Source organism: Fringilla coelebs (genome assembly GCF_963513975.1).
Source record: "Fringilla coelebs genome assembly, chromosome: 34".
Lineage (NCBI taxonomy): Eukaryota > Metazoa > Chordata > Aves > Passeriformes > Fringillidae > Fringilla > Fringilla coelebs.
Genome location: NC_140060.1, coordinates 1,083,562 through 1,144,509, shown reverse-complemented (window position 1 = coordinate 1,144,509; position 60,948 = coordinate 1,083,562). Strand labels below are relative to the sequence as shown.

General features: G+C 57.8%; 2 protein-coding genes across 2 annotated transcripts in view; both read left to right on the top strand.

Moving 5' to 3' along the window:
- Positions 1–4,017: 4,017 nt before the first annotated feature.
- On the top strand, positions 4,018–21,619 carry LOC311164676 (kallikrein-14-like; the record flags this gene model as incomplete). The annotated part of the gene is made up of 5 exons (XM_084224207.1): positions 4,018–4,060; positions 11,869–12,004; positions 14,305–14,642; positions 17,597–17,733; positions 21,467–21,619. 5 exons carry the CDS (start codon positions 4,018–4,020, stop codon positions 21,617–21,619), a joined length of 807 nt encoding a protein of 268 aa, XP_084080333.1.
- Positions 21,620–55,751: 34,132 nt separating this feature from the next.
- The window catches only part of LOC311164675 (trypsin-like), a gene marked incomplete at both ends in the record, with an annotated part of 10,912 nt that continues 5,715 nt past the window's right edge, over positions 55,752–60,948 (top strand). Inside the window, one exon of the mRNA XM_084224206.1 lies at positions 55,752–55,788. Coding sequence (XP_084080332.1) covers positions 55,752–55,788 — 37 coding nt within the window. The remainder of the gene's footprint in view (positions 55,789–60,948) is intronic.

Sequence of the window (60,948 nt, the reverse complement as noted above, 5' to 3'; positions counted from 1 at the left end):
GTTTTTCCGAGGGGATTTTGGGATTTTCCGGGAGGTTTTGGGAATTTCCAAAACTTTTGGGGATTTCCAGGGAATTTTCCGGGAGATTTTGGGATTTCCGAGGAGATTTTGGGATTTCCCGGGAAATTTTTGGGATTTTCGAGAGAATTTTTTGGGTTTCCTGGGAGATTTTGGGATTTTCTGGGGATTTGGGTTTTTTTCCCCAAGGGAATTTGGGATTTTCCAGGGAAGTTTTGGGATTTTTCCGGGGATTTTGGGGCTTTTCCAAAATTTTTGGGCTTTTCCAGGGAATTTTCTGGGAGATTTTTGGGATTTTCCAGGGGATTTTGGGGGGGGTTTCCAAGGGAATTTTGGGTTTTAGGGGGAATTTTGGGCTTTTCCAGTGGGGAATTTGGGATTTTCCAAGGGAATTTTGGGGTTTTTTCCCCACAGAATTTGGGAATTTCTGAGGGAATTTGGGATTCCCATCTGGAATTTTGGGAATTTTGGGGTTTCCCACTTCCCCCTTCCCCTTTTTTCCCCATTTTCCCCGAATTTTTTACCCAAAATTCACAATTTTCACCCCCAAATTTCCCCATCTTTCCCCAAAATCCTGATTTTTCTTCCCAAAATTCCCATTTTTCCCTAAATTTCCTTTTCCCCCCCAAAAAAATTCCCACATTCCTTTTTTCTCTCCTGTCATTCCACCTGAAATTCTCATTTTCCCCCCAAAATTCCCCATTTTCCTCTCCATAATTCCCATTTTTTCCCCCCAAAATTCCCATTTTCCCCCCAAATTCCAATTTTTTCCTCCTGTTTCCCCCTAAATAAATTCCCTTTTTTAATTCTCCTCTTTTCCACCCCCAAATTCCCGAGTTTTCCCCCCAAAATTCCCATTTTCTCTCCCAATTCCCCCCAAATTTCCCAATTTTCCCCCCAAATTCCCAATTTTCCCCCAAAATTCCCAATTTTTCCTCCCAATTCCCTCCAAATTTCCCAATTTTCCCCCAAATTCCCGATTTTTCCACCCAAATTTCCCATTTTTTTCCTCCCAAATTCCCCGAAATTCCCATTTTTCTCCTGTTTTCCCCTAAATTCCTATTTAAAAAAAAAAATCCTGGATTTTCCCTGAAAATTCCACCAAATTCCCAATTTTGCCCCCAAAATTCCCATTTTTTCCCTCCCAAAAATTCCCATTTCCCCCCAAATTCCCGTTTTTTCCTCCCATTTTTCCCAAATTTCCCATTTCCCCCCATTTTTTCCCCAAAATTTCCCTTTTTCCTCCCATTTCCCTCAAATTCCTCCTTAATTCTCAAAAATTCCCATTTTCCTCCCCCAAAATTCCCATTTTCCCCAAAATTCCCATTTTCCCCCCCATTTTTCCCACTTCCCCCCCAAATTGCTCCTTAATTCCCCCGAAATTCCCATTTTTCCTCCCCCAAAATTCCCATTTTCCCCCCAAATTTCCCATTTTTCTCCCATTTTTCCCCAACTTCCTCCCTAATTCTCCACAATTCTCATTTTTCCTCCCATTTCCTTCAAATTCTTCCACAATTCCCCCGAAATTCCCAATTTTCCTCCCCCAAAATTCCCATTTTCCCCCAAATTTCCCGGGTTTTTCCCCATTTTTCCCTAATTTCCCATTTTTTTTCTCTCCCATTCCCCAAATTTCCCATCGTTTCCCCCATTTTCCCCCAAAATTCCCATTTTTTTCTCCCTTTTCCCAAAATTCCTATTTTTTCCCCCATTTTTCCCCCATTTTCCCCCCATTTTCCCCCAAATTTCCCATTTCCCCCCCATTTTTCCCAAAATTCCCTTTTTTTCCCCATTTTTCCCAAATTCCCAGTTTTTCTCTCCCATCCCCCAAATTTCCCATTTTCCCCCATTTTCCCCCAAATTCCCTTTTTTTTCTCTCCCTTTTCCCAAATTTCCCATTTTCCATTTCCCCCCAAATTTCCCAGTTTTTTCCCCATTTTCCCCCCAAATTTCCCATTTTTTTCTCTCCCATTCCCCAAATTCCCCTTTTTTCCCCCTATTTTCCCCAAAATTCCCAGTTTTTTTCTCTCCCATTCCCCTAATTTCCCATTTTTTCTCTCCCTTTTCCCAAATTTCCCAGTTTTTCCCCCATTTTCCCCAAATTTCCCATTTTTTCCCCCATTTTTCCCCCCATTTTTCCCAAATTTCCCGGTTTTCCCCCATTTTTCCCAAACTCCCCAGTTTTTTCTCTCCCCTTTTCCCCAAAATTCCCGGGTTTTTTCCCATTTTTCCCCAAATTTCCCGTTTTTTTCCCCCCTTTCCACCCAAATTTCCCATTTTTTCTCTCCCATTCCCCAAATTTCCCAGTTTTTCCCCCATTTTTTCCCCCATTTTCCCCCAAATTTCCCGGTTTTTTTTCCAAAATTTTCCCCCCAAATTCCCTTTTTTTTCTCTCCCATTCCCCAAATTTCCCATTTTCCCCCCATTTTCCCCATAATTTCCCAGTTTTTTCCTCATTTTCCCCCCAAATTCCCATTTTTTTCTCTCCCATTTTCCCCAAATTTCCCATTTTTTCTCTCCCATTTTCCCCAAATTTCCCATTTTTCCCCCCATTTCCCCCAAAATTTCCCAGTTTTTCCCCATTTTCCCCAAAATTCCCATTTTCCCCCCATTTTTCCCAAAATTCCCTTTTTTTCCCCATTTTTCCCAAATTCCCAGTTTTTCTCTCCCATTTCCCCCAAATTTCCCATTTTTCCCCCATTTTCCCCCAAATTCCCTTTTTTTTCTCTCCCTTTTCCCAAATTTCCCATTTTCCATTTCCCCCAAAATTTCCCAGTTTTTTCCCCATTTTCCCCCCAAATTTCCCATTTTTTTCTCTCCCATTCCCCAAATTCCCCTTTTTTCCCCCTATTTTCCCCAAAATTCCCAGTTTTTTCTCTCCCATTCCCCTAATTTCCCATTTTTCTCTCCCTTTTCCCAAATTTCCCAGTTTTTCCCCCATTTTCCCCAAATTTCCCATTTTTTCTCCCATTTTTCCCCCATTTTTTCCCCCATTTTTCCCAAACTCCCCAGTTTTTTCTCTCCCCTTTTCCCCAAAATTCCCGGGTTTTTTCCCATTTTTCCCAAATTTCCCATTTTTTTCTCCCCATTTTCCCCCAAATTTCCCATTTTTTCTCTCCCATTCCCCAAATTTCCCAGTTTTTCCCCCATTTTTTCCCCCATTTTCCCCCAAATTTCCCGGGTTTTTTCCCATTTTTCCCAAAATTCCCATTTTTTCTCTCCCATTCCCCAAATTTCCCATTTCCCCCCCATTTTTCCCAAATTTCTTGGGTTTTTTCCCATTTTCCCCAAATTTCTCATTTTTTTCTCTCCCATTCCCCAAATTTCCCATTTTTTCCCCCATTTTCCCCAAAATTTCCCAGTTTTTCCCCATTTTCCCCAAAATTCCCATTTTTTTCTCTCCCATTTTCCCCAAATTTCCCATTTTCCCCCCCATTTTTCCCAAAATTCCCTTTTTTTCCCCATTTTTCCCAAATTCCCAGTTTTTCTCTCCCCTTTCCCCAAACTTCCCATTTCCCATTCCCCCCCCCATTTTCCCCAAATTTCCATTTTCCCCCCATTTTTCCCCAAATTCCCCTTTTTTCCCCCTATTTTCCCCAAAATTCCCAGTTTTTTCTCTCCCATTTCCCCCAAATTTCCCATTTTTTCCCCCATTTTTCCCCAAAATTCCCTTTTTTTCCCCATTTTCCCCCAAATTTCCCGTTTTTTTCTCTCCCATTCCCCAAATTTCCCATTTTCCCCCCTTTTTCCCCATAATTTCCCAGTTTTTTCCTCATTTTCCCCCCAAAATTCCCTTTTTTTTCTCTCCCCTTTCCCCAAATTTCCCATTTTCCCCCCCATTTCCCCCAAATTCCCCTTTTTTCCCCCTATTTTCCCCCAAAATTCCCAGTTTTTTCTCTCCCATTCCCCAAATTTCCCATTTTCCCCCCATTTTCCCCCCAAATTTCCCAGTTTTCCCATTTTTCCCAATTTCCCGTTTTTTTCCCCCATTCCAGCCTCGGGATGCGGCCGCTGCCGCTGCTGCTGCTGCTGCCCGCGGCCACAGGTGAGACCAAACACACCTGGGGGGATCCAAACACACCTGGGGGACCCAAAAAATCACCTGGGACCCCAAAAATCACCTGGGACCCCAAAAATCACCTGGGGAACCCAAAACTCACCTGGGACCCCAAAAAATCACCTGGGACCCCAAAAATCACCTGGGACCCCAAAAATCACCTGGGGAACCCAAAAATACCTGGGGGGACCCAAAAATACCTGGGGAATCCAAAACTCACCTGGGACCCCCAAACACACCTGGGGGGACCCCAAAATCCTCACCTGGGGGGACCCCAAAACTCAACTGGGACCCCAAAATCCTCACCTGAGACCCCAAAAATCACCTGGGGGGACCCCAAATGTCACCTGAGACCCCAAACACACCTGGGGGACCCAAACACACCTGGGGGACCCCAAAAATCACCTGGGACCCCAAAATCCTCACCTGAGACCCCAAAATCCTCACCTGGGACCCCAAAATCACCTGGGGGGCCCCAAAAATCACCTGGGACCCCAAAATCCTCACCTGGGGGGACCCAAACACACCTGGGGGATCCCAAACTCACCTGGGGGGACCCCAAAATCCTCACCTGAGACCCTAAACACACCTGGGGGGATCCAAACACACCTGGGGGGATCCAAACACACCTGGGGGACCCCAAAAATCACCTGAGGGATCCCAAAAACACCTGGGGGGACCCAAACACACCTGGGGGGACCCAAACACACCTGGGGGACCCAAACACACCTGAGGGACCCCAAACTCACCTGGGGGACCCAAAAATCACCTGGGGGACCCCAAATGTCACCTGGGGGACCCCAAAATTCACCAGGGGGACCCAAACACACCTGGGGGGACCCAAAAAATCACCTGGGGGACCCCAAATCCTCACCTGGGGGACCCCAAAAATCACCTGGGACCCCAAACACACCTGGGGGGGACCCAAAAATACCTGGGGAATCCAAAACTCACCTGGCACCCCCAAACACACCTGGGGGGACCCCAAAATCCTCACCTGGGGGGACCCCAAAACTCAACTGGGACCCCAAAATCCTCACCTGAGACCCCAAAAACACCTGGGGGAGACCCAAAATCACCCAGGGAACCCAAAACTCACCTGGGGGGACCCCGAAACTCAACTGAGACCCCAAAATCCTCACCTGGGACCCCAAATGTCACCTGGGGGGGACCCAAAATCACCTGGGGGGACCCAAACACACCTGGGGGGACCCCAAAATCCTCACCTGTGACCCCAAATGTCACCTGGGGAGGGACCCCAAAAACACCTGGGACCCCAAAATCCTCACCTGAGACCCCAAAAACACCTGGGGGGACCCAAACTCACCTGGGGGGGACCCAAAAATCACCTGGGGGGACCCAAACACACCTGGGGGGACCCAAACACACCTGGGGGGACCCCAAAAATCACCTGCGGGGACCCAAAAACACCTGGGGGGACCCAAAACACCGGGGGGGACTCAAACACACCTGGGGGGACCCCAAAACACCGGGGGGGACCCCAAAATCCACACCTGGGAGCCCAAACTCACCTGGGGGGACCCAAACACACCTGAGGGACACCAAAATCCTCACCTGGAGGGGACCCAAAAATACCTGGGGGGACCCAAACACACCTGAGGGACCCAAAACACACCTGGGACCCAAACACACCTGGGGGGGACCCCAGAATCACCTGGGGGGACCCAAAACTCACCTGGGACCCACAAAACAACGGGGGGACCCCAAAATCCTCACCTGGGACCCCAAACTCACCTGGGGTACCCCAAATCCTCACCTGGGACCCAAAATCCTCACCTGGGACCACAAAATCCCCACCTGGGAGCCCAAACTCACCTGAGGGACCTCAAAATCACTGGGGGGGACCCCAGAACTCACCTGGGCACCCCAAAACTCACCTGGGGGGACCCCAAAATCACCTGAGGGAACCCAAAACTCACCTGGAGAACACAAAACTCACCTGTAACGACACAAACCTCACCTGAGAGACCCCAAACTCACCTGGGGAACCCCAAAATCACCTGAGGGACCCCAGACTCACCTGCAGGACTCCCCCAGGTGTGAGTGTGCCCAGGTGTGCACACCTGTGACTCACCTGTGCGCTGTACAGGTGTGTGGGTGCTCATTGTGCACACCTGTGACTCACCTGTGCGCTGTACAGGTGTGTGGGTGCTCCCTGTGCACACCTGTGACTCACCTGTGCGCTGTACAGGTGTGTGGGTGCTGGGGGCACACCTGTGACTCACCTGTGCGCTGTACAGGTGTGTGGGTGCTCATTGCACACCTGTGACTCACCTGTGCGCTGTACAGGTGTGTGGGTGCTCATTGCACACCTGTGACTCACCTGTGCGCTGTACAGGTGTGTGGGTGCTCCCTGTGCACACCTGTGACTCACCTGTGCGCTGTACAGGTGTGTGGGTGCTCATTGCACACCTGTGACTCACCTGTGCGCTGTACAGGTGTGTGGGTGCTCATTGTGCACACCTGTGACTCACCTGTGCGCTGTACAGGTGTGTGGGTGCTCATTGCACACCTGTGACTCACCTGTGCGCTGTACAGGTGTGTCGGTGCTCATTGTGCACACCTGTGCCTCACCTGTGCGCTGTACAGGTGTGTGGGTGCCCATTGTGCACACCTGTGACTCACCTGTGCGCTGTACAGGTGTGTGGGTGCTGGGGGCACACCTGTGACTCACCTGTGCGCTGTACAGGTGTGTGGGTGCTCATTGTGCACACCTGTGACTCACCTGTGCGCTGTACAGGTGTGTGGGTGCTCCCTGTGCACACCTGTGACTCACCTGTGCGCTGTACAGGTGTGTGGGTGATCCCTGTGCACACCTGTGACTCACCTGTGCGCTGTACAGGTGTGTGGGTTCTGGGGGCACACCTGTGACTCACCTGTGCGCTGTACAGGTGTGTGGGTGCTCATTGTGCACACCTGTGACTCACCTGTGCGCTGTACAGGTGTGTGGGTGCTCATTGCACACCTGTGACTCACCTGTGCGCTGTACAGGTGTGTGAGTGCTCATTGCACACCTGTGACTCACCTGTGCGCTGTACAGGTGTGTGGGTGCTCATTGTGCACACCTGTGACTCACCTGTGCGCTGTACAGGTGTGTGGGTGCTCCCTGTGCACACCAGTGACTCACCTGTGCGCTGTACAGGTGTGTGGGTGCTCCCTGTGCACACCTGTGACTCACCTGTGCGCTGTACAGGTGTGTGGGTGCTGGGGGCACACCTGTGACTCACCTGTGCGCTGTACAGGTGTGTGGGTGCCCATTGCACACCTGTGACTCACCTGTGCGCTGTACAGGTGTGTGGGTGCTCATTGCACACCTGTGACTCACCTGTGCGCTGTACAGGTGTGTGGGTGCTCATTGTGCACACCTGTGACTCACCTGTGCGCTGTACAGGTGTGTGGGTGCTCATTGCACACCTGTGACTCACCTGTGCGCTGTACAGGTGTGTGAGTGCTCATTGCACACCTGTGACTCACCTGTGCGCTGTACAGGTGTGTGGGTGCTCATTGTGCACACCTGTGACTCACCTGTGCGCTGTACAGGTGTGTGGGTGCTCCCTGTGCACACCTGTGACTCACCTGTGCGCTGTACAGGTGTGTGGGTGCTCATTGTGCACACCTGTGACTCACCTGTGCGCTGTACAGGTGTGTGGGTGCTCATTGTGCACACCTGTGACTCACCTGTGCGCTGTACAGGTGTGTGGGTGCTCATTGCACACCTGTGACTCACCTGTGCGCTGTACAGGTGTGTGGGTGCTCCCTGTGCACACCTGTGACTCACCTGTGCGCTGGACAGGTGTGTGGGTGCTCATTGCACACCTGTGACTCACCTGTGCGCTGTACAGGTGTGTGGGTGCTCCCTGTGCACACCTGTGACTCACCTGTGCGCTGTACAGGTGTGTGGGTGCCCATTGTGCACACCTGTGACTCACCTGTGCGCTGTACAGGTGTGTGGGTGCTCATTGCACACCTGTGACTCACCTGTGCGCTGTACAGGTGTGTGGGTGCTCCCTGTGCACACCTGTGACTCACCTGTGCGCTGTACATGTGTGTGGGTGCTCCCTGTGCACACCTGTGACTCACCTGTGCGCTGTACAGGTGTGTGGGTGCTCCCTGTGCACACCTGTGACTCACCTGTGCGCTGTACAGGTGTGTGGGTGCTCATTGCACACCTGTGACTCACCTGTGCGCTGTACAGGTGTGTGGGTGCTCATTGTGCACACCTGTGACTCACCTGTGCGCTGTACAGGTGTGTGGGTGCTCCCTGTGCACACCTGTGACTCACCTGTGCGCTGTACATGTGTGTGGGTGCTCCCTGTGCACACCTGTGACTCACCTGTGCGCTGTACAGGTGTGTGGGTGCTCATTGCACACCTGTGACTCACCTGTGCGCTGTACAGGTGTGTGGGTGCTCATTGCACACCTGTGACTCACCTGTGCGCTGTACAGGTGTGTGGGTGCTCATTGTGCACACCTGTGACTCACCTGTGCGCTGTACAGGTGTGTGGGTGCTCATTGCACACCTGTGACTCACCTGTGCGCTGTACAGGTGTGTGGGTGCTCATTGCACACCTGTGACTCACCTGTGCGCTGTACAGGTGTGTGGGTGCTCATTGTGCACACCTGTGACTCACCTGTGCGCTGTACAGGTGTGTGGGTGCTCATTGCACACCTGTGACTCACCTGTGCGCTGTACAGGTGTGTGGGTGCCCATTGCACACCTGTGACTCACCTGTGCGCTGTACAGGTGTGTGGGTGCTCATTGCACACCTGTGACTCACCTGTGCGCTGTACAGGTGTGTGGGTGCTCATTGCACACCTGTGACTCACCTGTGCGCTGTACAGGTGTGTGGGTGCTCATTGTGCACACCTGTGACTCACCTGTGCGCTGTACAGGTGTGTGGGTGCTCATTGCACACCTGTGACTCACCTGTGCGCTGTACAGGTGTGTGGGTGCTCCCTGTGCACACCTGTGACTCACCTGTGCGCTGTACAGGTGTGTGGGTGCTGGGGGCACACCTGTGACTCACCTGTGCGCTGTACAGGTGTGTGGGTGCTCCCTGTGCACACCTGTGACTCACCTGTGCGCTGTACAGGTGTGTGGGTGCTGGGGGCACACCTGTGACTCACCTGTGCGCTGTACAGGTGTGTGGGTGCTCATTGCACACCTGTGACTCACCTGTGCGCTGTACAGGTGTGTGGGTGCTCATTGCACACCTGTGACTCACCTGTGCGCTGTACAGGTGTGTGGGTGCTCATTGCACACCTGTGACTCACCTGTGCGCTGTACAGGTGTGTGGGTGCTCCCTGTGCACACCTGTGACTCACCTGTGCGCTGTACAGGTGTGTGGGTGCTCATTGCACACCTGTGACTCACCTGTGCGCTGTACAGGTGTGTGGGTGCTCCCTGTGCACACCTGTGACTCACCTGTGCGCTGTACAGGTGTGTGGGTGCTCATTGCACACCTGTGACTCACCTGTGCGCTGTACAGGTGTGTGGGTGCTCCCTGTGCACACCTGTGACTCACCTGTGCGCTGTACAGGTGTGTGGGTGCCCATTGCACACCTGTGACTCACCTGTGCGCTGTACAGGTGTGTGGGTGCCCATTGCACACCTGTGACTCACCTGTGCGCTGTACAGGTGTGTGGGTGCCCATTGCACACCTGTGACTCACCTGTGCGCTGTACAGGTGTGTGGGTGCCCATTGCACACCTGTGACTCACCTGTGCGCTGTACAGGTGTGTGGGTGCTCATTGCACACCTGTGACTCACCTGTGCGCTGTACAGGTGTGTGGGTGCTCATTGTGCACACCTGTGACTCACCTGTGCGCTGTACAGGTGTGTGGGTGCTCATTGTGCACACCTGTGACTCACCTGTGCGCTGTACAGGTGTGTGGGTGCTCCCTGTGCACACCTGTGACTCACCTGTGCGCTGTACAGGTGTGTGGGTGCTGGGGGCACACCTGTGACTCACCTGTGCGCTGTACAGGTGTGTGGGTGCTCATTGCACACCTGTGACTCACCTGTGCGCTGTACAGGTGTGTGGGTGCTGGGGGCACACCTGTGACTCACCTGTGCGCTGTACAGGTGTGTGGGTGCTCCCTGTGCACACCTGTGACTCACCTGTGCGCTGTACAGGTGTGTGGGTGCCCATTGCACACCTGTGACTCACCTGTGCGCTGTACAGGTGTGTGGGTGCTCATTGCACACCTGTGACTCACCTGTGCGCTGTACAGGTGTGTGGGTGCTCCCTGTGCACACCTGTGACTCACCTGTGCGCTGTACAGGTGTGTGGGTGCTCATTGTGCACACCTGTGACTCACCTGTGCGCTGTACAGGTGTGTGGGTGCTCATTGCACACCTGTGACTCACCTGTGCGCTGTACAGGTGTGTGGGTGCTCATTGCACACCTGTGACTCACCTGTGCGCTGTACAGGTGTGTGGGTGCTCCCTGTGCACACCTGTGACTCACCTGTGCGCTGTACAGGTGTGTGGGTGCTCCCTGTGCACACCTGTGACTCACCTGTGCGCTGTACAGGTGTGTGGGTGCTCATTGCACACCTGTGACTCACCTGTGCGCTGTACAGGTGTGTGGGTGCTCCCTGTGCACACCTGTGACTCACCTGTGCGCTGTACAGGTGTGTGGGTGCTGGGGGCACACCTGTGACTCACCTGTGCGCTGTACAGGTGTGTGGGTGCCCATTGCACACCTGTGACTCACCTGTGCGCTGTACAGGTGTGTGGGTGCTCCCTGTGCACACCTGTGACTCACCTGTGCGCTGTACAGGGGTGTGGGTGCTCATTGCACACCTGTGACTCACCTGTGCGCTGTACAGGTGTGTGGGTGCCCATTGCACACCTGTGACTCACCTGTGCGCTGTACAGGTGTGTGGGTGCTCATTGTGCACACCTGTGACTCACCTGTGCGCTGTACAGGTGTGTGGGTGCTCATTGCACACCTGTGACTCACCTGTGCGCTGTACAGGTGTGTGGGTGCTCATTGCACACCTGTGACTCACCTGTGCGCTGTACAGGTGTGTGGGTGCTCATTGCACACACCTGTGCCTCACCTGTGCCTCACCTCTGCCCGCACAGGTGTGTGGGTGCTGGAGGGACACACCTGTGCCTCACCTGTGCCTCACCTGTGCCTCACCTGTGCCTCAACTGTGCACACCTGTTCCCCTCCTCAGGTGTGTGGGTGCTGGAGGGACACACCTGTGCACACCTGTGCCTCACCTGTGCCTGTACAGGTGTGTGGGTGCTGGAGGGACACACCTGTCCCTCACCTGTGCCTCTCCTGTCCCCTCCCCAGGTGTTGGGTGGTGGAGGGACACACCTGTGCACACCTGTCCCTCACCTGTGCCTCACCTGTCCCCTCCCCAGGTGTGTGGGTGCTGGAGGGTCACACCTGTTCCTCACCTGTGCCTCACCTGTGTCTCACCTGTCCCTCACCTGTGCCTCACCTGTCCCCTCCCCAGGTGTGTGGGTGCTGGAGGGCCACACCTGTGCCTCACCTGTGCCTCACCTGTGCACACCTGTCCCCTCCCCAGGTGTGTGGGTGCTGGAGGGTCACACCTGTGCCTCACCTGTGCCTCACCTGTGCACACCTGTCCCCTCCGCAGGTGTGTGGGTGCTGGAGGGTCACACCTGTGCCTCACCTGTGCACACCTGTGCCTCACCTGTCCCCTCCCCAGGTGTGTGGGTGCTGGAGGGTCACACCTGTCCCTCACCTGTGTATCACCTGTGCCTCACCTGTGCACACCTGTGCCCTCCCCAGGTGTGTGGGTGCTGGAGGGTCACACCTGTGCCCCGCCCTGGCAGGCCGCGCTGTTCCGGGGCCGTCGCTTCGTCTGCGGGGGGACCCTGGTGGCGCCCAGGTGGGTGCTGACGGCGGCGCACTGCCACGCCCCCGGGTACGGACAGGTAACCCGCGCACACCTGGGGGGGCGCACCTGGGCACACCTGGGCACACCTGGGCATGGGGATGGGTTACCTGGGCACGCCTGCGCACACCTGGGCACACCTGGGCACACCTGGGCACACCTGGGCACACCTGGGCACACCTGGGTATGGGGCGGAGTTACCTGGGCACACCTGGGCACACCTGGGTATGGGGAGGGGTTACCTGGGCACACCTGGGCACACCTGGGTGGGTGCTGACGGCGGCGCACTGCCACGCCCCCGGGTACGGACAGGTAACCCGCGCACACCTGGGGGGGCGCACCTGGGCACACCTGGGCACACCTGGGCATGGGGATGGGTTACCTGGGCACGCCTGCGCACACCTGGGCACACCTGGGCACACCTGGGCACACCTGGGCACACCTGGGCACACCTGGGTATGGGGCGGAGTTACCTGGGCACACCTGGGCACACCTGGGTATGGGGAGGGGTTACCTGGGCACACCTGGGCACACCTGGGTGGGTGCTGACGGCGGCGCACTGCCACGCCCCCGGGTACGGACAGGTAACCCGCCCACACCTGGGGGGAGGGCATCTGGGCACACCTGGGAGCGGGGAAGGTTTACCTGGGCACACCTGGGCACACCTGGGCACACCTGGGTACACCTGGGTATGGGGAAGGGTTACCTGGGCACACCTGGGCACGGGGAGGGGTTACCTGGGCACACCTGGGCACACCTGGGCACACCTGGGTGGGTGCTGACGGCGGCGCACTGCCACGCCCCCGGGTACGGACAGGTAACCCGCCCACACCTGGGGGGAGGGCATCTGGGCACACCTGGGTACACCTGGGCACGGGGAGTGGTTACCTGGGCACACCTGGGCATTGGGAGGGGTTATTTGGGCACACCTGGGCACGGGGAGGGTCTACCTGGGCACACCTGGGCACACCTGAGCACACCTGGGTGTGGGGAGGGGTTACCTGGGCACACCTGGGGACACCTGGGCACACCTGGGGACACCTGGGCACACCTGGGCATGGGGATGGTCACCTGGGCACACCTGGGCACACCTGGGTGGGTGCTGACGGCGGCGCACTGCCACGCCCCCGGGTACGGACAGGTAACCCGCACACACCTAGGGGGAGGGCATCTGGGCACACCTGGGCACACCTGGGCATGGGGAGGGGTTACCTGGGCACACCTGGGCATGGGGAGGGGTTATTTGGGTACACCTGGGCACGGGGAGGGTCTACCTGGGCACACCTGGGCACACCTGAGCACACCTGGGTGTGGGGAGGGGTTACCTGGGCACACCTGGGGACACCTGGGCACACCTGGGCATGGGGAGGGGTTACCTGGGCACACCTGGGCACACCTGGGTGGGTGCTGATGGCGGCGCACTGCCACGCCCCCGGGTACGGACAGGTAACCCGCCCACACCTGGGGGGAGGGCATCTGGGCACACCTGGGCACACCTGGGATACACCTAGGCATGGGGCTGGGTTATGTGGGCACACCTGGGCACACCTGGGCACACCTGGGCGTGGGGAGGGGATACCTGGGCACACCTGGGCACACCTGGGCACACCTGGGTATGGGGAGGGGTTACCTGGGCACACCTGGGCACACCTGGGCATGGGGAGGGCTTACCTGGGCATGGGGAGGGCTTACCTGGGCACACCTGGGTATGGGGAGGGGTTACCTGGGCACACCTGGGCACACCTGGGTGGGTGCTGACGGCGGCGCACTGCCACGCCCCCGGGTACGGACAGGTAACCCGTCCACACCTGGGGGGAGGGCATCTGGGCACACCTGGGCACACCTGGGCACACCTGGGTACAGGGAGGTGTTACCTGGGCACACCTGGGCACACCTGGGTATGGGGAGATGTTACCTGGGCACACCTGGGCACACCTGGGCACGGGGAGGGGTTACCTGGGCACACCTGGGATACACCTGGGCGTGGGGAGGGCTTACCTGGGCACGCCTGGGCACACCTGGGCATGGGGAGGGGTTTCCTGGGCACACCTGGGCACACCTGGGTGGGTTCTGACCGTAGTACATGGCCGCGCCCCTGGGTGCGGACAGGTAACGGGCACACAGCTGGGCTCACCTGTCTCAGCTCTTCCTCACCTGTCCCTCAGCTGTCTCACCTGTCCCATCTCACCTGTCCCATCTCACCTGTCCCTCACCTGTCTCACCTGTCCCCATCCCTTACCTGTATCTCACCTGTCCCACCTGTCCCTCACCTGTCCCATCTCACCTGTCCCACCTCACCTGTCCCCTCTCACCTGTCTCTCTCCCCACAGCCCCATCACCGTCCGCCTGGGCCGCCCCACCCACCCCCAGGTGCGCCCAGGTGAGGCCTCCCCCGCCCGCCCCCGTCCAGGTGAGGCCGCCGGGTCCGAGGCGTCCCCGCCAGGTGAGGCCTCACCTGCGCCAGGTGAGCAGCGGCGGCTCTCGGAGCGCAGCTTCCGCTTCCCCGGCTACAACGAGAGCTCCAAGGACGGCGACCTGATGCTGCTGCGGCTGCAGGTGCCCGCGCACCTGAGCCGCCAGGTGAGCCCCCTGCCGCTGGCGCGCACCTGCGCCGCGCCCGGCACCGCCTGCCAGATCTCCGGGTGGGGCTCCACCACCAGCCCGCAAGGTGAGACGCACCTGGACAGGTGAGACACACCTGGGATAGGTGAGGGATGGGTGAGACACACCTGGGACAGGTGAGGGATGGGTGAGGGACACACCTGGACAGGTGAGGGACACCTGGGAAGGGTGAGACACACCTGGGATACACCTGGGACAGGTGAGACACACCTGGGACACACCTGGGACACACCTGGGACACACCTGGGACAGGTGAGGATGGGGCTCCACCACCAGCCCGCAAGGTGAGACGCACCTGGGACACACCTGGGACAGATGAGGGGGGAAACACACCTGGGATAGGTGAGGGATGGGTGAGACACACCTGGGACAGGTGAGGGGGGAAACACACCTGGGACAGGTGAGGGACACACCTGGGACAGGTGAGGGGGGAAACACACCTGGGACAGGTGAGGGGGGAAAAACACCTGGGAAAGGTGAGGGATGGGTGAGACACACCTGGGACAGGTGAGGGACGGGTGAGACACACCTGGGACACACCTGGGACACACCTGGGATAGGTGAGACACACCTGGGACAGGTGAGACACACCTGGAAAGGGTGAGACACACTTGGGACAGGTGAGAGACAGGTGAGACACACCTGGGACAGGTGAGACACACCTGGGACACACCTGGCATAGGTGAGACACACCTGGGATAGGTGAGACACACCTGGGATACACCTGGGACACACCTGGGACAGGTGGGACACACCTGGGACAGGTGAGGGACAGGTGAGGGACAGGTGAGGGGGAAAACACACCTGGGACACAGCTGGGACACAGCTGGGACAGGTGAGGGCTGGGCACACACCTGAGCCGCCAGGTGAGCCCCCTGCCGCTGGCGCGCACCTGCGCCGCGCCCGGCACCGCCTGCCAGAGCTCCGGGTGGGGCTCCACCACCAGCCCGCAAGGTGAGACACACCTGGACAGGTGAGACACACCTGGGATAGGTGAGGGACACACCTGGGATACACCTGGGACACAGCTGGGACAGGTGAGGGTGGGGCTCCACCACCAGCCCGCAAGGTGAGACACACCTGGACAGGTGAGACACACCTGGGATACACCTGGGATACACCTGGGACACACCTGGGATAGGTGATGGACACACCTGGGATACACCTGGGACACACCTGGGACACACCTGGGACAGGTGAGGGGGGAAACACACCTGGGATAGGTGAGGGACATACCTGGGACAGGTGAGACACACCTGGGATACACCTGGGACAGGTGAGACACACCTGGGAAGGGTGAGACACACTTGGGACAGGTGAGGGACAGGTGAGACACACCTGGGACAGGTGAGGGACACACCTGGGACACACCTGGGGCACACCTGGGACAGGTGAGGGTGGGGCTCCACCACCAGCCCGCAAGGTGAGACGCACCTGGACAGGTGAGACACACCTGGGATAGGTGAGGGACACACCTGGGACAGGTGAGACACACCTGGGATACACCTGGGAGAGGTGAGACACACCTGGGACAGGTGAGGGACAGGTGAGGGGGGAAACACACCTGGGACACAGCTGGGACACAGCTGGGACAGGTGAGGGCTGGGCACACACCTGAGCCGCCAGGTGAGCCCCCTGCCGCTGGCGCGCACCTGCGCCGCGCCCGGCACCGCCTGCCAGAGCTCCGGGTGGGACTGCACCACCAGCCCGCAAGGTGAGACGCACCTGGACAGGTGAGGGATGGGTGAGACACACCTGGGATACACCTGGGACAGGTGAGGGGGGAAACACACCTGGGATAGGTGAGGGGGGAAAAACACCTGGGACAGGTGAGGGACAGGTGAGGGACACAGCTGGGACACACCTGGGACAGGTGAGGGACACCTGGGACAGGTGAGAGACACACCTGGGATACACCTGGGACACACCTGGGACAGGTGAGGGGGGAAACACACCTGGGACAGGTGAGAGACACACCTGGGATACACCTGGGACACACCTGGGACACAGCTGGGACAGGTGAGGGGGGAAACACACCTGGGATAGGTGAGGGACACACCTGGGACAGGTGAGACACACCTGGGATACACCTGGGACACAGCTGGGACAGGTGAGGGATGGGTGAGACACACCTGGACAGGTGAGAGACACCTGGGACAGGTGAGACACACCTAGGATACACCTGGGACACACCTGGGACAGGTGAGACACACCTGAACAGGTGAGGGGGGAAACACACCTGGGACACAGCTGGGATACACCTGGGACAGGTGAGATGGGACAGGTGAGGGACAGGTGGGGCACACCTGGGACACACCTGGAACAGGTGAGACACACCTGGGACACACCTGGAACACAGCTGGTACAGGTGAGGGACAGGTGAGACACAGCTGGGACACAGCTGGGACAGGTGGGGGACAGGTGGTACAGGTGAGGGACAGGTGAGGTGGGAAACACACCTGGGACACACCTGGGACAGGTGAGGGACAGGTGAGACACACCTGGGACAGGTGAAGGACAGCTGGGACACACCTGGGACAGGTGAGACACACCTGGGACCCCAGGTGGGACCCCAGGTGTGACCCCAGGTGTGACCCCTGGTGTGAGCCCAGATGACCCCAGGTGAGCCCAGGTGTGAGCCTAGCCAGGTGTGGGTTTACCTGCCCAGGTGATCCCAGGTGAGCTCAGGTGTGAGCCCAGGTGTGAGCCCAACCAGGTGTGGGTGTTACCTGCCCAGGTGTGAGCCCAGGTGTGATCCCAGCCAGGTGTAGGTGTTACCTGCCCAGGTGTGCCCAGGTGTGATCCCAGGTGTGGGTGTTACCTGCCCAGGTGTGACCCCAGGTGTGGGTTCACCTGCCCAGGTGAGCCCAGGTGTGATCCCAGGTGCGGGTGTTACCTGCCCAGGTGTGCCCAGGTGTGATCCCAGGTGTGACCCCAGGTGCGGGTGTTACCTGCCCAGGTGTGCCCAGGTGCGATCCCAGGTGTGCCGTGTCCCCGCAGTGACGTTCCCGCAGGCGCTGCGCTGCAGCCAGGTGAGGATCGTACCTGAGCTCACCTGTCGGAGCATCTACCCCGACTCCATCACCCCCAACATGGTCTGCGCCGGGGAGCCCCGCAGCCGCGCCGACACCTGCCAGGTGAGTCAGACAGGTGAGACAGGTGAGATACAGGTGTGTGCCACAGAGCCCCGCAGCCGCGCCGACACCTGCCAGGTGAGATGGGACAGGTGAGATACAGGTGAGATGGGACAGGTGAGATACAGGTGTGTGCCACAGAGCCCCGCAGCCGCGCCGACACCTGCCAGGTGAGTCAGACAGGTGAGATACAGGTGTGTGCCACAGAGCCCCGCAGCCGCGCCGACACCTGCCAGGTGAGTCACACAGGTGAGACAGGTGAGATGGGACAGGTGTGTGCCACAGAGCCCCGCAGCCGCGCCGACACCTGCCAGGTGAGATGGGACAGGTGAGACAGGTGAGATGGGACAGGTGAGATACAGGTGTGTGCCACAGAGCCCCGCAGCCGCGCCGACACCTGCCAGGTGAGTCTGGGACAGGTGAGACAGGTGAGATGGGACAGGTGAGATACAGGTGTGTGCCACAGAGCCCCGCAGCCGCGCTGACACCTGCCAGGTGAGTCAGACAGGTGAGATACAGGTGTGTGCCACAGAGCCCCGCAGCCGCGCCCACACCTGCCAGGTGAGTCACACAGGTGAGATGGGACAGGTGAGATACAGGTGTGTGCCACAGAGCCCCGCAGCCGTGCCCACACCTGCCAGGTGAGTCACACAGGTGAGATACAGGTGAGATGGGACAGGTGAGATACAGGTGTGTGCCACAGAGCCCCGCAGCCGCGCTGACACCTGCCAGGTGAGTCACACAGGTGAGACAGGTGAGATGGGACAGGTGAGATACAGGTGTGTGCCACAGAGCCCCGCAGCCGCGCCGACACCTGCCAGGTGAGTCACACAGGTGAGACAGGTGAGATGGGACAGGTGAGATGGGACAGGTGTGTGCCACAGAGCCCCGCAGCCGCGCCGACACCTGCCAGGTGAGTCACACAGGTGAGACAGGTGAGATGGGACAGGTGAGACAGGTGAGGTGGGACAGGTGAGATGGGACAGGTGTGGGACAGGTGTGCGCTGGAGAGCCATGGAGCCGCACCAACACCCACCAGGTGAGTCCCACAGGTGTGGGACAGGTGGGATGGATGGGACAGGTGAGAGAGATGGGACAGGTGAGATGGGACAGGTGAGGTGGGACAGGTGAGACGGGACAGGTGAGGTTGGACAGGTGAGATGGGACAGGTGAGATGGGACAGGTGAGGGACATTTGGGTCAATCCGAGGTGAATCTGGGTCAATTTTGGGGCGATTTGGGGCAATTCTGGGTCAATCCCTGGTGGGTTTGGGGCGGTTTTGGGATGTTTGGGGCAATTTTGGGGCAATTTTGGGGCATTTTTGGGTGAATTTGTGGCGATTTTGGGGCATTTTTGGGGTGATTTTGGGGCAATTTGGGGGCGATTTTTTTGGGGGAATTTTTGGGGTGATTTGGGGGCATTGTTGGGACATTTTTGTGGCATTTTGGGGGTGATTTTGGGGCAGTTTGGGGCCATTTGGGGCCGATTTCTTCCGATTTGGGGCCGATTTCTTCCAATCCCGGCCGGATTTTGGCCGGATCTGGTCGGATTTCCCCGGAATTTGGGGGTCCCGGCTGTGACCCCCCCGAATTTTGTCCCCCCAGGGCGACTCCGGGGGGCGGATTTGGGGAGATTTTGGGGCAATTTGGGGGCAGTTTTTTGGGACATATTTTGGGTGATTTTGGGGCAGTTTTGGGACATTTTTGGGGTGATTTTGGGGACACTTTTTGGGTGATTTTGGGGCAGTTTTGGGACATTTTTGGGGCATTTTGGGGACATTTTTGGGGTGATTTTGGGGACACTTTTGGGGTGATTTTGGGGACACTTTTGGGGTGATTTTGGGGCATTTTTGGGACATTTTTGGGGTGATTTTGGGGCAATTTGGGGGTGTTCATTTGGGCCTTTTTTTTGGTGATTCTGGGGCAGTTTTGGGACATTTTTAGGGAACTTTTTGGGGTGATTTTGGGATAATTTTGGGGGTTTTTTTGTGGCATTTTTGGGGTGATTTTGGGGCGGTTTTGGGGCCATTTTGGGGCGATTTCTTCCGATTTGGGGCCGATTTTTTCTGATTTTGGCCGGATCTGGTCGAATTTCCCCCGGAATTTGGGGGTCCCGGCCCCGACCCCCCGAATTTTGTCCCTCCAGGGCGACTCCGGGGGGCGGATTTGGGGAGATTTTGGGGCAGTTTTGGGGCCATTTTTTGGGTGGTTTTGCCACAGTTTTGGGGTGGTTTTGGGGCAATTTGGGGGCAGTTTTTTGGGGCGTTTTTTGGGTGTTTTTGGGGCATTTTTTGGGTGATTTTGGGACATTTTTGGGGGATTTTTGGGGGCGATTTTGGGGCAATTTTGGGCTGATTTTGAGGCGATTTTAGGGGTGATTTTGGGGTGGTTTTGGGGCCATTTTGGGGCGCTTTGCAGCGATTTTGGGCCAATTTCTTCTGATTTTGGCCGGATCTCGTCGGATTTCCCCCAGAATTTGGGGGTCCCGGCCGTGACCCCCCGAATTTTGTCCCCCCAGGGCAACTCCGGGGGGCGGATTTGGGGAGATTTTGGGGTGATTTTGGGGCAATTTGGGGGCATTTTGGTGGCATTTTTTGGGTGATTTTGGGGCAATTTAGGGGCAGTTTTAGGGCATTTTTGGGGTGATTTTGGGGCAATTTGGGGGCGGTTTTTTGGGGCATTTTTTGGGTGATTTTGGGGCAGTTTTGGGACATTTTTGGGGTGATTTTGGGGACACTTTTTGGGTGATTTTGGGGCAGTTTTGGGACATTTTTGGGGCATTTTGGGGACATTTTTGGGGTGATTTTGGGGACACTTTTGGGGTGATTTTGGGGACACTTTTGGGGTGATTTTGGGGCATTTTTGGGACATTTTTGGGGTGATTTTGGGGCAATTTGGGGGTGTTCATTTGGGCCTTTTTTTTTGGGTGATTCTGAGGCAGTTTTGGGACATTTTTAGGGAATATTTTTTGGGGTGATTTTGGGATAATTTTTGGGTGTTTCTTGTGACATTTTTGGGATGGTTTTGGGGCCATTTTGGGCCGATTTCTTCAGATTTGGGGCCGATTTCTTCCGATTTTGGCCGGATCTGGTCAGATTTCCCCCGGAATTTGGGGGTCCCGGCCGTGACCCCCCGAATTTTGTCCCCCCAGGGCGACTCCGGGGGGCGGATTTGGGGAGATTTTGGGGCGGTTTTGGGGCCATTTTTGGGGTGTTTTTGCCACAGTTTTGGGGTGGTTTTGGGGCAATTTGGGGGCAGTTTTTTGGGGCTTTTTTTGGGTGATTCTGGGGCAGTTTTGGGACATTTTTAGGGCATTTTTTGGGGTGATTTTGGGGCAGTTTTTGGGGCATATTTTGGGGACATTTTTGGCGTGATTTTGGGGACACTTTTGGGGTGATTTTGGGGCATTTTTGGGACATTTTTGGGGTGATTTTGGGGCAATTTGGGGGTGTTCATTTGGGCCTTTTTTTTGTTGATTCTGGGGCAGTTTTGGGACATTTTTAGGGAATTTTTGGGGTGATTTCAGAGCAATTTAGGGGTGATTTTGAGGCAATTTTTGGGGTGGTTTGGGGGCCATTTTGGGGCGATTTTGCAGCGATTTGGGGCCGATTTCTTCAGATTTGGGGCCGATTTCGTCCGATTTGGGGCCAATTTCTTCAGATCCCGGCCGGATCTGGTCGGATTTCCCCCGGAATTTGGGGGTCCCGGCCGTGACCCCCCGAATTTTGTCCCCCCAGGGCGACTCCGGGGGGCCCCTGGTGTGCAAGGGGCGCCTGCAGGGCATCACCTCCTGGGGGCCGGGGGTCTGCGGGGACCCCCGCAAACCCGGCGTCTACGTCAACCTCTGCCGCTACGGCCGCTGGCTGCAGGACACCATGGCCCAGAACTGACCCAAAACCGGCTGAATTCCGCCCAAAAATCTGCACAGGAACCCAGCGGGGCCACGGGCCAGGAAAGGCCAAAAATTCCAGGGTGTGGAGTCGAGATTAAAGGAATTTTCCGCTCTTAGATCCCGGTGTGCAGGATGACAGGAATCCCCAAATTCCAGCCCAAAATCCCAAAATTCCAAGGCCAAAAATCCAGCCCCGAAATCCCCAAAGTTCCAGCCCAAAATCCCCCCAAAAATCCGCTCCAAAAAATCCAAACCATCCAGCCCAAAATCCCAGTTACACCCCAAAATCCATCCCTGAAATCCCAAATGCAACCCAAAAATCCAACCCTGAAATCCAAAAATTCCACCCCAAAAATCCACCCCCAAAATCCCAAAATTCCACCCCGAAATCCCCAAAAAATCCACTCAAAGAAATCCAATCCAGCCCAAAATCCTAAAATTCCACCCCAAAAATCCACCCAAAAATCCACTCAAAGAAATCCAAACAATCCAGCCCAAAATCCCCAAATTCCACCCCAAAAATCCACCCCAAAATCCACTCCAAAAGTCCCAAAAAATCCACTCTAAAAAATCCAAACCATCCAACCCAAAATCCCAACGTTCCACCCCAAAATTCCACCCCCAAAATCCCAAAATTCCATCCCAAGAATACCCAAAAATCCAAGCCTAAAATCCCCTAATTTCACCCCAAAAATCCACCCCCAAGATCCCCAAAATTTCACCCCCCCCAAAAAAATCTACTCCAAAAAAAATCTAAACAATCGAGCCCAAAATCCCAAAATTCCATCCCAAAAGTCCCAAAAAATCCACTCCAAAAAATCCAAACCATCCAACCCAAAATCCCAAAGTTATGCCCCAAATTCCATCCCTGAAATCCCAAAATTCCAACCCGAAAATCCCCAAATTCCACCCCAAAAATCCCCCAAGAATTCACCCCCAAAATCCCCAAATTCCACCAAAAGTCTCAAAAAATCCACTCAAAAAAATGCAAACAATCCAGCCCAAAGTCCCAAAATTCCATCCCAAATTCCAGTCCCAAAATCCCAAAATTCCACCCCAAAATCCCAAAAAATCCACTCAAAAAAATCCAAACCATCCAACCCAAAATCCCAACATTCCACCCCAAAATCCAGCCCCAAAATCCCAAAATCCAACCCAAAAATCCCCAAAAAATCCAACGTTCCACCCCAAAAATCCAGCCCCAAAATCCCAAAATTCCACCCCAAAAGTCCCAAAAAATCCACTCCAAAAAATCCAAACAATCCAGCCCAAAATCCCAACGTTCCACCCCAAATTCCAGTCCCAAATTCCCAAAATCCAACCCAAAAATCCCAAAAAATCCAACCCCGAAATCCCCAAATTCCACCCACTGACCCCTCCATGGATTGACCCCTTGACCATGGCTTGACCTTTGACCCTTCCAAGGTTGACCCAATGACCCAACTGTGGCTTGACCTCTTGACCACAGTTTGACCTCTTGACCAAGACATTGACCCTTGACCCCTCCATGGCTTGACCATGGCTTGACCTCTTGACCTTCCAAGGTTTGACCCAATGACACAACCATGGCTTGACCTCTTGACCCAACAGTTGACCCATTGACCCCTCCATGGATTGACCATGGCTTGACCTCCCTCCTGACCATGGTTTGACCTCTTGACCACAGTTTGACCTCCTGACCATGGCTTGACCTCTTGACCCCTCCATGGTTTGACCCATTGACCCATCCATTGTTTGACCTCTTGACCACAGTTTGACCTTTTGACCTTCCATGGTTTGACCCAATGAGCCAACCATGGCTTGACCTCTTGACCAAGAGTTGACCCTTGACCCCTCCATGGATTGACCATGGCTTGACCTCTTGACCAAGGCTTGACCCCTCCATGGCTTCTCCCATTGACCATGGCTTGACCTCTTGACCTTCCACTGACCCAACCATGGCTTGACCTCCTGACCACGGTTTGACCTCTTGACCAATGGTTGACCCCTTGACCTCTCCATGGATTGGCCATAGCTTGACCTCTTGACCTTCCACTGACCCTTCCATGGCTTGACCACCTGACCATGGCTTGACCTCCTGACCCTTTCAAGGTTTGACCCAATGACCCAACCATGGCTTGACGTCTTGACCCAACAGTTGACCTCTTGACCTTCCATGGCTTGACCCCTTGACCATGGCTTGACCTCTTGACCTTCCATGGCTTGACCTCTTGACCAACAATTGACCCTTGACCCCTCCATGGCTTGACCACGGTTTGACCTCTTGACCCTTCCAAGGTTGACCCAATGACCCAACCGTGGCTTGACCTCTTGACCTCTTGACCTTCCATGGTTTGATGACCTCTTGGCCATGGTTTGACCTCTTGACCCTTCCAAGGTTTGACCCAATGACCCAACCATGGCTTGACCTCTTGACCAAGGGTTGACCTTTGACCCCTCCATGGATTGACCATGGCTTGACCTCTTGACCTTCCATTGACCCTTCCATGGTTTGACCTTTGACCCTTCCATTGACCCCCAGTTCCACATGATGTCACCACTGCCACCCCCGCTGTCCCCAGTGCCACCCCTGGTGTCACCCCCGGTGTCACCCGTGTCACCCAGTGCCACCACCCCCAGTGCCACCCCCGCTGTCCCCAGTGCCACCCCCCAGTGCCACCCCCAGTGTCACCAGTGTCCCCAGTGCCGCCCCCCCAGTGCCACCCATGTCCCTGTGCCACCCCCCATGTCACCTGTGCCACCCCTGGTGTCACCAGTGTCCCCAGTGCCACCCCCCCAGTGCCACCCCCCCAGTGCCACCCCTGGTGCCACCCAGTGCCACCAGCCCAGTGCCACCACCCCCAGTGTCCCCACTGCCACCAGTGCCACCCCCAGTGTCCCCCCAGTGCCACTGGTGCCACCCCCCAGTGCCATGCCCAGTGTCCCCAGTGTCACCAGCCCAGTGCCACCCCCGGTGTCACCCGTGGCACCGGTGCCACCCCCAGTGTCCCCAGTGCCACCAGTGCCACCCCCCCAGTGCCACCACTGCCACCACCCCCAGTGCCACCAGTGCCACCACCCCCGGGTCACCACTGCCACCCCCAGTGCCACCTGGGCCACCCCCAGTGTCACCCCCCGGTGTCCCCTGTGCTGCCACTGCCACCCCCCCCAAGTGTCACCTGGGCCATCCCCTGCTGTCACCTGTGCCCCCAGTGCCACCCTGGTGCCACCCCCGCTGTCCCCAGTGCCACCCCTTGGTGTCACCCTGCTGTCATCTGTGTCACCTGTGTCCCCAGTGCCACCTCGGTGTCCCCTGTGCCACCCCTTGGTGTCACCTGTGTCACCTCCGGTGTCCCCGGTCCCACCCCCGCTGCCACCCCCGCTGTCCCCAGTGCCACCCCCCAGTGCCACCCTCGGTGTCCCCAGTGCCACCCCCGGTGCCACCCCCAGTGTCCCCTGTGTCCCTTCTGCCACCCCCACTGTCACCTGTGCCCCCTGTGCCACCCCAGTGCCACCCCCGCTGTCACCAGTGTCCCCTGTGTCCCTTCTGCCACCCCCACTGTCACCTGTGCCCCCTGTGCCACCCCCGGTGCCACCCCCGCTGTCGCCAGTGTCCCCTCTGGTGTCCCCTGTGTCCCCGCTGTCCCCAGTGTCACCCCCAGTGTCCCCAGTCCCCCGTGCCACCCCCGCTGTCACCCGTGTCACCCTTGGTGCCACCCCCGCTGTCCCCTCTGGTGTCCCTATTGCCACCCCCACTGTCCCCGGTGCCACCCCCGCTGTCCCCTCTGGTGTCCCCTGTGTCCCCGCTGTCTCCAGTGCCACCCCCGCTGTCCCCGCTGTCCCCGCACTGTCCCCTCTGCTGTCACCCCGGTGCCACCCCCGCTGTCCCCGCGGTGTCCCCAATGCCACCCCCGCTGTCCCCTCGCTGTCACCCCGGTGCCACCCCCGCTGTCCCCGCGCTGTCCCCAGTGCCACCCCCGCTGTCCCCGCGCTGTCCCCTCTGTCCCCCTCGGTGCCACCCCCGCTGTCCCCGCGCTGTCCCCTCTGTCACCCCGGTGCCACCCCCGCTGTCCCCGCGCTGTCCCCGCGCGGGGGTGGCGGTCCCCTCCCGGCCCGGAGGTGACACACGGTGACACGCCGGTGACACAGGTGACAGCACAGGTGACACCGGCGGGACCGGTCGGGCCCCGCCCCCCCCGGGCGGTGGCGCTGTCGCTGTCACCGGCGCTGTCACCTGCCCGGGGGGGCCACTTCCGGGGGCACCTGTGTCCCCCGGGTCCCCTCAGGTGTCCCCTCAGGTGTCACCTGTGTCCCCTCAGGTGTCCCCGTGTCCTTTCCTCTGTCCCCTCAGGTGTCCCCTCATTGTCCCCTCATTGTCCCCTCAGGTGTCCCCTGGGTCCCCTCAGGTGTCCCTTCAGGTGTCCCTTCAGGTGTCCCTTCAGGTGTCCCCTGTGTCACCTGGGACCCCTCAGGTGTCCCCTCATTGTCCCCTTGGGTCACCTGTGTCCCCTGTGTCCCCTCAGGTGTCCCTGTGTCTCCTTGGGTCACCTGTGTCCCCTCATTGTCCCCTCAGGTGTCCCCTCAGGTGTCCCCTCAGGTGTCCACTGTGCCACCTGTGTCCCCTCAGGTGTCACCTGTGTCCCCTCATTGTCCCCTCAGGTGTCCCCTCAGGTGTCCCCTCAGGTGTCCCCTGTGCCACCTGTGTCCCCTCAGGTGTCACCTGTGTCCCCTCATTGTCCCCTCAGGTGTCCCCTCAGGTGTCCCCTCAGGTGTCCCCTGTGTCACCTGTGTCCCCTCAGCTGTCACCTGTGTCCCCTCATTGTCCCCTCAGGTGTCCCCTCAGGTGTCCCCTGTGTCACCTGTGTCCCCTCAGGTGTCACCTGTGTCCCCTCATTGTCCCCTCAGGTGTCCCCTGTGTCCCCTCAGGTGTCCCCTCATTGTCCCCTCAAGTGTCACCTGGTGTCCCCTTTGTGTCACCTGGTGTTCTTGCAGGTGTCCCCCTGTCCTTTCCTGTGTCCCCTCATTGTCCCCTCATTGTCTCCTCAGGTGTCCCCTCAGGTGTCCCCTCAGGTGTCCCCTCATTGTCCCGTGTGTCCCCTCATTGTCCCCTCAGGTGTCCCCTCAGGTGTCCCCTCATTGTCCCCTGTGTCCCCTCATTGTCCCCTCAGGTGTCCCTGGTATCCCCTCAGGTGTCACCTGGGTCCCCTCATTGTCCCCTCAGGTGTCCCCTGTGTCCTCTCCTGTGTCCCCCCAGGTGTCCCCTATGTCCCCTGTGTTCCCCCAGGTGTCCCCTGGTGTCCCCTCATTGTCCCCTCAGGTGTCCCCGTGTCCCCCTCGTTGTCACCCCTGTCCTCTCAGGTGTCCCCTCAGGTGTCCCCTGCTGTCCCATGGGCAGGGCCGGGACAGGTGAGGCCGGGGGGGACCTGGGGGTACACCTGGGGGGACACTTGGGGACACCTGGGGGTACACCTGGGGTCACCTGGGGTCACACCTGGGGACACACCTGGAGACACATCTGGGGTCAAACCTGGGGTCACACAAGGGGTCAAACCTGGGGGGACACCTGGGGGGAGAGGGGACACACCTGGGGGGACATCTGGGGACACACCTGAGGGGAGAGGGGACACACCTGGGGGGACATCTGGGGGGAGAGGGGACACACCTGGGGGGAGAGGGGACACACCTGGGGGGACATCTGGGGACACACCTGGGGGGAGAGGGGACACACCTGGGGGGACATCTGGGGACACACCTGGGGGGAGAGGGGACACACCTGGGGGGACATCTGGGGGGAGAGGGGACACACCTGGGGGGACATCTGGGGACACACCTGAGGGGAGAGGGGACACACCTGGGGGGACATCTGGGGACACACCTGGGGACACACCTGAGGGGAGGGGACACACCTGGAGGGACACCTAGGGGGACACCTGGGGTCACCTGGGGACCCACATGGGGGGAGGGGGGACACACATGGGGGGACACCAGGAGACACCTGGGGTGACACAAGGGGTCACCTCGGGTCACACCTGGGGTCACACCTGGGGGAGGGGACACACCTGGGTTGGGACGGGATGGATGGGAGGGGGTCGGGATCGGGATCAGGATCAGGATCGGGATCAGGATCAGGATCAGGATCGGGATCAGGATCAGGATCAGGATCAGGATCGGGATCAGGATCGGGATCGGGATCAGGATCAGGATCGGGATCGGGATTGGGATCAGGATCGGGATCGGGATCAGGATCAGGATCAGGATCAGGATCGGGATCAGGATCAGGATCGGGATCAGGATCAGGATCAGGATCGGGATCGGGATCGGGATCAGGATCAGGATCGGGATCAGGATCAGGATCAGGATCAGGATCAGGATCGGGATCAGGATCAGGATCGGGATCAGGATCAGGATCGGGATCAGGATCAGGATCGGGATCGGGATCGGGATCGGGATCAGGATCAGGATCGGGATCGGGATCAGGATCGGGATCAGGATCGGGATCAGGATCAGGATCGGGATCAGGATCAGGATCGGGATCAGGATCGGGATCAGGATCGGGATCGGGATCGGGATCAGGATCGGGATCAGGATCAGGATCGGGATCGGGATCAGGATCGGGATCAGGATAAGGATCAGGATCAGGATCGGGATCAGGATCAGGATCGGGATCAGGATCGGGATCGGGATCAGGATCGGGATCAGGATCAGGGCTGGGATCGGGATCAGGATCGGGATCGGGATCAGGATCAGGGCTGGGATCGGGATCGGGATCGGGATCAGGATCAGGATCAGGATCGGGATCAGGATCGGGATCGGGATCAGGATCAGGATCGGGATCAGGATCGGGATCGGGATCAGGATCAGGATCAGGATCGGGATCGGGATCAGGATCGGGATCAGGATCGGGATCAGGATCGGGATCGGGATCGGGATCAGGATCAGGATCGGGATCGGGATCAGGATCGGGATCAGGATCAGGATCGGGATCAGAATCAGGATCGGGATCAGGATCAGGATCGGGATCAGGATCGGGATCAGGATCGGGATCGGGATCGGGATCAGGATCGGGATCAGGATCAGGATCGGGATCGGGATCAGGATCGGGATCAGGATAAGGATCAGGATCGGGATCGGGATCAGGATCAGGATCGGGATCAGGATCAGGATCAGGATCGGGATCAGGATCAGGATCAGGATCAGGATCAGGATAAGGATCAGGATCAGGATCGGGATCAGGATCGGGATCGGGATCAGGATCGGGATCAGGATCAGGATCGGGATCGGGATCAGGATCGGGATCAGGATAAGGATCAGGATCGGGATCGGGATCAGGATCAGGATCGGGATCAGGATCAGGATCGGGATGAGGATCAGGATCAGGATCGGGATCAGGATCAGGATCAGGATCGGGATCGGGATCGGGATCAGGATCAGGATCAGGATCGGGATCAGGATCGGGATCGGGATCAGGATCGGGATCGGGATCAGGATCGGGATCGGGATCAGGATCGGGATCGGGATCAGGATCAGGATCAGGATCAGGATCGGGATCAGGATCAGGATCAGGATCAGGATCAGGATCGGGATCAGGATCGGGATCAGGATCAGGATCGGGATCGGGATCAGGATCAGGGCTGGGATCGGGATCAGGATCGGGATCGGGATCAGGATCAGGGCTGGGATCGGGATCGGGATCGGGATCAGGATCAGGATCAGGATCAGGATCGGGATCAGGATCGGGATCGGGATCAGGATCAGGATCGGGATCAGGTTCAGGATCCGGATCAGGATCGGGATCGGGATCAGGATCGGGATCGGGATCAGGATCAGGATCAGGATCGGGATCGGGATCGGGATCAGGATCAGGGCTGGGATCAGGATCGGGATCGGGATCAGGATCAGGATCAGGATCGGGATCAGGTTCAGGATCCGGATCAGGATCGGGATCGGGATCAGGATCGGGATCGGGATCGGGATCAGGATCGGGATCGGGATCGGGATCGGGATCGGGATCAGGATCAGGATCAGGATCAGGATCAGGATCGGGATCGGGATCGGGATCAGGATCAGGATCGGGATCGGGATCGGGATCAGGATCGGGATCGGGATCGGGATCAGGATCAGGATCGGGATCGGGATCGGGATCAGGATCGGGATCGGGATCAGGATCAGGATCAGGATCAGGATCGGGATCAGGATCAGGATCGGGATCAGGATCAGGATCAGGATCAGGATCAGGATCAGGTTTGGGCTCAGGACCCGGATCAGACTCAGGACCAGGTTCAGGTTTAGGCTCAGGATCAGGATCAGGATCAGGATCAGGATCGGGATCGGGATCAGGACCAGGATCGGGACCAGTATCAAGATCAGGATTAGGCTCAGGACCGGGATCAGGCTCAGGATCCGTGTTAGGCTCAGGATCAGGCTCAGGACCTGGATCAAGATCAAGGTTAGGCTCATGGTCAGCTTTAGGCTCAGGATCAGGGTTAGGCTCATGACCGAGCTCAGGGTCAGGGTTAGGCTCAGGACCAGGATCAAGATCAGGATCAGGCTCAGGACCGGGATCAGGGTTCGGCTCAGGACCAGGATCAGGCTCAGGACCAGGACCAGGCTCGGAGTCAGGTTTAGGCTCAGGGTCAGGACCAGGGTTAGGCTCGGGACCGGGATCAGGCTCAGGATCAGGCTCAGGATCGGGCTCAGGACCGGGACCAGGATCAGGCTCAGGACCAGGACCAGGCTCAGGACCAGGGTTAGGCTGAGGACCGGGATCAGGCTCAGGATCAGGATTAGGCTCAGGACCAGGACCAAGGTTAGGCTGAGGATCAGGATCAGGGTTCGGCTCAGGACCGGGATAAAGATCAAGGTTAGGCTCAGGATCAGGATTAGGCTCAGGATCAGGATTAGGCTCAGGATCAGGATTAGGCTCAGGACCAGGGTTAGGCTCAGGGTCAGGACCAGGGTTAGGCTGAGGACCGGGATCAGGCTCAGGATCAGGATTAGGCTCAGGGTCAGGACCAGGGTTAGGCTGAGGACCGGGATCAGGCTCAGGACCAGGGTTAGGCTCAGGGTCAGGACCAGGGTTAGGCTGAGGACCGGGATCAGGCTCAGGATCAGGATTAGGCTCAGGACCAGGGTTAGGCTCAGGACCAGGACCAGGCTCAGGACCGGGATCCGGGTTAGGCTCGGGACCGAGCTCAGCAGTGGGGGAGGGGCCGCTTCCCCGCCTCGGGCGCTTCCTGGGGGAGATCAAAGCGGGGCCCCTCCCCCACCCACGGCGCCTCCCGCGTCAGCGCCACGCCCCCTCCCCGCCCCTCCCCCACCCCCCCTCCGCCCCATAAGAATTCCCGGCCCGGCCCAGCCCGGCTCCGCCGCTCCTGCCCCGACCCAGGTGAGCCCGAGACAGGTGAGCCCGAGACAGGTGAGATCCGAGACAGGTGAGATCCGAGCCAGGTGAGATCCGAGCCAGGTGAGATCTGATCCAGGTGAGATCCGGGACAGGTGAGATCTGAGCCAGGTGAGATCTGAGCCAGGTGAGATCCGAGACAGGTGAGATCCGAGACAGGTGAGATCTGATCCAGGTGAGATCTGAGCCAGGTGAGATCCGAGCCAGGTGAGATCCGAGCCAGGTGAGATCCGAGCCAGGTGAGAGCTGAGCCAGGTGAGATCTGATCCAGGTGAGATCCGAGACAGGTGAGATCTGATCCAGGTGAGATCTGAGCCAGGTGAGATCCGAGCCAGGTGAGAGCTGAGCCAGGTGAGAGCTGAGCCGGGTGAGATCCGAGCCAGGTGAGGTCTGATCCAGGTGAGTCCGATCCAGGTGAGATCTGAGCCAGGTGAGCCCGAGCCAGGTGAGATCCGAGCCAGGTGAGCCCGATCCAGGTGAGGTCTGATCCAGGTGAGTCCGAGCCAGGTGAGGTCTGATCCAGGTGAGGTCTGATCCAGGTGAGGTCTGATCCAGGTGAGCCCTGATCCAGGTGAGATCTGAGCCAGGTGAGATCCGAGCCAGGTGAGTCCGAGCCAGGTGAGATTTGAGCCAGGTGAGATCTGAGCCAGGTGAGTCCAATCCAGGTGAGATCTGAGCCAGGTGAGTCCAATCCAGGTGAGATCTGAGCCAGGTGAGTCCAAGCCAGGTGAGCCCGATCCAGGTGAGTCCGAGCCAGGAGATTCCCCCCAGATCCCCAAAACTCCTCCCCAAATCCCACCTGGATCCCACCTGGATTTTACCTGGATCCCAAATCCCAAAAATTCCCCAAATCCCATCTGGATCTCACCTGGATTTTACCTGGATCCCAAATCCCAAAAATTCCCCAAATCCCACCTGGCTCCCACCTGGATTTTACCTGGATCTCACCTGGATTTTACCTGGATCCCACCTGGATTTTACCTGGATCTCACCTGGATTTTACCTGGATCCCACCTGGATTTTACCTGGATCCCACCTGGATTTTACCTGGATCTCACCTGGCTCCCACCTGGATCCCGTGTGGATCCAAAATCCCAAAAATTCCCCCCTGGAATTCACCTGGATCTCACCTGGATCTCACCTGGCTCCCAAAATCCCCAAAATTCCCCCCAAAATCCCCCCGAACTCCCCAAAATCTCACCTGGATTTTACCTGGCTCTCACCTGGCTCCCAAAATCCCCCCAAAATCCCCCCAAATCCCCCAAAATTCCCCCAAAATTCCCCCAATTCCCCCCAGATCCCCCCAAAATTCCACGAAATTCCCCAAAATTCCCAAAATTCCCCCAAAATTCCCCCAAAATGCCCCCAAATTCCCCCAAAATCCCCAGAAATTCCCAAAAATTCCCCTAAAATCCCCAAATTCCCTCAAATCCCCAAAAATTCCCCCCCAAATCCCCAGAAATTCCCCCAAAATTGCCCCAAAATCCCCTAAAATTCCTCCAAATTTCCCCAAAATCCCCTAAATTTCCCCCCAAATTCCTCCAAAATTCCCCAAAGTCCCCAAAAATTCCCCTGAAATTCCCCCCAAATTCCCCAAAATTCCCCCAAAATCCCCAGAAATTCCCCCAAATTCTTCCAAAACCCCCCAAAATTCCCCCAAAATCCCCCCAAAAATCCCCCAAAATCCCCAGAAATTCCCCCAAATTCCCCCAAATTCCCCCGAAAATCCCAGAATTGCCCCAAAATTCCCCCAAATCCCAGAAATCCCCCCAAATTCCCCCAAATCCCCTGAAATTCCCCGAAAATCTTCAGAAATTTTCCCAAATTCCCCCCAAAATCCCCCAAAATTCCCCCAAAAATCCCCCAAGATCCCCAGAAATTCCCCAAAATTCCCCAGAATTTCCCCAAAATTCCCCCAAAATCCCCCCAAAATCCCTCAAATCTCCAAAATTCCCCCCAAATTCCCCCAAATTCCCCCCAAATTCCCCCAAATTCCCCCCAAATGCCCCAAAATTCCCCCCAAATCCCCGCCGGAGCTCGGCCCCGCCCCCCCGTGCCCTGGCCCCGCCCCCCTGGCGGTGGCCCCGCCCCTTTAACCCTCTGCGCGCCGCTGCCGTTCCAGGATGGCTCCCGGAGCCTTCGGCCTCCCGCGGCTCCTCCTCCTCCTCCTCCTCACCCTCCTCATCCTCGGGCGCGGCAGCGCCGGGAACGGCCCCGAGCGTGAGTGGGGGAGGGGAGCGGGGGGTTGGGGGAATTTTGGGGATTTTGGGGAATTTCGGGGGAATTTTAGGGGATTTTTGGGGGATTTTGGGGGATTTTTGGGGGGATTTTTGAGGAATTTCGGGGGAATTTTGGGGGAATTTTGGGGGAATTTTAGGGGAATTTTAGGGGATTTTTGGGGGATTTTGGGGGATTTTTGGGGATTTTAGGAGAATTTGGGGGGGAATTTTGGGGCATTTGGGGGGGATTTGGGGGATTTTAGGGATTTGGGGGAATTTGGGGGGGATTTTGGGGGGATTTTGGGGAAATTTTGGGGGATTTCGGTGGAATTTTGGGGGAATTTTGGGAGATTTTGGGGAATTTTGGGGAATTTTAGGGGATTTTGGGGAAATTTTGGGGGAATTTTAGGGGATTTTGGGGGGATTTTTGCGGGATTTTAGGGATTTGGGGGAATTTTGGGGGGATTTTGGGGGGATTTTAGGGGATTTTTGTGGAATTTTGGGGGGATTTTTGGGGGAATATTGGGGCATTTTGGGGGGATTTGGGGGATTTTAGGGATTTGGGGGAATTTTGGGGGATTTTTGGGGGAATTTTGGGGAATTTCAGGGCATTTTGGGGGGATTTGGAGGATTTTGGAGGGATTTGGGGGGATTTTTTTGGGGAATTTGGGGGAATTTTAGGGGAATTTGGGGGGAATTTTAGGGGATTTTTGTGGAATTTTCGGGGGATTTTAGGGGGATTTTAGGGGAATTTTGGGGGAATTTTGGGGAATTTTGGGGGATTTTGGGGAATTTTGGGGGAATTTTAGGGGATTTTTGTGGAATTTTGGGGGGATTTTAGGGGGATTTTAGGGGAATTTTGGGGCAATTTTCGGGGAAATTTCAGGGGATCTTTAAGGGATTTTGGGGGATTTGAGGATTTTGGGAATTGGGGATTTTTGGGATTTGGGGATTTTGGGGAATTCTTTCGGGAATGATTCCAGGAATTTTGGGAATAATTTGGGGAATTTTGGGCCATTTTGGGAAATGCTTTTGGGAATTTCGAGATATCGTTTTGGGAATTCTGGGAACATTTTTGGGAATTTCAGGAACAGATTCGGGAATTTGGGATCATTTCGGGAATGATTTGGGAATTTTGGGATGGATTTTCGGGGGTTTTGGGGGTGATTTGGGAATTTGGGGGACGATTTAGGGAATTTCAGGAATTATTATTTCAGGAATTTGGGGGTATTTGGGAATTCCGGGTTTGGGATTTTGGGGTTTTGGGGGTTTTGAGGTTTTGGGATTTTCATTTTGGGATTTGGGGTTTTGGGGTTTTGGTTTTAGGATTTTGGGGATTTGGGGTTTTGTGTTTTGGGGATTTGGGTTTGGGATTTTGGGGTTTGAGGTTTGGGTTTGGGGCTTTGGGATTTGGGGTTTGGGATTTTGGGGTTTTAGGGATTTGGGATTTGGGGTTTGGGGATTCTGGGATTTGGAGTTTTGGGGTTTTCGGGGAACTCTGGTTTTGGGGGGTTTGGGGTTTGGGGTTTTGGGGATTTGGGATTTTGGGGTTTTGGGATTTGGGGTTTGGGATTTGGGGTTTGGGATTTGGGGTTTGGGATTTTGGGGTTTTAGGGATTTGGGATTTGGGGTTTGGGGATTCTGGGATTTGGAGTTTTGGGGTTTTCAGGGAACTCTGGTTTTGGGGGGTTTGGGGTTTGGGGTTTTGGGGATTTGGGATTTTGGGGTTTTGGGATTTGGGGTTTGGGATTTGGGGTTTGGGATTTGGGGTTTGGGATTTTGGGGTTTTGGGATTCTGGGATTTGGAGTTTTGGGGTTTTTGGGGAACTCTGGTTTTGGGGTGTTTGGAGTTTTGGGGAACTCTGCTTTTGGGGTGTTTGGGGTTTGGATTTGGGATTTGGGGATTTTGGGGTTTCTGGGAATTCCCAGCGGGATCCGGTCGGAATTCCCAACATTTCCTGACCCCATCCCGGCGTTTCCCACCCCAAATCCGCCGGGGGATCCCCCAAACCCTCGGGGCCATTCCCGCATTCCCCGGGCACCCCCCAGGGGTCAAGGTGGTCACCATGTCCAGGTGGTCACTCAGGGTGGTCACTCAGGGTGGTCACCATGTCCAGGTGGTCACTCAGGGTGGTCACTCAAGGTGGTCACAAGGTCCAGGTGGTCACTCAGGGTGGTCACTTAAGGTGGTCACTCAGGGTGGTCACTCAGGATGGTCACTCAGGGTGGTCACTTAAGGTGGTCACTCAGGGTGGTCACCATGTCCAGGTGGTCACTCAGGGTGGTCAGTCAGGGTGGTCACTCAGGGTGGTCACCAGGTCAAGGTGGTCACTCAAGGTGGTCACTCAGGGTGGTCACTCAGGGTGGTCACTCAAGGTGGTCACTCAGAGTGGTCACTCAAGGTGGTCACAAGGTCCAGGTGGTCACTCAGGGTGGTCACCATGTCCAGGTGGTCACTCAAGGTGGTCACTCAAGGTGGTCACTCAGAGTGGTCACTCAAGGTGGCCCCAAGGTCCAGATGGTCACTCAAGGTGGTCACAATGTCCAGGTGGTCGCAGGGTCAAGGTGGTCACTCAGGGTGGTCACAAGGTCCAGGTGGTCACTCAGGGTGGTCACCATGTCCAGTTGGTCACTCAGGGTGGTCACAAGGTCCAGGTGGTCACTCAAGGTGGTCACTCAAGGTGGTCACTCAAGGTGGTCACTCAGGGTGGTCACAAGGTCCAGGTGGTCACTCAGGGTGGTCACCATGTCCAGGTGGTCACAAGGTGCAGGTGGTCACTCTCAGGGAGGTCATGGTCAAGGTGGTCACTCTCCAGGTGGTCAAGGTGGATAAGGGGCCAAGGTGGTCACTCTCAGGGTGGTCACTCAAGGTGGTCACTCTCAAGGTGTCCGTGGTAAGGTGGTCACAAGGTGCAGGTGGTCACTCTCAGGGTGGTCAGAGGGTCCAGGTGGCCACAAGGTGCAGGTGGTCACTCTCAGGGTGGTCATGGTCAAGGTGGTCACTCTCCAGGTGGTCAAGGTGGACAAGGGCTCAAGGTGGTCACTCAAGGTGCTCGTGGTCAAGGTGGTCATGGTAAGGTGGTCACAAGGTGCAGGTGGTCACTCTCAGGGTGGTCATGGTCAAGGTGGTCACTCTCCAGGTGGTCAAGGTGGTCACAAGGTCCAGGTGGTCACTCTCAGGGTAGTCAGAGGGTCCAGGTGGTCACAAGGTGCAGGTGGTCACTCAAGGTGGTCACAGGTCCAGGTGGTCACTCTCAAGGTGGTCACCATGTCCAGGTGGTCACAAGGTGCAAGTGGTCACTCTCAGGGTGGTCATAGGTCAAGGTGGTCACTCTCAAGGTGGTCACCATGTCCAGGTGGTCGCAAGGTGCAGGTGGTCACTCTCAGGATGGTCAAGGTGGACAAGGGGTCAAGGTGGCCGTGGTAAGGTGGTCACAAAGTGCAGGTGGTCACTCTCAAGGTGGCCGTGGTAAGGTGGTCACAAGGTGCAGGTGGTCACTCTCAGGATGGCCAGAGGGTCCAGGTGGTCAGAGGGTCCAGGTGGTCACTCTCAGGGAGATCATGGTCAAGGTGGTCACTCCAGGTGGTCAAGGTGGACAAGGGGCCAAGGTGGTCACTCAAGGTGGTCACCATGTCCAGGTGCTCGCAGGGTCCAGGTGGTCACTCTCAGGGTGATCATGGTCAAGGTGGTCACAGGGTCAAGGTGGTCACTCAAGGTGGTCACAGGGTCAAGGTGGTCACTCAAGGTGGTCACAGGTCCAGGTGGTCACTCTCAAGGTGGCCGTGGTAAGGTGGTCACAAGGTGCAGGTGGTCACTCTCAGGGAGGTAATGGTCAAGGTGGTCACTCTCAGGGTGGTCACTCAAAGTGGCCCCAAGGTCCAGGTGGTCACTCTCAGGGTGGTCTCAGGTCAAGGTGGTCACTCTCAAGGTGGTCACCATGTCCAGGTGGTCACAAGGGCCAGGTGGTCACTCTCAGGGAGGTCATGGTCAAGGTGGTCACTCCAGGTGGTCAAGGTGGACAAGGGCTCAAGGTGGTCACTCAAGGTGGTCACAGGTCAAGGTGGTCACTCTCAAGGTGGTCACAAGGTCCAGGTGGTCACTCAGGCTGGTCACATGTCCAGGTGGTCACAAGGGCCAGGTGGTCACTCTCAGGGAGGTCATGGTCAAGGTGGTCACTCTCAGGGTGGTCACTCAAGGTGGACAAGGGGCCAAGGTGGTCACTCAAGGTGACCCCAAGGTCCAGGTGGTCACTCAAGGTGGCCCCAAGGTCCAGGTGGTCACTCAGGATGGCCAGAGGGTCCAGGTGGCCTCAGGGTTCAGGTGGTCACAGGTCAAGGTGGTCAAGGTGGTCGCAAGGTGCAGGTGGTCACTCTCAGGGTGGTCATGGTCAAGGTGGTCACTCTCAGGGTGGTCAAGGTGGTCACAGGGTCAAGGTGGTCACTCAGGGTGGTCACTCAAGGTGGTCACTCTCAGGGAGGTAATGGTCAAGGTGGTCACTCTCAGGGTGGCCAAGGTGGTCACTCTCAGGGAGGTCATGGTCAAGGTGGTCACTCTTGAGGTGGTCAAGGTGGCCCCAAGGCCCAGGTGGTCACTCTCAGGGAGGTCACAGGTCAAGGTGGTCACTCTCAGGGAGGTCACAGGTCAAGGTGGTCACTCTCAGGATGGTCAAGGTGGACAAGGGGCCAAGGTGGTCACTCAAGGTGGACAAGGGGCCAAGGTGGTCACTCAAGGTGGCCCCAAGGTCCAGGTGGTCACTCAGGATGGCCAGAGGGTCCAGATGGCCTCAGGGTTCAGGTGGTCACAGGTCAAGGTGGTCAAGGTGGTCACTCTCAGGGTGGTCAAGGTGGTCACTCTCAGGGAGGTAATGGTCAAGGTGGTCACTCTCAGGGAGGTAATGGTCAAGGTGGTCACTCTCAGGGTGGTCAAGGTGGCCCCAAGGTCCAGGTGGTCACTCTCGAGGTGCTCATGGTCCAGGTGGTCACAGGTCCAGGTGCTCATGGTCAAGGTGGACAAGGTGTCAAGGTGGCCCCAAGGTGCAGGTTGTCACTGTCCAGGTGGTCACTGTCCAGGTGGTCACTGTCCAGGTGGTCACTGTCAGATGGGGTCAGGTGGGACCAGGTGAGCTCAGGTGGGCCCAGGGTTAGGTGGTCCCTAAGGTCACCTGAGGGCCAGGTGAGCTCAGGTGAACTCAGATGGGACCAGGCAGGACCAGGTGAGCTCAGGTGGGAGACCAGGTGGGCCCAGGTAGGACCAGGTGAGCTCAGGCAGGACCAGGTGAGCCCAGGTAGGACCAGGTGAGCTCAGGTGCAGCCAGGTGAGCTCAGGTGAGCTCAGGTAGGACCAGGTGGGCTCAGGTGGGACCAGGTAGGACCAGGTGAGCTCAGGTGGGACCAGGTGAGCTCTGGTAGGACCAAGCAGGACCAGGTGGCTCAGGTGGAGCCAGGTGAGCTTAGGTGGGATCAGGTGGGACCAGGCAGGACCAGGTGAGCTCAGGTAGGACCAGGCAGGACCAGGTGAGCTCAGGTAGGACCACGAAGCACCAGGTGAGCTCAGGTGGGACCAAGTGAGCTCAGGTAAGACCAGGTGAGCTCAGGTGGGACCAGGTAGGGCCAGGTGAGCTCAGGTGGGAGACCAGTGGGCCCAGGTAGGACCAGGTGAGCTCAGGTGGGCCCAGGTAGGACCAGGTGAGCTCAGGCAGGACCAGGTGAGCCCAGGTAGGACCAGGCAGGACCAGGTGAGCCCAGGTGGGACCAGGTGGGCTCAGGTGGGACCAGGCAGCACCAGGTGAGCTCAGGCAGGACCAGTGAGCTCAGGTGGGACCAGGCAGCACCAGGTGAGCTCAGGCAGGACCAGTGAGCTCAGGTGGGACCAGGCAGCACCAGGTGAGCTCAGGTGGGACCAGGTGGGCTCAGGTGGGACCAGGTGGGCTCAGGTGGGACCAGGCAGGACCAGGTGAGCTCAGGCAGGACCAGGTGAGCTCAGGTGGGACCAGGCAGGACCACGTGGGCCCAGGTAGGACCAGGTGAGCTCAGGTGAGCTCAGGTGGGACCAGGTGAGCTCAGGTAGGACCAGTGAGCCCAGGTAGGACCAGGTGAGCTCAGGTGGGACCAGGCAGGACCAGGTGAGCTCAGGTAGAACCAGGCAGGACCACGTGGGCCCAGGTAGGACCAGGTGAGCTTAGGTGAGCTCAGGTGGGACCAGGCAGGACCAGGTGAGCTCAGGTGGGCCCAGGTGAGCTCAGGTGAGCTCAGGCAGGACCAGGTGAGCTCAGGTAGGACCAGGCAGGACCAGGTGAGCCCAGGAAGGACCAGGTGAGCTCAGATGGGCCCAGGTGAGCTCAGGTGAGTTCAGGCAGGACCAGGTGAGCTCAGGTGAGTTCAGGCAGGACCAGGTGAGCTCAGGTGGAGCCAGGTGAGCCCAGGTGGGACCAGGTAGGACCAGGTGAGCTCAGGTAGGACCAGGTGAGCCCAGGTGGGACCAGGCAGGACCAGGTGAGCCCAGGTAGGACCAGGTGAGCTCAGGTGGGCCCAGGTGAGCTCAGGTGAGCTCAGGCAGGACCAGGTGAGCTCAGGTGGAGCCAGGTGAGCTCAGGTGAGCTCAGGCAGGACCAGGTGAGCTCAGGTGGGCCCAGGTAGGACCAGGTGAGCTCAGGTGAGCCCAGGTAGCAACAGGTGAGCTCAGGTAGCACCAGGTGAGCTCAGGTAGGACCAGGCAGGACCAAGTGAGCTCAGGTGGGCCCAGGTGAGCTCAGGCAGCACCAGGTGAGCTCAGGTGGAGCCAGGTGAGCTCAGGTGGGCCCAGGTGAGCTCAGGTGAGCTCAGGCAGGACCAGGTGAGCTCAGGTGGAGCCAGGTGAGCTCAGGTGAGCCCAGGTGGGAGCAGAGCTCCTGCAGGATGTCCCCACAGTCCGTGGGAGGGTTCCGGGATTCCAGAGCCGGGCAGGTTCCCCACCCCCACCCCCACCTGTCCAAACCAGTCCCACCTGTCCGGCCGGGCCCACGGCCCAATGGCGGGGGAGGGGCACCGGGACAGGGGCGGAGCCTCCGGGTGGGCACGGGGCCTCCAGGTGAGCACGGGGATCAGGTGAGCACGGGGATCAGGTGAGCACGGGGATCAGGTGGGCACGGGGATCAGGTGGGCACAGGGATCAGGTGAGCACGGGGATCAGGTGGGCACGGGGATCAGGTGGGCACAGGGATCAGGTGGGCACAGGGATCAGGTGGGCACGGGGATCAGGTGGGCACGGGGATCAGGTGGGCACGGGGATCAGGTGAGCATGGGGATCAGGTGGGTACAGGGATCAGGTGGGCACAGGGATCAGGTGGGCACGGGGATCAGGTGGGCACGGGGATCAGGTGGGCACAGGGATCAGGTGGGCACGGGGATCAGGTGGGCACGGGGATCAGGTGAGCACGGGGATCAGGTGGGCACAGGGATCAGGTGGGCACGGGGATCAGGTGGGCACAGGGATCAGGTGGGCACAGGGATCAGGTGGGCACGGGGATCAGGTGGTGTCAGGGATCAGGTGGTCATGGTCAAGGTGGTCACCTGGTCAAGGTGGCCACAGGTTCAAGGTGATCCCGAGGTCCAGGTGGTCACCTGGTCAAGGTGGTCACATGGTCAGGATGGTCACAGGTCCAGGTGATCACAGGTTGAAGGTGGTGACCATGGCCAGGTGACCATGTCCAGGTGACCATGGTCAAGGTGGTCACAGGTCCAGGTGGTGCAAAGCACCAGGTGATCATGGTCCAGGTGACCATTGTCCACGTGACCATTGTTCAGGTGAGCATGGTTCAGGTGATCACTGTCCAGGTGACCACGGTCCAGGTGAGCATGGTCCAGGTGATCACTGTCCAGGTGATCACTGTCCAGGTGACCATGGTCAGGTGATCACTGTCCAGGTGATCACTGTCCAGGTGATCACTGTCCAGGTGACCATTGTCCAGGTGACCTGGCGCAGGTGGTCATGGGGTCAAGGTGGTCACAGGTTCAGGTGGTCAAGGAGCCCCAGGTGGCCCCAGGTGGCCCCAGGTGGCCCCAGGTGGCCCCAAATTCACTCTTGGCCCACCTGGGTGTGGTTGGAATGTTCTGGGCAGGTGAGATCCTGACCACACCCAGCTCACCTGGGCAGGTGAGATCCTGACCACACCCAGCTCACCTGGGCAGGTGAGATCTGACCCCACCTGGACAGGTCAGAGACCCTGACCACACCCAGCTCACCTGGACAGCTGAGGGACTCTGACCACACCCAGCTCACCTGGGCAGGTGAGATCTGACCCCACCTGGACAGGCGAGACCCTGACCCCACCCAGCTCACCTGGGCAGGTGAGGGACTCTGATCACACCCAGCACACTTGGGCAGGTGAGATCTGACCCCACCTGGACAGGTGAGAGACCCTGACCACACCCAGCTCACCTGGGCAGGTGAGGGATCCTGACCCTACCTGAACAGGTGAGAGACCCTGACCACACCCAGCTCACCTGGGCAGGTGAGGGATCCTGACCCTACCTGAACAGGTGAGAGATCCTGACCACACCCAGCTCACCTGGGCAGGTGAGATCTGACCCCACCTGGACAGGTGAGAGACCCTGACCACACCCAGCTCACCTGGACAGCTGAGGGACTCTGACCACACCCAGCTCACCTGGGCAGGTGAGATCTGACCCCACCTGGACAGGCGAGACCCTGGCCCCACCCAGCTCAACTGGGCAGGTGAGGGACCCTGACCCCACCTGGACAGGTGAGATCTGACCCCACCTGGACAGGTGAGACCCTGACCCCACCCAGCTCACCTGGGCAGGTGAGATCTGACCCCACCTGGACAGGTGAGACCCTGACCACACCCAGCTCACCTGGACAGGTGAGGGACTCTGACCACACCTGGACAGGTGAGACCCTGAGCACACCCAGCTCACCTGGGCAGGTGAGACCCTGGCCACACCCAGCTCAGCTGGGCAGGTGAGGGACTCTGACCACACCCAGCTCACCTGGGCAGGTGACATCTGACCCCACTTGGACAGGTAAGAGACCCTGACCCCCCCAGCTCACCTGGGCAGGTGAGGGACCTTGACCACACCCAGCTCACCTGGGCAGGTGAGACCCTGACCCCCCCAGCTCACCTGGGCAGGTGAGGGGCTCTGTGCAGACCCCGCTCATTCCCCCGGCAGTTCCCAAGCAGAACAGGTCGTGGATCTTTTCCCCATTTTTCCCAATTTTCCCCTTTTTTTCCCCATTTCCCCCCATTATTTCCCCCCATTTTCCCAATTTTCCCCATTTTTCCCCCATTTTTCCCCATTTTCCCCATTTTTCCCCATTTTCCCCCATTTTCTCACACTTTTTCCCCATTTTTTCCCATTTTCCCGGTTTTTCGCCCCAGTTCCCGAGGAGGACGAGTCATGGATCATTTCTCCATTTTCCCCTCCATGTTCCCCCCATTTTTTCCATATTTCCCTCTATTTTTCCCCCATTTTTCCCCATTTTCCCCCCATTTTTCCCCAATTTTTCCCATTTTTTCCCTATCTTTCTCACATTTTTTTTCCCGTTTTTTCCCATTTCCTCACGTTTTCACCCCAGTTCCCGAGCAGGACGAGTTGTGGATCATTTCCCCATTTCCCCCCCATTTTTCCCATTTTCCCTCCATTTTTTCTCAATTTTTTCAGTGTTTTCCCCCCATTTTTCCCCATTTTCCCATCATTTCCCCCCATTTTTCCCATTTTCTCACCGTTTTTTCCCATTTTCCCGGTTTTTCACCCCAGTGCCTGAGCAGAACGAGTCGTGCATCATTTCCCCATCTTCCCCATTTCCCCCCCATTTTTTCCTCATTTTCCCCATTTTCTCACAGTTTTTTCCCATTTTTTCCCCCATATTTTCCCATTTTTCCCCATCTTCTCACATTTTTTCCCATTTTCCCGGTTTTTCACCCCAGTTCCCGATGAGGACGAGTCCTGGATCATTTCCCCATTTGCCCCTCCATGTTCCCCCCATTTTTCCCCATTTTTCCCCATTTTTTCCCATTTTCCCCCATTTTCTCACAGTTTTTTCCCATTTTCTCACAGTTTTTTCCCATTTCTTCCCATTTTCACACAGTTTCCCCCCATTTTCCCGGTTTTTCCTCCCAGTTCCCGAGGAGGACAAATCACTGATCCTTTCCCCATTTTCCCCCCATTTTTTCCCATTTCCCCTCCATTTTTTCCCCATGTTTTCAGGTTTTTTTTCCCCATTTTCCCCCATTTCCCCCTATTTTTCCCCATTTTCTCACACTTTTTTCCCATTTTTTCCCATTTTCCCGGTTTTCCCCCCCAGCTCCCAAGCAGGGCGAGTCGTGGATCATTTCCCCATTTTCCCCTCCATGTTCCCCCCATTTTTTCCACATTTCCCCCCATTTTTCCCCATTTTTCCCCATTTTTTCCCATTTTTTCCTATTTTCTCACATTTTTTCCCGTTTCCTCACGTTTTCACCCCATTTTGCAGTTCCCGAGGAGGACGAGTCTCGGATCATCGGGGCCGGCCCTGCTCCGTGGCCCAGCGCCCCTTCCACCACATTTCCCCCATTTTTTCCCATTTTCCCCCCATATTTCCCCATTATTTCCCATTTTCTCACAGTTTTTTCCCGTTTTTTCCCGGTTTTTCCCATTTTCCCGGTTTTTCACCCCATTTTGCAGTTCCCGAGGAGGACGAGTCTCGGATCATCGGGGGCCGGCCCTGCTCCGTGGCCCAGCGCCCCTTCCACCACATTTCCCCCATTTTCCCCCATTTTTCCCCATTTTTCCCCATTTTTCCCCATTTTTCCCCATTTTTTCCCATTTTTTCCTATTTTCTCACATTTTTTCCCGTTTCCTCACGTTTTCACCCCATTTTGCAGTTCCCGAGCAGGACGAGTCTCGGATCATCGGGGGCCGGCCCTGCTCCGTGGCCCAGCGCCCCTTCCACCACATTTTCCCCATTTTTTCCCATTTTCCCCCCATATTTCCCCATTATTTCCCATTTTCTCACAGTTTTTTCCCATTTTCTCACACTTTTTCCCATTTTCCCGGTTTTTCACCCCAGTTCCCGAGGAGGACGAGTCTCGGATCATCGGGGCCGGCCCTGCTCCGTGGCCCAGCGCCCCTTCCACCACATTTACCCCATTTTTGCCCCATTTTCCCCCATTTTTTCCCCATATTTTCCCATTTTCTCACCGTTTTCTCACCGTTTTTTCCCATTTTCTCACATTTTTTCCCATTTTCCCGGTTTTTCCCCCCAGTTCCCGAGGAGGACGAGTCTCGGATCATCGGGGGCCGGCCCTGCTCTGTGGCCCAGCGCCCCTTCCACCACATTTCCCCCATTTTTTCCCATTTTCCCCCCATATTTCCCCATTATTTCCCATTTTCTCACCGTTTTTCCCATTTTTTCCCGTTTTCCCGGTTTTTCACCCCAGTTCCCGAGGAGGACGAGTCTCGGATCATCGGGGGCCGGCCCTGCTCCGTGGCCCAGCGCCCCTTCCAGGTGGCCCTGACCAAGCGGGGGCAGATCCTGTGCGGGGGGAGCCTGGTGGGGGCGCGCTGGGTGCTGACCGCCGCCCACTGCCGGCAGCCAATCAGGTGAGGGCACACCTGGGCACACCTGGGCACACCTGGGCATACCTGGGGGCACCTGGGATACACCTGGGACAGGTTACAGACACACCTGGGCACACCTGAGCACACCTGGGACAGGTTACAGACACACCTGGGGGTGCGCTGGGTGCTGACCGCCGCCCACTGCCGGCAGCCAATCAGGTGAGGGCACACCTGGGCACACCTGGGCACACCTGGGGGCACCTGGGCATACCTGGGCACACCTGGGAGCACCTGGGCACACCTGGGGGCACCTGGGCACACCTGGAGAGGTTACACACACACCTGGGGGCACCTAGGCACACCTGGAGAGGTTACACACACACCTGGGGGCACCTGGGCACACCTGGGCATACCTGGGACAGGTTACAGACACACCTGGGGGCACACTGGGTGCTGACAGCGGCGCACTGCTGGCAGCCAATCAGGTGAGGGCACACCTGGGCACACCTGGGCACACCTGGGCACACCTGGGATACACCTGGGATACACCTGGGACAGGTTACAGGCACACCTGGGCACACCTGGGCACACCTGGGACAGGTTACAGACACACCTGGGGGCGCGCTGGGTGCTGACCGCCGCCCACTGCCGGCAGCCAATCAGGTGAGGGCACACCTGGGCACACCTGGGCACACCTGGGCACACCTGGGATACACCTGGGACAGGTTACAGACACACCGAGGGGAGCGCTGGGTGCTGACGGCCGCCCACTGCCGGCAGCCAATCAGGTGAGGGCACACCTGGGCACACCTGGGCACACCTGGGACAGGTTACAGACACACCTGGGCACACCTGGGCACACCTGGGAGAGGTTACACATACACCTGGGGACACCTGGGCACACCTGGGATACACCTGGGTACACCTGGGCACACCTGGGGGCACCTGGGGGCACCTGGGGGCACCTGAGATACACCTGGGCACACCTGGGCACACCTAGGATACACCTGGGGGCACCTGGGCACACCTGGGCACACCTGGGACAGGTTACAGACACACCTGGGCACACCTGGGCACACCTGGGCACACCTGGGACAGGTTACAGACACACCGAGGGGAGCGCTGGGTGCTGACGGCGGCGCACTGCCGGCAGCCAATCAGGTGAGGGCACACCTGGGCACACCTGGGCACACCTGGGCATACCTGGGGGCACCGGGGATACACCTGGGACAGGTTACAGACACACCTGGGCACACCTGAGCACACCTGGGACAGGTTACAGACACACCTGGGCACACCTGGGGGCACCTGGGCATACCTGGGCACATCTGGAACAGGTTACAGACACACCTGGGCACACCTGGGGGCACCTGGGGGCATCTGGGGGCACCTGGGCACACCTGGGACACGTTACAGACACACCTGGGCACACCTGGGTGCACCTGGGCACACCTGGGCGCACCTGGGGGCACCTGGGACAGGTTACACACACACCTGGGCACACCTGGGACACGTTACAGACACACCTGGGGGTGCGCTGGGTGCTGACGGCCGCCCACTGCCGGCAGCCAATCAGGTGAGGGCACACCTGGGCACACCTGGGCACACCTGGGGGCACCTGGGATACACCTGGGCACACCTGGGGGCACCTGAGACACACATGGGCACACCTGGGCACACCTGGGACACGTTACAGACACACCTGGGCACACCTGGGCGCACCTGGGGGCACCTGGGACAGGTTACACACACACCTGGGCACACCTGGGATACACCTGGGCACACCTGTCTGGGTAGTAACACATGTCCCAGCTCCCCTGCAGCCATCTCACCTGTCCCATCTCACCTGTCCCATCTCACCTGGCCCATCTCACCTGTCTCACCTGGCCCATCTCACCTGTCCCTCTCACCTGTCCCATCTCACCTGTCCCATCTCACCTGTCCCATCTCACCTGTCTCAAGGTGTTTCATCTCACCTGTCCCTCTCACCTGTCCCATCTCACCTGTCCCTCTCACCTGTCCCATCTCACCTGTCTCACCTGTCCCTCTCACCTGTCCCATCTCACCTGTCCCATCTCACCTGTCCCATCTCACCTGTCCCTCTCACCTGTCCCTCTCACCTGTCCCTCTCACCTGTCTCACCTGGCAGGGAGCTGCAGGTGCTGATCGGCACCAACACCCTGCGGGCAGGTACGGGCCAGGTGTGCTCACCTGTCCCATCTCACCTGTCCCATCTCACCTGTCCCATCTCACCTGTCCCATCTCACCTGTCTCAAGGTGTCCCCTCTCACCTGTCCCATCTCATCTCACCTGTCCCATCTCATCTCACCTGTCCCATCTCATCTCACCTGTCCCTCTCACCTGTCCATAGAGCTCTGTCTCACCTGTCCCTCTCACCTGTCTCACCTGTCCCATCTCACCTGTCCCATCTCACCTGGCAGGGAGCTGCAGGTGCTGATCGGCACCAACACCCTGCAGGCAGGTACGGGCCAGGTGCGCTCACCTGTCCATCTCACCTGTCCCTCTCACCTGTCCCATCTCACCTGTCTCACCTGTCCCTCTCACCTGTCCATCTCACCTGTCCATCTCACCTCTCCCTCTCACCTGTCCCATCTCACCTGTCTCACCTGTCCCTCTCACCTGTCCATCTCACCTGTCCATCTCACCTCTCCCTCTCACCTGTCCCATCTCACCTGTCTCACCTCACAGGGAGCTGCAGGTGCTGATCGGCACCAACACCCTGCGGGCAGGTACGGGCCAGGTGCGCTCACCTGTCCCATCTCACCTGTCTCAAAATGTCCCCTCTCACCTGTCCCATCTCACCTGTCTCACCTGTCCATCTCACCTGACAGGGAGCTGCAGGTGCTGATCGGCACCAACACCCTGCGGGCAGGTACAGGCCAGGTGCGCTCACCTGTCCATCTCACCTGTCCATCTCACCTGTCCATCTCACCTCTCCCTCTCACCTGTCCCATCTCACCTGTCTCACCTGGCAGGGAGCTGCAGGTGCTGATCGGCACCAACACCCTGCGGGCAGGTACGGGCCAGGTGCGCTCACCTGTCCCCTCTCACCTGTCCCCTCTCACCTGTCCCAGTCTCACCTGTCCCTGTCTCACCTGTCCCATCTTACCTGTCCCATCTCACCTGTCCCTGTCTCACCTGTCCCATCTCACCTGTCCCATCTCACCTCACAGGGAGCTGCAGGTGCTGATCGGCACCAACACCCTGCGGGCAGGTACGGGCCAGGTGTGCTCACCTGTCCCATCTCACCTGTCTCACCTGTCCCTCTCACCTGTCCCATCTCACCTGTCCCAAGGTGTCCCATCTCACCTGTCTCACCTGGCAGGGAGCTGCAGGTGCTGATCGGCACCAACACCCTGCGGGCAGGTACGGGCCAGGTGCGCTCACCTGTCCATCTCACCTGTCCATCTCACCTGTCCCATCTCACCTGTCCCATCTCACCTCACAGGGAGCTGCAGGTGCTGGTCGGCACCAACACCCTGCGGGCAGGTACGGGCCAGGTGTGCTCACCTGTCCCATCTCACCTGTCCCATCTCACCTGTCTCACCTGTCCCATCTCACCTGTCCCATCTCACCTGTCCCAGTCTCACCTGTCCCATCTCATCTCACCTGTCTCAAGGTGTTTCATCTCACCTGTCCCATCTCACCTGTCCCATCTCACCTGTCCCATCTCACCTGTCCCTCTCACCTGTCCCATCTCACCTGTCCCATCTCACCCGTCCCATCTCACCTGTCTCACCTGTCTCACCTGTCTCACCTCACAGGGAGCTGCAGGTGCTGATCGGCACCAACACCCTGCGGGCAGGTACGGGCCAGGTGCGCCGCGTCTCGCGCCTCCAGGTGCACCCGGCCTACGACCCCCGGCGCAACGACAACGACTTCATGCTGCTGCACCTGGACGCACCTGTGCGCTTCGGGCCGCGCGTCAAGAAAATCCGCCTGGCCACCAGGTGTCCCCGGGCGGGGCAGAACTGCAGCATCAGCGGCTGGGGCACCACCAAGTCACCTGGAGGTACCTGTGCACACCTGGGGGGGTCAGGGGATACCTGGGAGGGCTCAGGTGAGGGCACAGGTGAGCTCCAGGTGTGCCCGGGCGGGGCAGAACTGCAGCGTCAGCGGCTGGGGCACCACCAAGTCACCTGGAGGTACCTGTGCACACCTGGGGGGGTCAGGGGATACCTGGGAGGGCTCAGGTGAGGGCACAGGTGAGCTCCAGGTGTGCCCGGGCGGGGCAGAACTGCAGCGTCAGCGGTTGGGGCACCACCAAGTCACCTGGAGGTACCTGGGCACACCTGGGCACACCTGGGCACAGGTCTGGGAGGGTGGGAGGGCTCAGATTAGGGCACAGGTGAGATCCAGGTGTGTCCCAGGTGTCCCCGGGCGGGGCACAGCTGCAGCGTCAGCGGCTGGGGCACCACCAAGTCACCTGGAGGTACCTGGGCACACCTGGGCACACCTGGGGGGGTCAGGGAGGGTCACAGGTGAGCTCCAGGTGAGCTCCAGGTGTGCTCCAGATGTGCCCCAGGTGTCCCCGGGCGGGGCAGAACTGCAGCGTCAGCGGCTGGGGCACCACCGAGTCACCTGGAGGTACCTGGGCACACCTGGGGGGGTCAGGGAGGGTCACAGGTGAGCTCCAGGTGTGCCCCAGGTGAGCTCCAGGTATGCCCCAGGTGTGCTCCAGGTGTGCCCGGGCGGGGCAGAACTGCAGCGTCAGCGGCTGGGGCACCACCGAGTCACCTGGAGGTACCTGGGCACACCTGGGGGGGTCAGGGATACCTGGGAGGGCTCAGGTGAGGGCACAGGTGAGCTCCAGGTGTGCCCCAGGTGTGTCCCAGGTGAGCTCCAGGTGTGCCTGGGCAGGGCAGAACTGCAGCGTCAGCGGCTGGGGCACCACCAAGTCACCTGGGCACACCTGGGCACACCTGGAAAGGCCCAGGAAGGTTTCGGGTTCCACCAAGGGTGGGAATGGCCCCAAAATGGGGCAAATCCGGGGAATTTTGGGTTCCTCTGACCCAAAAATGGGAAATTTTGGGGCTTTTTCTCTCACCTGTCTCACCTGTGCTCACCTGGATGGGCCCAGGAAGGTTTTGGGTTCCAGAATGGGGCAAATCCGGGGGATTTGGGGTTCCACTGACCAAAAATGGGGATTTAAAAAAAATTTCTCACCTGTGCTCACCTGTCCCTCACCTGTCCCTCACCTGTGCTCACCTGTGCTCACCTGTGCTCACCTGGACTGTTTTGGGTTCCACCAAGGGTTGGGAATGGCCCCAAAATGGGGCAAATCCAGGGAATTTTGGGGTTCTGCTGACCAGAAATGGGAAATTTGGGGTTGTTTCTCTCACCTGTGCTCACCTGTCTCACCTGTGCTCACCTGTGCTCACCTGGACTGTTTTGGGTTCCACCAAGGGTTGGGAATGGCACCAAAATGGGGCAAATCCAGGGGAAATTTGGGTTCCTCTGACCAAAAATGGGGATTTTGGGTTTTTTCATCCTCTCACCTGTGCCTCACCTGTCTCACCTGTGCAGGTGCTCTGGGGTCCGACCATCACCTTTGGGGGTTGGGAATGGCCCCAAAATGGGGCAAATCCGGGGGATTTTGGGTTCCTGCTGACCAAAAATGGGGATTTTGGGTTTTTTCATCCTCTCACCTGTCTCACCTGTGCTCACCTGTCTCACCTGTGCAGCCAAGCTGCCGCGGGACCTGCAGTGCGCGCAGGTGCAGACCTTCGGGCCCGAGCAGTGCGCCCGCGCCTACGGCAGCGCCGTCACCCGCAACATGTTCTGCGCAGGTGTGCCCCAGGGCGGCGTCGACTCCTGCCAGGTGAGTCCAGGTGTGCCCCAGGTGGGCTCAGGTGTGTCCCAGGTGTGTGCCAGGTGTGCCCCAGGGCGGCGTCGACTCCTGCCAGGTGAGTCCAGGTGGGCCCCAGGTGTGTGCCCCAGGTGTGTGTCAGGTGTGTGTCAGGTGTGTGCCAGGTGTGCCCCAGGGCGGCGTCGACTCCTGCCAGGTGTGCGCCAGGCGTGCCAGGTGTGCCCCAGGTGTGCCAGGTGTGCCCCAGGTGTGTGCCCAGGTGTGTGCCAGGTGTGTGCCAGGTGTGTGCCCCAGATGTGTGCCCCAGGGCGGCGTTGACTCCTGCCAGGTGAGTCCAGGTGTGCCCCAGGTGTGTGCAGGTGTGTGCCTGAGTGCCAGGTGTATCCCAGGTGTATCTCACCTGTCCCAGGTGTATCTTAGGTGTATCCCAGTTGTATCCCAGGTGTATCTCACCTGTCCTAGGTGTGTCTCACCTGTCTGTCTCACCTGTTTCAGGGTGACTCAGGTGGTCCGCTGGTCTGCGGGGGGTACCTGCAGGGCGTGGTCTCCTGGGGCCTGGTGTATCCCAGGTGTATCTCACCTGTCCCAGGTGTATCCCAGGTGTATCCCAGGTGTATCCCAGGTGTCTCACCTGTCCCAGGTGTATCCCAGGTGTATCCCAGGTGTCTCACCTGTCTCTCACTCACCTGTTTCAGGGTGACTCAGGTGGGCCGCTGGTCTGCGGGGGGTACCTGCAGGGCGTGGTCTCCTGGGGCCTGGCCGTGTGCTCACCTGTCCCAGGTGTATCCCAGGTGTATCCCAGGTGTATCCCAGGTGTATCCCAGGTGTATCCCAGGTGTCTCACCTGTCTCTCACTCACCTGTTTCAGGGTGACTCAGGTGGGCCGCTGGTCTGCGGGGGGTACCTGCAGGGCGTGGTCTCCTGGGGCCTGGCCGTGTGCTCACCTGTCCCAGGTGTATCCCAGGTGTATCCCAGGTGTATCCCAGGTGTATCCCAGGTGTATCCCAGGTGTCTCACCTGTCTCTCACTCACCTGTTTCAGGGTGACTCAGGTGGGCCGCTGGTCTGCGGGGGGTACCTGCAGGGCGTGGTCTCCTGGGGCCTGGCCGTGTGCTCACCTGTCCCAGGTGTATCCCAGGTGTATCCCAGGTGTATCCCAGGTGTATCCCAGGTGTCTCACCTGTCTGTCTCACCTGTTTCAGGGTGACTCAGGTGGGCCGCTGGTCTGCGGGGGGTACCTGCAGGGCGTGGTCTCCTGGGGCCTGGCCCTGTGCTCACCTGTCCCAGGTGTATCCCAGGTGTATCCCAGGTGTATCCCAGGTGTATCTTACCTGTCCCAGGTGTCTCACCTGTCTCACCTGTGTCTCACCTGTTTCAGGGTGACTCAGGTGGGCCGCTGGTCTGCGGGGGGTACCTGCAGGGCGTGGTCTCCTGGGGTCTGGCCGTGTGCTCACCTGTCCCAGGTGTATTTACCTGTCCCAGGTGTCTCACCTGTCTGTCTCACCTGTTTCAGGGTGACTCAGGTGGGCCGCTGGTCTGCGGGGGGTACCTGCAGGGCGTGGTCTCCTGGGGCCTGGCCCTGTGCTCACCTGTCCCAGGTGTATCCCAGGTGTATCTCACCTGTCCCAGGTGTATCCCAGGTGTATCCCAGGTGTCTCACCTGTGTCTCACCTGTTTCAGGGTGACTCAGGTGGGCCGCTGGTCTGCGGGGGGTACCTGCAGGGCGTGGTCTCCTGGGGCCTGGCTGTCTGTGGCCAGCGTGGGAACCCCGGCGTGTACAGCAACGTCTGCCGGGCCACGCCCTGGATCCGCCGCGTCATCGGCAGCGGCCAATAGCGAACGAGAGTGACCGCGAGCGACCAATGGCGACAGAGAGTGACCAGGAGTGACCAATGGCGACCGAGAGTGACCACGAGTGACCAATGGTGACCAGGAGTGACCAGCAGTGACCACGAGTGACCAATAGCGACCACAAGTGACCAATGGTGACCCCGAGTGACCAACGGTGACCAACGGTGACCAATGGCGACCACGAGTGACCAATGGCGACCACCAGTGACCAGGAGTGACCACGAGTGACCAGCAGTGACCACGAGTGACCAATGGCGACCCCGAGTGACCGCGAGTGACCAACGGTGACCAATGGCGACCGCGAGTGAGCAATAGTGACGGCGAGTGACCAGCAGTGACCACGAGTGACCAATAGCGACCACAAGTGACCAATGGCGACCACGAGTGACCACGAGTGACCAATGGCGACCACGAGTGACCAGGAGTGACCAGCAGTGACCAAGAGTGACCAATAGCAACCACGAGTGACCACGAGTGACCACAAGTCACCGGGAGTGACCACGAGTGACCAATGGCGACCACAAGTGACCAGCAGTGACCAGCAGTGACCACAAGTGACCAATAGCGACCATGAGTGACCAGCGGTGACCACCAGTGACCAATAGCAACCAGGAGTGACCAATGGTGACTGGGAGTGACCATGAGTGACCACAAGTGACCAATAGCGACCACCGGTGACCAGCAGTGACCAGGAATGACCAGCAGTGACCACCAGTGACCAATAGCGACCGCCAGTGACCAGCAGTGACCAGCAGTGACCAACAGCGACCACCAGTGACCAACAGCAACCAGTGACCAGTGGCCACCAGTGGCCACCAGTGACCAGCAGTGACCAGCAGTGACCAACAGCAACTGGGAGTGACCAACAGCGGCCAATAATGACCAGCGACCAGTGACCAGCAGTGACCACCAGTGACCAGCAGTGACCAACAACAACCAGTGACCAGTGACCAGCAGTGACCAACTGTGAGCATTGACCAGGAGTGACCAGTACCACCAGTGACCACCAGTGACCAGAGGCCATCAGAAACCTCAAGTGACCACCAGTGACCACCAATGACCACCAATGACCACCAGTGACCACCAATGACCACCAATGACCACCAGTGACCAGCAGTGACCAGCAGTGACCAGCAGTGACCAACAGTGACCAGCAGTGACCACCAGTGACCAACAACAACCAGTGACCAGTGACCACCAGTGACCACCAGTGACCACCAATGACCAGCAGTGACCATCAGTGACCACCAGTGACCACCAGTGACCACCAGTGACCACCAGTGACCAGAGGCCATCAGAAACCTCAAGTGACCAGCAGTGACCACCAATGACCACCAGTGACCACCAGTGACCACCAGTGACCACCAATGACCACCAGTGACCACCAATGACCACCAGTGACCACCAGTGACCAGAGGCCATCAGAAACCTCAAGTGACCAGCAGTGACCAGTGACCACCAGTGACCACCAGTGACCAGCAGTGACCACCAGTGACCACCAATGACCACCAGTGACCACCAGTGACCAGAGGCCATCAGAAACCTCAAGTGACCAGCAGTGACCAGTGACCACCGTGGACCAGCAGTGACCAGCAGTGACCAGCAGTGACCACCAGTGACCAGCAATGACCAGTGACCAGTAGTGACCAGCAGTGACCACGAGTGACCAGCAGTGACCAGCAGTGACCAGCAGTGACCAGAAGTGACCAGTAGTGACCGGGGATTTGGGGGGAAATAAAGAAAAATGGAAAAAACCCTGAGAGATGTGAACTGGGATGGACTGGGATGGACTGGGAGGGACTGGGGGGAACTGGGAGGGAACTGGGAGGGACTGGGGGGGACTGGGAGGGAACTGGGAGGGACTTGGGGGGAACTGGGAGGGACTGGGAGGGACTGGGAGGGAACTGAGAGGAACTGGGAGGGAATTGGGTTAAACTGGGATGGACTGGGAGGGGACTGGGATAAACTGGGAAGGACTGGGATGGACTGGGAGGGGACTGGGATGGACTGGGAGGGGACTGGGAGGGACTGGGAGGGACTGGGAGGAAACTGGGGTGACTTTAAAGAGCGCGGGAAAGCCGCCGCAGGGCATGACGGGAATTGTAGTCCAGGGAATAACTGGTCTCAATGTGGCGCGGGGCACGATGGGAGTTGTAGTCCCGGAAGTGGCTGCTCAGCGCCCCCTCTCGGTCACCGCCGGGCACTGGTTTGAACTGGGATGAACTGGGAGGGACTGGGAGGGCACTGGGAGGGCACTAGGATGAACTGGGAGGCACAGGGATGGACTAGGATGGACTGGGACGTACTGGGAGAGAACTGGGACCACACTGGGATGAACTGGGAGGCACTGGGAGGGTACTGGGATGAACTGGGAGGGACTGGGGAGAAACTGGGAGCACTGGGCTGTACTGGGAAGGGCGCTTTGAGGCACTGGGATGAACTGGGCTGAACTGGGCGGAACTGGGAGGAACTGGGAAGGGCACTGGGCTAAACTGGAAAGGGCACTTTGGGGCAGTGGGAGGGACTGGGATGAACTGGGAGGGACTGGGAGGGAACTGGGACAAACTGGGCTGAACTGGGATGGGCACTTAGGGAGGGAGTGGGCTGAACTGGGAGTTACTGGGATTGAACTGGGCTGAACTGGGAGTTACTGGGATTGAACTGGGCTGAACTGGGAGGGATCGGAAAAGGGACTGGGCTGAACTGGGCTGAACTGGGAGGAACTGGGATGGGCATTTAGGGGCCCTGGGCTGAACTGGGAGGGACTGGATTTAACTGGGAGGGACTGGAAAAGGGACTGGGCTGAACTGGGCTGAACTGGGAGGGACTGGATTTAACTGGGAGGGACTGGGATGGGCACTGGGCTGAACTGGGAGGAACTGGGAGGAACTGGATTTAACTGGGAGGGACTGGGAAAGGAACTGGGCTGAACTGGGAGGGACTGGATTTAACTGGGAGGGACTGGGATGGGCACTGGGCTGAACTGGGAGGAACTGGGAGGAACTGGATTTAACTGGGAGGGACTGGGAAAGGAACTGGGCTGAACTGGGAGGGACTGGATTTAACTGGGAGGGAACTGGGATGGGCACTGGGCTGAACTGGGCTAAACTGGGAGGAACTGGGATGGGCACTCAGGGGCCCTAGGGAGGCACTGGGCTGAACTGGGAGGAACTGGGAGGGACTGGATTTAACTGGGAGGGAACTGGGATGGGCACTGGGCTGAACTGGGATGGGCACTGAGCTGAACTGGTTTGAACTGGTCTGAACTGGGATTTAAAGGCCGCGGCTCCTTCCTCCCCCTCCTCCTCCTCCCGATGGAGCGGCTGCTGCCGCTGCTGCTGCTGGCCACTGGTTTGTACTGGTTTATACTGGTTTGGACTGGGATGGACTGGGGGGGCACTGGGAGGGGGCTGCTGGCCACTGGTTTGTACTGGTTTATACTGGTTTGGACTGGGAGGGGGCTGGGGGTACTGGCAAGGGGCTGCTGCTGCTGCTGCCAGCCACTGGTTTGTACTGGTTTATACTGGTTTGGACTGGGATGGGCACTGGGAGGGACTGGGGGGCACTGGGAAGCTGCTGCTGGCCACTGGTTTGTACTGGTTTATACTGGTTTGGACTGGGATGGACTGGGGGGGCACTGGGAAGGGGCTGCTGGCCACTGGTTTGTACTGGTTTATACTGGTTTGGACTGGGATGGACTGGGGGGGCACTGGGAAGGGGCTGCTGGCCACTGGTTTGTACTGGTTTATACTGGTTTGGACTGGGATGGGCACTGGGAGGGACTGGGGGGCACTGGGAAGCTGCTGCCAGCCACTGGTTTGTACTGGTTTATACTGGTTTGTACTGGTTTGGGCTGGGGGGGCACTGGGAAGGGGCTGCTGGCCACTGGTTTGTACTGGTTTATACTGGTTTGGACTGGGAGGGGGCTGGGGGTACTGGCAAGGGGCTGCTGCTGCTGCTGGCCACTGGTTTGTACTGGTTTATACTGGTTTGGACTGGGATGGGCACTGGGAGGGACTGGGGGGCACTGGGAAGCTGCTGCCAGCCACTGGTTTGTACTGGTTTATACTGGTTTGGGCTGGGGGGGCACTGGGAAGGGGCTGCTGCTGCTGCTGGCCACTGGTTTGTACTGGTTTATACTGGTTTGGACTGGGATGGACTGGGGGGCACTGGGAAGCTGCTGCTGGCCACTGGTTTGTACTGGTTTATACTGGTTTGGACTGGGATGGGCACTGGGGGGGACTGGGGGGCACTGGGAAGCTGCTGCTGGCCACTGGTTTGTACTGGTTTATACTGGTTTGGACTGGGAGGGGGCTGGGGGTACTGGGAAGCTGCTGCCAGCCACTGGTTTGTACTGGTTTATACTGGTTTGGACTGGGAGGGGGCTGGGGGGCACTGGGAAGGGGCTGCTGGCCACTGGTTTGTACTGGTTTGTACTGGTTTGTACTGGGAGGGGGCTGGGGGGTACTGGGAAGGGGCTGCTGCTGCCGCTGCCAGCCACTGGTTTGTACTGGTTTATACTGGTTTGGACTGGGATGGGCACTGGGAGGGACTGGGGGGCACTGGGAAGGGGCTGCTGGCCACTGCTTTGTACTGGTTTATACTGGTTTGGACTGGGATGGGCTGGGGGTACTGGGAAGGGGCTGCTGCTGCTGCTGGCCACTGGTTTGTACTGGTTTGTACTGGTTTGTACTGGGATGGGCACTGGGAGGGACTGGGGGGCACTGGGAAGCTGCTGCCAGCCACTGGTTTGTACTGGTTTATACTGGTTTGGACTGGGAGGGGGCTGGGGGTACTGGGAGGGGGCTGCTGGCCACTGGTTTGTACTGGTTTATACTGGTTTGTACTGGGAGGCACTGGGAGGGGGCTGCTGGCCACTGGTTTGTACTGGTTTATACTGGTTTGGACTGGTTTGGACTGGTTTGGACTGGAGGGGCACTGGGAAGGGGCTGCTGCTGCTGCTGGCCACTGGTTTGGACTGGTTTGTACTGGTTTATACTGGTTTGGACTGGGGGGGCACTGGGAGGGGGCTGCTGCTGGCCACTGGTTTGTACTGGTTTATACTGGTTTGGGCTGGGGGGCACTGGGAGCAAACTGGGGAGCACTGGGAACTGCTGGTTTGGACTGGGAGGGACTGGGGGGCACTGGTTTGTACTGGGAGGCACTGGTTTGGACTGGGAGGGACTGGTTTGGACTGGGGGGCACTGGGGGGCACTAGTTTATACTGGTTTGTACTGGTTTATACTGGTTTATACTGCTGGTTTGTACTGGGGAGCACTGGGAGTGAAGTGGGAATGAACTGGGATGAACTGGGAGCTGCTGGTTTGTACTGGGAGGGACTGGGGGGCACTGGGAGGGACTGGGAGTGAACTGGGATGAACTGGGAGCTGCTGGTTTGTACTGAGAGGGACTGGGGGGCACTGGGAGTGAACTGGGATGAACTGGAATGAACTGGGAGTGAACTGGGGGCACTGGGATGAACTGGGAGCACTGGGAGGACACTGGGCCATACTGGGAGGGAGCCAGAGGTGAACTGGGGACACTGGGAGGGAACTGGGAGGAACTGGGAGGGACTGGGAGGGACTGGGATGAGTGGGAGGCAATCGACAGGGTGAACTGGTTTGTACTGGGAGGGTGAACTGGGGGCACTGGGAGGGACTGGGAGGAAACTGGGATGAACTGTGAGTGACTGGGAGGGAGTGGGCTGGACTGGGATGAACTGGGATGAACTGGGATGGACTGGGAGGGAACTGGGAGGGAGTGGGTGGGAAGTGAGAGGTCACTGGGAGCACTGGGAGGGACTGGGAGGGACTGGGATGAACTGGGATGAACTGGGATGAACTGGGATGGACTGGGAGGAACTGGGATGGACTGGGAGGGACTGGGAGGGAACTGGGATGGACTGGGAGCAACTGGGAAGGAACTGGGATGAACTGGGATGGACTGGGATGAACTGGGAGGGAACTGGGATGGACTGGGAGGGAACTGGGATGAACTGGGATGGACTGGGAGGGAACTGGGATGGACTGGGATGGACTGGGAGGGAACTGGGATGAACTGGGATGGACTGGGAAGGAACTGGGAGAGACTGGGATGAACTGGGATGGACTGGGAGGGACTGGGAGGGAACTGGGATGGACTGGGATGAACTGGGATGGACTGGGAGGGAACTGGGATGAACTGGGAGGGACTGGGAGGGAACTGGGATGAACTGGGATGAACTGGGATGGACTGGGAGGGAACTGGGATGGACTGGGAGGGACTGGGATGAACTGGGATGGACTGGGAGGGACTGGGAGGGAACTGGGATGGACTGGGAGGGACTGGGAGGGACTGGGAGGGAACTGGGATGGACTGGGAGGGACTGGGAGGGACTGGGAGGGAACTGGGATGGACTGGGATGAACTGGGATGGACTGGGAGGGAACTGGGATGAACTGGGAGGGACTGGGAGGGAACTGGGATGGACTGGGATGAACTGGGATGGACTGGGAGGGAACTGGGATGAACTGGGATGGACTGGGAGGGACTGGGATTAACTGGGATGAACTGGGAGCCCACCAGTCCAAACTGGTCCATAGTGCTCCAGACTGGTTTATACTGGTTTTAACTGGTTTGTACTGGTTTTAAATCGTTTGTACTGGTCCACAGTGGTCTATACAGGTTCTAACTGGTCTGTACTGGTTTATACTGGTTCTAACTGGTCTGTGCTGGTTTATACTGGTTCTAACTGGTCTGTACTGGTTTATACTGGTCCTAACTGGTCTGTACTGGTTTATACTGGTTCTAACTGGTCTGTACTGGTTTATACTGGTCCTAACTGGTCTGTACTGGTTTATACTGGCCCATACTGGTCAGCAGCAGCCATGGGTGCTGATGAGGACTGGGTACTGGGATACCACCAGTCCAAACTGGTCTGTACTGGTTTTAACTGGTTTCCACTGGTTTTAACTGGTTTTTACTGGTTCTGACTGGTCCGTACTGGTTCTAACTGGTCCATACTGGTTTATACTGGTCCATACTGGTCTGCGGCACCCACGGGGGTGGAGGAGAACTGGGGAGGCACTTTGGGGGTACTGGGATGAACTGGGCTGAACTGGGAGACCACCAGTCCAAACTGGTCCATACTAGTCCAAACTGGTTTTTACTGGTTTCTACTGGTTCTAACTAGTCCGTACTGGTTTTTACTGGTCCGTACTGGTTCCAACTGGTCCGTACTGGTTCTAACTGCTCCATACTGGTTTTTACTGGTTTCTACTGGTTCTAACTGGTCCGTACTGGTTCTAACTGGTTTCTACTGGTTTCTACTGGTTCTAACTGGTCGGTACTGGTCCTAACTGGTCCGTACTGGTTCTAACTGGTTTTTACTGGTTTCTACTGGTTCTAACTGGTCCATACTGTTTCTAACTGGCCCATACTGGTTCTAACTGGTCCATACTGGTTCTAACTGGTTTCTACTGGTTTCTACCGGTTCTAACTGGTCCGTACTGGTTCTAACTGGTCCATAGTCGTTTTTACTGGTTTCTACTGCTTCTAACTGGTCCGTACTGGTTCTAACTGGTTCTGACTGGTCCATACTGGTTTTTACTGGTTTCTAATGGTTCTAACTGGTCCGCACTGGTTCTAACTGGTTTCTACTGGTTCTAACTGGTTTCTACTGGTTTTAACTGGTCCATACTGGTTTTTACTGGTTTCTACTGGTTCTAACTGGTCCGTACTGGTTCTAACTGGTCCATACTGGTTTTTACTGGTTTCTAATGGTTCTAACTGGTCCGTACTGGTTCTAACTGGTTTCTACTGGTTTCTACTGGTTCTAACTGGTCCGTACTGGTTCTAACTTGTCCGTACTGGTTCTAACTGGTCCATACTGGTTCTAACTGGTTTCTACTGGTTTCTACTAGTTCTAACTGGTCCGTACTGGTTCTAACTGGTCCATACTGGTTTCTACTGGTTTCTACTAGTTCTAACTGGTCCGTACTGGTTCTAACTGGTCCGTACTGGTTCTAACTGGTTTCTACTGGTTTCTACCGGTTCTAACTGGTCCATACTGGTTCTAACTGGTTTCTACTGGTTTCTACCGGTTCTAACTGGTCCATACTGGTTCTAACTGGTCCGTACTGGTTCTAACTGGTTTTTACTGGTTTCTACTGGTTTCTAATGGTTCTAACTGGTCCATACTGGTTTTTACTGGTTTCTACTGGTTCTAACTGGTCTGTACTGTTTTTTACTGGTTTCTACTGGTTCTAACTGGTCTGTACTGGTTCTAACTGGTCCATACTGGTTTTTACTGGTTTCTAATGGTTCTAACTAGTCCATACTAGTTCTAACGGGTTTTTACTGGTTTCTACCGGTTCTAACTGGTCCGTACTGGTTCTAACTGGTTTCTACTGGTTTCTAATGGTTCTAACTGGTCTGTACTGGTTCTAACTGGTCCATACTGGTTTTTACTGGTTTCTAATGGTTCTAAGTGGTCCGTACTGTTTCTAACTAGTCCATACTAGTTCTAACAGGT